The following is a 72,089-nucleotide window of genomic DNA, read 5'->3' on the forward strand; positions in this document are numbered from 1 at the left end:
CATTCTGGCCACCACAATTCTGGTACACAAGTCAGGCAGCAGACAGTCCAGGTGTGGACAGAGATTGCTTTGCGCCCAAGTTGTTATGACTAATATAACAACAAAATAGGGCTCATTCTGGGATCCCAGAGTGGCCCGTGAGGGGCTGCACCAGCACATCATTGAGGACAAGAGTTGCTGAAGAAATAAAATAGCCATGGAATTAGGGACCTATTTCTGACATTAGAGAGCGAGTTCTCTGCACCAACTAAAACAGTGAAGCACTGATTCCCTCTCAATTCTGCCAAAGACATCCTAAGTGATCCTGAGCAAAACTTCATTTACAAAGTCCATTAGAGGTCTGGAACAAGATGTAGTTGTTAAATATTCACATAGCTTTTAGTATGGTATAGTGCCAGAGTTTGCTGGTTTTTATCTTGAGAAGGGAATTGGGAAAGTAAGGAGAGAAGACTGGGCATGACTACATTCAATAATTTCAAGTGCAAAGATTTAAAAAAATGATGCCCAAAACATATGTTAAAAGACTATTGTAGAGGAAAGAAATCAAATATGCAGAGGTTATGAAATGACAAAATTCAGGCTGTTAGTGCAATATTCAACGACAATATGATATACATGATAATATAGTCTAATTTCAGGATCATATACTATTTCCTGCTTCTTAGTACAGTTTCTTCTATAAATAAAGCCTTTTAAATGGCTACAGGAAACCGTCTAGTCCCTCTTTCAGGCCCTTATGAAGGTATTGACTAATATGAACCAAATCTAAAAGAGGTGAAAATCTTTGTGATTTTTAGCATCTCCTGAACACAGGTTGCAATAGAGTTAAGTTAAAAAAAAAAATCTCACAACTTAAATTAGCCTTTTCAAGAGGCATGAGCCAACTGGCCCATTTACACACATGCAGTTCTAAATCAGGCATACTACAATCACCATTGTTCAGTCAAACAGGAAGAAAACCTGGAAGGAAACAGGTGGTATTGTGTTGGAGTTTAGGGACTATGCAAGTCAAAAAGAAGGGTAGTAGAGAAGGGACAGCAGATAGAGGCTGTAAGTTTGTACAAAGTTGGGCTCCCTTAGCTCTGCTGTTGACGAAAACCTCCACAGCATCAAAATTGCTCAGCAAAAGGCTGTTTATTAAGATTTATGGTCCTGGGCTTTCAAATAAGGTCTGGCAGCGCAGTCTCCAGGCACTACTTCTCTGCCCTGTTCTCTGCTCTGTCAAACTTGGTCCCGTTCACCCAGCCAGTGTCATTTGTTGTTCTTTCCAACCCCCTTTTCCTAATTCCAACCATGTTCTTGGTCACCCAGTCCCACAGACTTATCCAGGACCCATGCTTGGCTCTGTACTGCTGTTTCAATCCTCCCAGAACCTCAACTGTCCTAGTTTCCCACCACCTCCTCCCATGAATTCTCCCCTGCTCCCTGTTTCTTCAGCCTAGCTTCACTGCTAGTTCTAGCCCCACACCCCTCTGCTCCCATCCTGTGCTTTCTCCTTTCTCTCTTAGTTGTTATTCTTTCTGCACAGGAACAGAACAATTACTTGTCAGACAGTGAATGGTCCAGAGAACAGAAAAAACGAGTTACTATGCTGGACACCAGTCCTATTTTAACCCCAAATGGCTGACAGCAATAATTACTGCAGAAGTTCAACTTCATTTTCTAACTTTACCAAAAATAACAATCTGAGGAATTTGCATGTAAGTAGCCCTGAGGTGTTCAGAAAGTATGAAAGTATGATTTAATGAAGCATACCAAATTCTTCTGTGATTGTGACATGATTTGTAGGTTTCTTTGTATTTTGTTGTATCTTCTAAAAAGCTATAGTATTGTTGTAGTTGTGATGTCCAAAATTATTAGTGAGGCCACATTCATAGGACCAGCAGACAGTTTATTTAAAAAAAACCCCGCTGGTTTTCCCTAGAAGCCTCAACCAGTTTATATTTTTCATAGTAAATATTAATTTTTTAATTCCATGCCAACAAAGCCTAAAGCAATTTTTTAATTTCATGAATACAGATAAATCCATAGCTTCACATGAATAACTACATGCATGAACCAGGATTTAAAAATTTAGAGTTTTGTAATACCTGTATTATTTTCTTTGACCCTCATGGTGCAGAAAGATAGGTGAGAGAAGGATATGCTCTTTGACTTTAAAAGTAAAATAAACCATACTTTAGGTTACTCCCAGTCTTAATAGAATAAGTTATCATACAATGCATTTTAAAAAATAGAAAGTGCTCTATTATCCTCAGCATCACTTCACAGTGTTTATTCCTAGAACTATTTATTAACGCTTGATAGTCGCTACATAAAAACATCAAAACACAATCTTTTGGGGTAGGAAAATATCAGCACCCAATCTTCTGCTGTATTGGCTTTTTCTTAGAAACTAATCACGCATTTTGTGTAGGCAAGATTTATATTTCATATCATGAAGTGGACCAGAGGTGTCTTGTTAAGATAAATTAAAGATCTGATTCAATTAATTTGTTTCTGTTTTTGTCTCAGAAGCTTTCTGTTCTAACAACAAAGCTGTACTATATTCCTTTTAATTTCTTCATCCTAAGCCAGGATGTAACAAAGTAACAATGATTTGCATCTTCATTTCAGTGGGAAGAGCTTCTATATGAACTAATAATAACCTTCATAACCCATAATAAGAATAACTCTCTTTAATATTCAGCAGAGTCAACATTTCATTATTTCAGCGTGCCAGCTGGTCATTATGGGATATTATAGGAAATGATGACATGATGTGCAGAATTATAAAATGATGGCTCCCTCTTGCAAGTGCAAGAAGACATATACTTTTTTTTTTCTTTGAAGGCTTGAATTACTTCATATAATATTTTTAATTTACACTTTGTTCTGGTTTTGAAAAAATGATGCTATCCAAGGACAACTCTCTCTATTCTTGAAGCAACTGAAGAAGAAATCTGGTGGCTAAGGCAATCTTCCCTTTTATTTGAAGAATATATTTCAAAAGGGAATAACATAAAGTGATACAAACAAAATGACGCTGTGCCATCTCTGTACAAATAGTATTCCTACCTAGATTTTTTTATTACATACATATTAATGAAAGATAGCAACACATTGCAAAACGAACTTACACAAGCCCTTGCAATTTGTACAACAAACACGTCTGTGTTTCTAATTGCTGCAAGCATCTTAATGCATTAGCAGTAACTCAGGCAGAATATATTCACTTTTCAAGGTTACCAAATGTGCACCACCGTATGTATTAAGGGACATATACTTTATATTCCAATACTTCTTTAAAAATAAATGTTCTTACTGTTGCTTGTTTAGGGAGATATATATATATGTATATGTGTATGTATATACAGACAAATGTTTTTTCTAATCACAATTAAAAAATATTTTTTTTCTAAGAGAAATTATTTGAGAAATCCCTGTTGCACCAGGAAAATTTCAATGTTTCTTCAGGAAAAGCAAAAAGATAAGTCCACATCTTGCTGTTAGAAGCTCCTAAGATTCTATTTTTTGCTACACAATTGACAAAATCCATTCAAGCAGATGTCAGGGATAGAGATCAGAAAGACACCAGGTTAGATGAAGACAACATCTGGCAATCTAACTGTAGAACTGCTGACTGGTAGGCTTCTTCCAACTGCACTCACTGTTTCACAGATATCCCAAAACTTACCAGAATCTCTTATTTGCAACAGAAGATAAAAGCTTTCCAAAGGGAGAATTGTCGTCATACTCAGTTGTATCATCATTTGAACTGCTTCATTGTGTCACCTTCTACTAAGAAATACAACATATGAAGAATGGCAAAAAAGCTTTAGTGATCCCCAAGGATGCCAGCCTCTCTTAATGTTGCTGGAAAACTCATGCCTCAGGCTATGACTGAGGGTGGCACTTCAAGTTTCTTTGGCTCTGTAAATTTCATGTGAGTAGAGCTACTTCTGTATATGCTATAAAATGGAGTATTTAGATTTTGTTACACAGCTTGTTATTAGTTAAAGACTGCATATATAACCTCAAAATTATGACTGGCTTCAGACAGAATGAAGTGACCTCCAAGCATCTTTCTGCTCTACAATGAGAGACAATGGACAGAGCTAAGTAAATATAAATATATAAGTATATATAAGTAAGAGTAAGTATGTAGGCAGAAGATAAACAACCCGATCTGTTGGATAGAACTAATGAAAACCGGCAAAGCCAAAATGACGGTGGATGTTTCCTGTTCTGACCTTCCAGGGCTGCCATGTGAAGACATAAAATTTTATACCTGAATACTTTCAGTCAGTTGACAGTTATTTGCCAGAAGCAAAATGAGCAGGAAAAAAATAATACTACCAAAGAGACAGCTGTAGCAGTGAGCAAGGTGGATTTATCATGACTAATCAATTAGACCATGTCAATAAACATGGAAGATATATCCGTTCCCCATGAAAAGGGTATCTTGTGGGTGAGATGTTACAATCTGCTTAAGAAAGCACTCTGTGGCTGGAAAGAGGACAGAGAACCAAAAGACATATTATGGGCAAAGGGGATAGATAACTGAAACAAACTATGCATCAAGAATTTAAATGCTAGAAGGAAAAAGAGAGCACAATGCAAAGCTGAAGTATAATGCATGAAAGATCCTGAGGTACTGCTATGTGGCAAAAAGAAAGGAAGAAAATTAATATATGTTATATTTTAATTATTCAGTTCTTAATACAGTCCAATTCACTCTTATCTTAAACCAATGTTAATATACATTATTTCATTGCCTTGAGCTTCAACAAGCCTAAAATGCTTTCTATAATGATTTGCCTTTTCCACAGAAAATGTTAGCTGTATTTCCATACTTATTCCAATATCTAATATGTGAAATACACACAGTCTGCTTAACTTAACAAAGGATACCATTCCACTTTGCATGCATAATTTTGCACATGGAAATCTCGAAAGTTTTTAAAAATAACAGCTGTACTTACTTTCCTATTAAAAACTGTTATGTAGAAACCTTACAAACTTCAAGCTGCCTTCAGGGAAACAACCCAAACTTTGCACTTCTGAGGAGCAGGTTTTTTCATTACATGTATATGCAGCTCTCAACATGACTGCCAGATTCTTTCACAGTGCTAATAAATCCCCAACAGAAAAAAAAAAAAAAAGAAAACATTTATGGCCTGTCACTATGGTTTCTAGCTAGGAAAGTCAATAATACTAAAGATATTCCCCCTAAACTGTCCATTCTGCATGTGACTGTACCAGTGATGAGTGAGAGGAAATTTCACATTCAATAAAAAGAAGCAAAGGGTGCAAAACAGACATACACAGGATTTTAAAATAATTGCAACAAACCTTTGGACATTTGCTTTATTTGCTAAACAAAATGTAGCTAATGTCTTCTCACTGACTATTACTAGTTGAAAAGCTATAGAAGAAGGAAATCAATTTTTTAGAAAACAGGTCTTAGCTTTCAGTGAAATGAAAGTAATCCCTGCTTAAAGACCCTATATCAGACAAGGTTTTTATTTGCTCAGCGGGTAAATTTTGTGATAGACAACAAATTAAAATGTAACTGGATGCCATAGTGGTCCCATGTAAGATAAAGAAAGATGTAAAGATTTTCTTTATAACTATGATTCTGGACAAAGAAGCTTGACCTCAAGGGAACAAGACCAATCCTTTAAAAATACTCTCAAGCAACTGAAGAAAAAGTCTTAACACGTGTTTGTTTGGAGCAATGTGTATCCTAAAGGCACACACTTGGGAATTAAGTGTAATCATTACAGTTATTTTTAAAATAGGAAGAAACCAGTAAAGCATTGTCATCAGAGACAGGCTGCTATTTTAGGGCAGTTAATGGCTGCTGTGATAAAACTATGTAACAGTAGAGCTGAACAGAAATAACTCATTGGGCTTCACTGGAACTGATACTATTTTGCTGATTTTTACCAGAAAGCTCAGATCTAAATACAAGTTCAAAACTGCAAATATTCCAATGTCTACTTTTGGCAAAGGATTTTCTGAATAATGATACAGCAAAAGAAAGAAAGCTCTTTTTGTTGTTCTCTAGAAACCTACAGAATGGGAAAAGGGGATTTAATCCTGCACACAGCAAGAGCTTTTACCACCTCTGGTTGGAGCTGGAGGCCAGGACAACCCTATTGGATTCCAAGTTCAACACCACCCCTCAGCCATCACAGCCTCCTTCCCTAGAAAGGGATTGCAATTGTTTGGCATCCTTCCCCTCTAATTCCAGCCTACTGGCTCCATTATCCCAGCATCGGAGCAGCCAGGTGACAATGTGCTCACCTGAATGATGGCTGAAATCTTTTCACGTATCTCACAACTCACTCAAGGACAGGGATCGGGTGGTCTCCGTCTCTTCTATGAGTTCTTCCTCTTCCTCCTCCTCTCCTCAAGATGGTCCTGCTCTTCCATCGTATCTTTCTAAATGAGTTGACTTTCTCTCCCAAGATTTCTTCTTGTGTATGATATGGAATATCCCTTTGGCCAGTTTGGGTCAGCTGTCTTGGCCATCCCCCCTCCCCTCCTGGTTCTTGTGCACCCGGCAGAGCATGGGAAGCTGGAAAAGTCCTTGACTAGTACAGGGACTACCCAGCAACAACTAAAACATCGGTGTGTTATTGATATTATTCCTATACTAAGTCCAAAACAAAGCACTATGGCAGCTACAGTGAAGAAAAATAACTCTATCCCAGTTAAAACCATTACACATATTTTAGACAACTGTAAAGTACACATGCTACTAAGAATATTTTTTATAATAGTTAAAGTTTCCCTGCAGTTACTGTATTTGTTATTTCATCAAAGTATCCTTCCTTTAAATCTGAACAGCAGTGGTTTCCTGGCTTCATTCTTCAGCCAGATGAAAGGGGATGTGTCACAAATTTCTAATGTTCTATTACCCGTTGGCTTCATCCTTCACTACAAAGTTACAACCTCTTATAAGGGGCCTTCAGCTTTAGCTTCAGCCCAGGGAAAGCCAGGGAAGAAGTAGAGGGGTCCTAGTTCTAATGATTACACAGGTAGAGACGGAAAAGTGATTCGACCTACAGCTTCCTCCCAGACTCTTTTGTCTTTTGGTATTCCTGATATGTTCCTTTTCCCCATTAGGCTACAGGGAATCTCTTACTCCATGAGAAAACTTGGGATTTTGATGTTTTATTTTCTTTGTAGATGAGAGGTATTTAGATCAGAAGCAATTAGATCAAAGGTCAGAATTCCCTGACATTCTTTAAGCATTCAAAAGCTTAAAGTTTTCTTCTGAAAACATGATAAATTTCAGTTTGTACCCTATAAATATACTGTTCATAAATAATTACATTAAGATTTAAAACCCAAACTAAAATCAAATCAGAGTCAGATCAATGTTTTGCTATAGCAAAAAGAAAGAAGTTGAAACTATTTATTAAAGACATCATAATGAAAGTATTATCAAAGTCAATATGTTCTTTGGAACATGCAATTTTAAGAAAATTGACTTTTCCAGTGAAAATCCATTAGACTGAAACTTTCTGGAGAATCTTTATTTTATAATTAATTGCTTTTATTTAACAGTTTATATGCTGCACAAATAAAAGAGTATTTACCTGTTAGCTTTAAAAATAACAGCTTCATTAATGATTTAAAACCGAAGAGGAAGTTCTACTAGTTAAAAAAGTAAGCCTATAAACAAGTAAGCAAGTGGGGTTGCATCCACTTGATTTCAGTTGTTTGGAAAAAAAAAATTAGTAATTATTTGACCACATCCAAAGAAAACTAACAGTAGATGTTCATCTCTGTGATTTATGATCTAGTTTTCAAATATTCTTATTTCATATAGCTGATTCTTGATTTCATTTGGATCTATGGGTACCCAGAAACTAACAAGAACCAGGACACTTGAGTTGGTGTTCAGATTTGGACCTAAGAACTTGGGTGATTATGTTAAATACTGCCATTGAAGTACATAATTTATCAGTCATGTTTGTACTTGTTCTTAAGAATACAGGCTTTTAGAGTTTGTCTTCTACCTCATCTGGGGAGAATTTAGAGTATATCAAAGTTTGAAATGTATTGATTTCATTGAATGTCAATTTTCAGTATAAAAGGCCAAGCTATTAATTCTATCATTTAATTATAATTATTCAGTATGTAAAAATTAGATACAACAGAAAAATGCATGCAGTTTATTGTCAAACTACTCAGGGTGAAAATTGACTCCTGATTTATTCTCTAAATCCTACTTAAAATTATTGACATAATTAAACAGTGGGAATAACTGCAAGCATACTGCATGCATACAATTTAAATAGGAATTTTACTTCTTGTTTGGAAAAGAAACTATAAAAATATGTACATTTCTATCTGTTTACAGGCATTATGGTACAGTGAGAACTGAAGTTAAGTTTTTGTGGATTTGTGCCATGGAAAGACACACCCTTGGAAGTTCGTTTTTTGTAAGTAACCATTTCAAAATGGTCACCATTGTTGCAACAGCTTTACCAGTATAAAATCAGAGCAGGGATTTCAAGTCAAGCAGCAATAAAAGACTAATTTGTTTCTCAGAACTGTAGGGGTAGAATGGGAGAGGCATTTTAAATGAACAGAAAAATACTGCAGCCCACTTTGAAGACATAAAGCTAGAAACACTTGAGAGGCTTGAAAAGAGCCACAGGAGACAGAGTCAGCACAAATCCAGTTACATAAAAACAAGCTGTATCGAGTCAGACGATAGTTCCAGTGTGCTGTCTCCAAAGGGACTAATATGAGATGCTTAGGGAAAGAACGTCAGAAACAGGGCATGTACAGAATTATCTTTCCTCTTGTGTGTTATCTCAGCTTCCAACACCCTGCAGCTGAGGCATTTCCAGGTAGCAAAAGTCGAGGCATTGCTAGGTGGCAAAAGTAGCTTATCTTTAGCTAAACTGCTGATAGCTCCAGCTCCAGGAATAGTAAAATTGCATTAAATCCTTTATGTCCTTACACATTCAGGAAAATGTCTTCTGACATCAAAACCAGTGCAAGCAACTAATTGAGCAGTAAGAAAAAGCCATGGAGGGTCTGCCAGGGATAAAATCTTTCTCCAAAGAGACGTATGAACCAGCAAGAGAACCTGGGCTTTCCACATAGCAGGTAAAAGCTTTCCCACTAACTGTTATCAACGTGATACTACATTATGGGGACATGCTGGTAGACGCACACCCTTTTTCATGTTGGAATATTTCTTGCAAAGAGGAATGATAACTACCTTCAGAATACAGAGCACCGTTCAATGCACATGTATTTACTCAGAGAGGAATGAGGAGGAGGTACTGGCACAACCCTCAACCTTTAAAAAAATAAGCAGCGAGATGGCTTCCAGTGAAGACAAAGGTGCCCAATGGTTCTGTTTGTGTGACAGTACTGAGGCAAAAGCATTAGTTTGTATTGGTAATTATACACCTAAAGAAGAAAAGAAATATTAATATCAGTTTCCGTTGCAGCCACTTGCCCCCAAAATTTGTTAGGTGTTCATATTCCTTTGCCTAGGACTGTCTACATTTTTCTCTTGTTGTAACTCAATAAGTCCTGCACATTTGACTCAAATTATTATTGATCACTTCTGGCATGGCAATGCTTGAAAAAATAAATTCTGAGTCAGAACAAAAGCATGGTTTCTCCTCAGTAATAGCAAGTATACCTCATCAAGGTATTAATTATTATCAAAACAACACAACGCTCAACATAGCCATAGTTATTTTGATATCATCAGCTCCCACAGACCAAAGAATGGAGTAAGCATATGTTTAATTTATGTGTTTCAGCCCATTAGTCACTGGGCCTGAAGAATATTCTTCAATGGGAATCATTATTATGATGGTCAGGGCAAATGAAATGTTGTGTTATTTATTCCTTACAGTTTCCTTTGCACTCAGAGAACATTCATTCCCTGGAAAAATGTCTGCTTTCTTATCTAAAAACAGATTTTGCAAGGGTTGCACTGATCTCATGCCTTAACAACAAAAATAAGAAATACCAAATAAGACCTCTCAGCAGATCTCAGGTCTAAGAGCTACTTATTACCTTCTAGTGCATAGTTTTTCTTTGTTGTCATTTGTTTTAGCCTAGCTGTACTTGATTCTGTACTCACTAATAGAGGTTTTACACCATCAGCACTTCATTGATTTACACACTTGCAATAAAGAAAAGAAAAACAGGTTCACTAACTTTGTACAAGTTGGTTAGTTTCTTTTTCATTGTTGCCCATAGAAAAACTTGCAAGCCTGGCTTTGGGCCTTTCTCATTTCATTTTGCAGCTGTTGAATAGTTGAAATAGATATCTACAAAGTGCTTGCATATATAGAATGTCAGCGATAGACAGGCTTTAGAAAGTGATGCTGGTAGTCAAGAGGAAGGCATCTAGTCATGTCATCTCTAATGTCTTCTGTTGAAAATGAAGGACTATTTTTTACAACTATTGTATTCCCACCAGGTTGTCTGTGTGACTTTAATATGCTAGACTTCTATGAATTAAGCCAAGCTGCTGTGTGGAGGGAAACAGAAAAACAGAAAATGAAATAGCATCAAAGATAGGTCTTGTTCTGTAAAATATTTGGAAGAGTTAAGCTAACAATGGCCACCAATTCACAAATAGCTAGCCACCCATTCATATCCATACTAGAGTGGTTTATTCTTCTGGCACCAGAATGTGGGCTTACAGAAAGTCCTAAATAGAGCTGGACAATTTGGGGTTTCTTGGTTTGGGTTTATAGCAAAGGGGGGGGAGAGGGTGTTAAGATTAATAAGATATTCATTAACACTTCAGCAAATATGCAACATAGTTCAAAGTAAATGACAAAAATAAAGTCATTATTTTGGTCAAGTTTGGTAAACTGTTTTGGCAGAATAAAACATTAAAATTATTTCTGAGGAAAAGATTGAGATGTTTATGGCTTACTTCAGCATGTTCCTTCATTTTGTGACCCCAATTTAAAGTCACACTTGAATTACTTTTTTTTTCCTAAGGATAAGAAAAAGAATTAATGTTTTGGACTGATCTTAATTTAATTAAAGTCTACAGGACTTTAATTCTAGTACTTTAAAATAACCACCTTAGAAAGAGGAGTAGTAACTGGTGCTTGCCTAAAAGCTGGCAGAGACGTAAACACACATGGTGACCTGAAAGATATCTCTATACTATAAAATCAAAAGTGCCTGAGACCATTTGCTGGGCCTAAGGCTGTCTGGCACAGAAAGGACCACATCCTTACTATTAAATTCTCCCAATCCCTTAAATCAGAGTGGAATTATCAATAGTCCCAGGCTAAAAACATGCCAGGAACTGCTCTAAGTTTCAACAGTGACAAGGTCTGTGCACCATTTAGTGCCAGGAAATACTTCCTAGCTCCAGTTGTGATGTACTATATGATACAGTCAGGGGGAGCAAGGGGCCAGAACAAAAAAGCCAGTTCTTTCACTACAGATGGGAGGATAATGTAGGCATAGGCAGAAAGACTACTGTAGATAGAGAAAGAGTCTGGGGGTTGTACTGTTGAGTTGAGGGGATTTTTATGTTAACCCATTTTCTTAGCTACTCTCTTGGCAATCTAACGCTATTTTGCTTTGAAGAAACTATTTTAAGTCACGTTAACCAGTTTAGCAGGTCTTCAGAGGAAAGCAAGCAACCAACCAGTTGGATGTGTCACATTAACAGAGTTAGTATGAGAGAAGTAGAAACCTATAGCCATAATGCAAGACTGATTGGACCTTGTGGTTCCCAATCCCACAAACCTTCAGGAACAGGAAGCCAGGCCTGTGCGGGAGCAAAAAAAATTAAAAACAGGCTACAGCATCAGGCCACTCCATAACTGCAACTTGTTTACTCACTAGCCTCATTTATCTTTCACCAGTATGACTGAGGAGCCCGAGAAATCCAGGGAAAATGGCATAATGATAAAATTCCCACAAAAGACTATGAGTAAGCTCACCTTTATCAACATGACTGAGAGAAGTAAACAAGGGCAGATGCAACACTACAGTTCAGACCTAATCCTGTAAAGTACTGGGGACAATCATTATATCCTTGATTCCACCTTAAACTGATACTGGAAATTCACAGCACCTCGGGTGAGCAGCAGCAGCACTGAGCCAGTCACAGCCCGCAGGCTGGACATGCATTCCGGCATCTGTGTCACAATGATTGCTATTGTAACATCCTGTGGGTTCCTGCTGTAGATCGCCTGTGTACCTTATGATTATTGTTTAAAGCTTTTGGAAGGAGAAAGGAAGAAGCAGGAATAGTAATTAGTTCTTTATCATCCTGGACCATCACTAGGGATAGATTCACACTCACACTGAGTGGTGTCCCTTGAAGCTTTGTAGTGGGAACCATCAGTAGGCATGTCATGCAGCACATGCAACCTCAGTCTTTGCATTTTGAAGTACAATCTGCTTGCACTGTGTCTGAAGAGGGAGGGAAAGCTTTCAGCGTATTAAGGAACATTTGAAAGATAAATTGACTTGTACATTACCAAGGTATAGTAATGGAAAAATAATCAGGGTAGTTTTACAAAATGTAAATGTCTCAATGCCAGCAATGCTGCAATAGCTTGCCTTTGAATCTATTAGCTTTAAAATGCTATTAATGCATTTCAAAATATTTGCTTTTCCTACAACATGATTTGTAAGGCAATAGAAGAGTGAGAAAACTGAAACAAATATGCCTGATAAATAATTTTCTGTGTTTCAGCATTTTAAGGATATGATTCTTGGCTGGAGACATACTCAGGGTTACCTAGCTGTCCTGTGCCCAAAAAGGATGTAAATAGCAAGATAGGGGTAGAGTTAGCAGGTTGTCCACGGTCCTAAACATTTTTACAAGCTAGCACAGGTTTTCCAAATTAAATTTATGAGCTGCTAGAGTCATAACCAGTCCTGTTAGAACATTATATTCAACTGCAATAAGTGCTCAAGACTGGTAGGATGGACTAAATCTGATGGTTTGGGTGAGGCAGCAAATTCCAGCAGAGCGTTCTGGTTTTTTTTAAGATTTCATTCTAGAAGAATTGCTCAATCATAGTGGTACAAAGAAAGATGTGATAAAGTGACATAAATGTTGAGTTAATCAGAAAAATATTTCCTAGTAGATTTGCCCGTGGCTGACTTGTGGGGGCAGGAGTTGCCCCATGTGTGCTGTTACGGGCTGTGAAGGCTGGCATCTCTGTGGATCAGAGCACAGGACACAAAGGCCAACCCCATGGGGGTAGCCAGGGCCCATGCCACCCCACAGTCCCCAGCCAGGAGCAGGGCAGTTGGGGACACCAGGCACCTTCCTGGCTATGGGGATGGGCTGGGGCCAGGCTGGCACACGGGCCCACAGGTGGGCCTGGCTCATCGAGACCTATGGCTGGGCAGGGCAGACTGGCCCTTCTGTGGTGTCGCTGGGGCAGGGACTGACAGCTCTGGGGGGCTGACATGGGGTCCTGGGCTGTGGGCAGGTTTGAGGGAGCCTCAGAAGGCTGGGGATGCATGAGCGCCCTCAGGCCCAGACTGTGTTCAGAGCTCACCCTATGTCTGTATCTGAATATAAGCGCTAAGCACAGAGAGGCTAGTTTTCTACTGCTTTTTACCTTTTTCTTTTACCTTTTTTTGTGATGTGACATGACCTTATTCCCATATTTCTCTGATCCTTAATGGGTTTTAAAGCACACAGTACATAGGAACAAACTCATATATGCCAGCACCTTTCCCAAAAGGCAGTTTTAATGTTACCGAAAACAATACAAGACAATGCAACCGTCACATCAAAACCAACATCTTTTAATGAAAATACTGTGGTGAAATAGTGGTTATACTGGCTTACGAGCTTAATTATAAAAAAAATAATAACAAATGATGTTTTTGGGGGGTTTTAAGATCCCACAAAGCAAATATTCTAATGAGATCTGATTTTCCCTAGATTTCTACCTGGACATTTAAAAACTGAATCTTGCCAATAAAAGCCAATGACTTAGCTCAACACACTCGCTAGAGAAATGAGGAGGCAGTATTAGCCTTCAGAGTAAGAGTTTACTTTGGAATGTAAATAGATTATTTCTTCTTTTTCTTCTCTTTGGACTGCAAACATACAAACTCTTTTAAATCCACTGCTTTAGAGCAGGTGGCCCAGTTGGCACCTCACAGCACACATCCAGCTTGCAGGATACTTCTCTTCAGCCTTTCTTTGCCAAAGATGACATCCTAAATGTATAACTCCTGATGCTGCTTGCCACGAGAAGTCACAAAAACCTGGGAGTGGCATTGTTTATGAGTTACTTCAGGAACACTTTTCATAGCTCTTGCCTTTTCAGTTACCAAAGACAAGTGTTAGCATACAAAAAAGCCTTATTCTTCAAGAGCCTCAAAACTAACACAGACTTCACTCTAGCATTAGATTATATACAGTCATTATATGAGGTATGTAAAGTAAAGTTGAATCTGAAATTTTTAACTTCATGGGGCCTTGTTTAGGCATATACGAGATTTCTTTTTCTCCTTTGGCTTTTGTCAATACTTTACTACATTTTTTTATCAAAGTTAACCCGCTGAGTCAGCAGCTATACTGTGTGCAGTAAAATTACTGTCAGACCACAGCAATACTGTTAGTGAGTTAGAGGCAATAGCCTGGACAGTGTATGTAGCTGTTGTAAACTTTCTCTTTTTTCTAATAAATACTTTACTACCATGAGGAAAACATGACTTCAGATAAGAACTTATCTTCTTGCCCGACATCTAAAGAACAGTCTGCCAGAGACACAGTTGACTCTGGGTTTTTTTTTTTTGAAAAGGTTATGGCAATTAACAAAATGAAATGCACATTATTACTGACTGCCATAAAATGTCAAGAATGCTGTTTGTTCCAACTTCACAGAAGAATACACATCTATTTTTATGCTAAAGAAACATTAATTCATTGCAAGACTATGCACCCTGGAAAATAAATTTTAATAATTTTCCTTTTTCATATTTATAGTTTTCGCATCTACACTTCAAATTAAAATCCAGAAGGACTGAATAATCTAGGTATGGAAATAAGATTTACAAAGACAAGATAGGGTATGTTCCATATAAACACAAATTAATTTAAGCATATTACTCCATTTTTTCAATGACATTTATCAGTCACATATGCAAATAATTGCATAACCACTTAGCTGCGTTTCTTCCAAATGTTGAAAATTTCAATAGCTATGATCTTTTGTCCTTTTGAATTATCATATATTTTTATATCAAAGTAATTAAAAAACCACAAATGCAAAGCTATCATGCTTAAAACTCTAAGCTATTCAATTAATCAGTTATAAGACCTTTACTAAACTATCAATGGAATGAGTAAAGCTGTGATTACCTAGAATTAGTATGAAAATCCATCTCAAAACCCCTGAATTTCTATTGCATGAATGTCATTACAGAACAAATAGTTTGTAATGGACACAGAAGTATTTTTACAGGGATATAAGCAATTTCAAGTTTCCAATTAAAAGTTGCTTTTGTATCTTAAAAAATACTACTCTTGAAAATATTTATCTCCCATGGAAAGTGCTGGATTTTTTGATGAAGGAGAGTAAAATTCTGAAATAAATAAGTACCTAATATATAAGGACCTATCATTTCAGAAATACCCTGCTGGTGCTGCATGATTCTATCTCCTTCCTAAGGTCAGGATTCTTGATTTGCTAAATTCACCTGTAGTGCACATCTTTTCCCTTGCCAAGTTGAAGCTTCTAACCGCACACACCACTAGATGTGATGGTGAACCTGGCCCAGAGGGATAATAGGGACATGGTACTTCCTAGAAGTACTGCAAAGGTATTTTGAATCTATATTCTTGTTACTTTTCATCTGAACTCTAAAATCTCTTTCTTTTTCAAATTTTTACTTTGTCCATATCCAGATATCTTATGATTTCCCAGTGTTACTAGATACTTTTCATGCACAAAACATTCTCTTTTTACTTTCATAAATAGCAGTTTAGACACCAACAGGTAGACCTGCTCTACATCAGCTACATCAGCGAGCCCACCAGTGGGCATTTATTAATTTAAACAAGTTCTTTATTCCACTTACAATGGATGCCTCGTCAGCTTCATATAGTGCAGTTCTACAGATATGTGCATTGACTAGTAGGAGAAAGAAGAATAGGGGCAAAAAAAGGAGAAAAAAAAAAAAGAAAATAGGACGGATCGATGTAGACAATCCATAACAACATCGTGAGGATTAACTTTAAAGGATGCCACTTCATTGTAAGAAGGCTCCAGTGTAATGAATCTCTGAGCAAAGAAGATATGAGAAGCCTGCTCAGTTCCCACTTCTCTTAGTCCACTGAGAGGAATGAGGAATGACAATATAAAGGATTATTAAAGGCCTAGACAGAGTTGAACTTTGTTTTTCTTGTGTTTTGGCTAATAAAAAAAATTGTGTTTTCACATATTAAGAGCACAATTCTTTTAATTAGATTATTCTTCTATCTGGTTTTGATGCTGAAGGTGTTCCAAGTATGAGACTATTTCTGGATTGGATTTTGGCAGAACAAAGGACTGCAGCCCATTCAGGTCCTGGAAGACACCATTAAAGAATGAACAATCAGTAAAAATTATGAAGTTCCTACAAATGTAGAGGCTGTTTTGTTTTACAAACTCTATTGTACAAGTCTGCAAAATCCAAAAGATAATTAAATGTAGCAAAGACATAGGAAAAAGAGCCAAAGAAAATAATATTTATTCCTGAATAATCTTTTTCTCTATCAACTTTAATGCTTTCATGGAAATCCATCTCTGAATAGGAAGAAAGGTGTTGTAATTATTCTTTATGACAGTCACATTGTCCCAACAAAGATTTGCAACTGCTTCTGAAAATCTGAAACTAGAATTCCCAGATGCAGAAAACCACTTATTCTTTTAACTTAGTCTTTTCAAAGCAGACAGATGGAGGTCATTGTAGGCAGGAGATGAGGGATGCTGCAGATAGAAAGAGACAAATGGAGAAGACTGGAGTTATTTACAGGTATGTGGAGCATAGTGGAAACAATTGCGTGCATTACTAATAGCACAGACATCCCTCGTTCATGCCTATCACTGAAACCAACCACCTACCATAAAGGCAAGTAAACCTGGAATAAGACTCACTTGTTTAATAGTGACTTGGGTTGTATGGATAACTCAGTGACTCAGAAACAACAAAATCTTCCCTTCAAAGAAAGTCCAAACAGAAACAACCTTCTTCATCTTTACTTACTAAAAGGTACCTGTAAGTCTACTTTCACACCACAATCTTGGCATCTATTTCTTTTTTTTAAATTGGAAGAATGAACATTTTTATTTCATTTCCTAGCATATTAACTAGAAAGATGAGAAATGCAAGTCAGTGGCCTGCTTTACAGAGACTTACCGCTGAGAAAGGAAACCACTTGGAAGATGGGAAAAATGGCTTTAAACTCATTTAACTGCATGAGATTTGACAGCTGTGCCATGCAGGGGAATGGTGCAGTCAGCATGGCAGCATATCCTCATAACGCATATCTCAATAATTAGGATATTCTCCTGGGAAGGGAGGAAGATTTTTTGCCCTAGAGCAGCAGTGGCTTAGGTCTCAAACAGAAATAGAAGCATGCAAAGGTTTCTCTTATCCTACCCATTTACAAAGACAGACCATCATCATCTCTTTAGTTGCTTCTGGTTCATAATTATTGCTTAAAAGTATTTTCCAAGTAAAGGCACCTGATGGCTTGGAAATTGCAAAGTGTTTAAGGTTACACTTTCATGGGCAAAATATTGTCCTAAAACAATTTAACTTGCCTAGAGCTAAACTTCATTAATTCATTTTTTTCTGTAGAGCCACCGTATCAGTTGTGTGTCTCTAATCTCTAGTAGCCTGAACAACCTTGACCATAAAGTTCCCTTCAAACTTGAAGTCCCTCATGCAGGACTTGTGCTGTTGTAGCATCACATAGCCTACATACTAAGGCTGATTCCTATGCTTCTGTAGTTGCAGACCACCTGGAAATTAAACACCCAACACTAAAGAAGAACAGATCAAGAAGTGCTTACCAGAACACTTAAGGGTGCTGTTTTGTCCTTTTAAGAACACACACAGAGAATAAAACAAATACTAAATGAAAACTATGTAAAAGCACTAAGCAAGCTATATAACATGATTTATTTACATATAGATAATTGGAGAGATAAGCTAAATGAAGACATGAGGGGAAAAATACAAGCAATGCTTTGCAAAACCTGTTGATATAAGAATAAATTGCAGAACTAGAAAACCAGGAATTTTCTTAAAAATACATGGAAGACAGTTGCAATGGACTCTGAGCTGGAAAGGTATCACATAACTCCAGTCCTTTCTTCTGATCTCCAGCTTTTAGAAGTGATTGCCTTGTATTTGTACTTTTTCTGTATCAGTATGTCAGGCAGAATAGCTGTCTTGTTAGCACAAGAAAAGAAAAGAGTATTATCTTCTCAAGAAAAGCCAGAAGCATGATATAAGGTTTTGGTAAAATGCTTTCACAGTTCCAGAGTTTTAACTTCGGCCTTTTGCTTTTGTTGATTCTATAAAGAGAGTAATCTCTAACAGGCAGAGCTTCTGGTTTTACTATTTGATGTTGACCTATAATTTTGTACGTGAATTAAACAAGAAATAAAAAAATGGGTATAAGACAAAGTAGGTAATTTAATTCAGATAGAACTTTAAATGCCAATATGCTCATGTATCAAAGCAATATACTAAATGACATTTGACATTTTGTAAGACCTTCATTAAACAAAATTAATATTATATGATAATGCACTAAATTATTTTGTTTCAAGACACAGCTGGTTCAAAATATTGTATAAGACTCATCAGTAACTTATCGCCAAAACATTGTGAGATACTATAAATATTCAATGGAAATTTTTGAGAGAGCAATACCTCAGTTGATAGGATATTGCGTCTATAATTTATCCATCCATGACTTCAAAGGAAAATATAAAGCCACAAATAACTCAAAGATTAGTTTTGTCCTAGCTGTTTGAATCTGGCAGGCTTATAGAGGTTGAAAGAAACGCTAAAATTGAGGAATGATCCACCATTAAATCAAATTTAGGAACAAACCCCTGCTTTTCTTTGTCAAGCTGAATACATTTCCCCACTTCTTCTACCATCTATTTTTAATACACATGCTACATATGTGTGAATTCAGTTTTATATTTTATTTGTGCCAGCTTTAAATTTAATTAAAAAATGAAGAAGTCATACTTCATGCTTTCTATTTCAACAGCCTACTGTCACTCAAAGGATTCCTATGTTATCTATGCCTACAGCATGCCTACTATGTCTTACTCAATTAAGGATTTTGTGCATTGGATCATTCTGTGCTTCAGATCTATCTCAGCTAACAAGTTCTTTGACATTCAAATAATACATTATAGACTACAACAATCAGAAAAAAGTGGATTTATTACACAGTTTTATCATGCCATGTATATCAAATATCATACCAGGTTTAACAACAGAAGTGCCTTGGTTGTCACCCAGATGAGTAAGCCGTGATTCATCTGACTAACACAAATCAAATAGTCCCCCTTGGAGAATACACTGATAGAAGTAGACCACTGTTCATGGGAAGTTGAGTCAGGAGTATTTTAAGACAGAGTTTTTCCTGCCACATTATGGAACATACATCCCACTCAAGACTCATTCTCCTTCATATAAAACTATAAAGATTCCTCAAATATCCAGTCCTTCAGCTTGCAGTTTTCTAGTCTTTTGTGTATTCATCAGGTTGCACCAAAAGTTTTTGTTTATGTCAGTGTTATTTTCACTTACAGAAACCATTTGCAAAGCCATATTGGCAGAGTCCTCCTGAAACTTGGTATGTTTTATCATGTTACAAGACCTGCTTAAGATCCAGAAAAATAATCAGAATATTCTTTATGTGGTATGTACCCTGTGTTTCCTTTAATATGTAAGCATCTATTATATTAACAACCCTGGAAAACAAAATTAAATCAAGGTCAACATCAAGAATTACTTATGCTAGTGAGAAGTCTTCACCACAGCTCATCACACTTTCAGCATGCTTACTTTATTATAAATTAATATTCAAATGGAGAAGGGATGCTCTATTTCTGTATTATTCTTTCCCAGTCTTTGCTTTTGTCAATACATTAATTTTCTTTCATTTCCAGTATCTGCTTTAGTTTGCACTTGGTCTAGGCTGGCAGAGCACTTTCAATTGGGCAGACCTCTCCAATTATACTGGTCTTCAAGTGGGGGCTGTGTTGGCTAGCTCGTTTTGGTTTTCCTGGCACAGAAGTAATGCACACCTGAGACTGCCATTGCACTTATGACACCTTCTACCACATCTGTTCCTGTGATATGGCTTCTCCTGAGAGCCCTCAGCAGCTTTGAGGTACCACTTCCAAAGGACAGGTTAAGGCGTACATGTTTGTCTGGGTTTTTTTAGTGTGGTTTTTTTTTTTAGTTGGTTTGGTTTTGGGTTTTTTTTTGTTTAAAAGAAAAAAAAACCAAAACAAACAGAGTACCTTGATGAAATCACCCTGTTTCTTCAGGCTCTCAAGTTTTATTCCATTTATTTGCAAGAAAGATAGGTAGAAATGGAGTTGGCAGTTCTCAAAGAAATCTTACAAACCAGTGTCTCTCCTATATTTCAGATAGAGTTATCAAACAGCCATTACCACTTGACAAAGAACATGCCCCACACAGGCCTACCAATATTCTCATAGTATTCACAGTTGAATACACTGTGATCAGCTATCAAATGACAGCTTCCTCCAAGACCTGAAAATGCACAAGCCTTTAAAAAGACATCAGTAGTTTCAATAGAAAAATGCTTAAAAATATAGTACCTTTTAAAGAAAAAGAATTTGCTATTTACAGGTTCCAGGAACATTTCTAAAAAAATCCTTACTTTAAATAAAATCAGTAAGTCATTTTCATTGCTTTCAAAAAAATTTCTATCACTTTTATATTTTTTTTAAATACTAGGAAGGCATTTCCCATTGTAATACCTCTCAAAGTTAATTCAAGCCAATGTCCTTAATCTTCGAAATTATTACTTTTGGTATTGACTGAAACAACTTCTGTCAAAAAGAATACAGTCTAGCCACCACAAACAGAGCTGCAGACAGTGTTCAAAGTGCTAGGCTAGACATGAGGAGATTCAGTCTCTATTCCCACCTGTAGCATTAGCCACCTAAGCATATTACTCCTCTCTCTGTGCTTTATTTTACTCTATAAAATGGAAATAATGCATTGCCTGTGTCTACTGAATTTCACCAACCTATTCTTCCCTACCTACAAGGCAAGTTGAGATAGAGGTAGCATGATTCTATCTTCAAAATATATCAACTTGGAAAAGTGCAGGTTTTTCTTCCCACCTGTAGTCAGAATAAAGTTTAGGTTTTGAGCACAAGGAGTAAACTCAGAAATTTTTTACCACCACCTATCTCCTCTGCTCCTTTTTGTGCTCCCTTTAAGCATGCAGCTTAAAAACAGGAAAGCTGCTTATCTGCTTTAGAATGAAGAGCCCTAAATATTCAAAGTCATATTGAAAATATATTTTTTCACTTCATAAAGCTTTGATTTTAACATCTCTCTGTATATATTCAGGTAGACATTTGCACTTAAAAACAAAGAAATATAATCCTTTCTCTCTACACCAAGGACTACAGTTTGACAAAAATAAATGTGAATTTCACAGGCAAAAATATTACTGAAAATTTGAGTAAGAACTTTAAGAGCTGTTTGAAAATAACAGAGGTAAGCTCAAAAACCTTCTCAAATCAGAGATCATTCAAAGTTACTGGCCATCTTGATCAATGTTTAAAAATTAAGTTGTTCTGCATTTTTATGAAGGAATTAAAGAACTTAAGTCTTATCACTAAATATAGTGAGGAAAATGGAAAAATAAAAAGGTTTATGCACAGGTGTGTATATATAATAAGAACAAAATTTCCAGCAACTGAACCACATGCCAACTGACCATGAAGAATTTTTTTTATTTCTTAAGGAACTGAGATTATTTTTGGTTTTTTAATAGTAAAAAGTATCAGAAAATGGATATAGCATCACAACTATCAGTTGATAGCAGCACCACTTCCCATTACTCATGACCCACACAACCCAAAAAAACTCTGAAGAATTCCATTTTCTGTGTGAAGGCAGCTTCCAAGTGCAAGATTTTGCCAGACAGAGCATTTTGGCCACTATCTTTTAAACTCAGCCATAATTCATTACTTTTAGTGGAACTGTTCAAGGTCCCAAAGTTAAGCATGTGCAGAAACGTTTACAATATCTGTACTGTTTCTGAAAGCTTGGCCATGAAGTTAGTTTGGAAATGTACAAATACATTAATGGTAGCATAATTAAAAAAAACCTAGCTATTATTTACTTCACAAAGAATGAGTTCAGATACTAAGTTCTTTTTATATAGGCAGATCATCAGTATAGATCATTCTATTTGTCACTGAATTGTAGCACATGATTATGTAGGAACAATTTAGGGCAAAGTAGCCAAACTAAGTAATTTCATTTGAACACAAAACATTTTGAAGCTTAAACTGCTCTTTACCAATAAAGTATAACTTCACCTACATGTACAATTTTAAAGTAGTTTTACTATGAGAACATTATCACTGGAAACTCGGGTGATGATTCTCTCCTCTCTCCAAAACAGCATCTTTCTGAAGAGTTGCCCAGCAATGATGGTAGAATCTTACAGAAGCATATCTTCACTTCTTTTATACTCATGTACTCTATGCTGCTAATTACAGCAATTTGTCACCTGCTGAGAATCACTGAAATGCTATGCTCTTTTTTAGTTTCAAAAGATCCACCATCAAGAATAGAAATGCATAAGATGTGTACTTTTTTCTTTGGACTTTAGTACTTTTTGAAGTCTGAAATAAACCTGTTATGGTTTCCTATGGTAAAATAGGTCAAATGATTCCTGTCACAGTCCATTAGATAAGAAGACTTTCTGTACAGTGATCACAACCAAAAAACTGCCTGCAGGCTCAATCATTCAGAAAAGAATTCGTGTGACTTTTTTAAACTCAGGACATTTTAAAATGGTAAATTTAAGGATCATTTTATATATTTTCTGGTTCTGTGAACAATCTTTCAGATTTTCAATTACAAGAGCTACAAGTGTAATTTTCATACAGTTATACAAAGCATTGAGAAATGCATTAAAGCTGAGAATTGGCAGCATTTACATCTTTCACATAATTATATTTTCAATTGTACAAATAATAGAAAACACTTTTTGAAGGGTGATAGATGTTACATGCCTATCTTCATTTCCTTAATTGCTCTACTGGAAGAATGTACACCTTCTCTTCATGAGGATCTCTTTACAAAGACTCAAATGAAGACAGGCCAATGGGTAAAAATTGCACTATGAGAGGTTTTATCTTGACATAAGAAATTTTTTCACAATGAGAATAATCATTCACTGAAACAACCTGCCCAGGAACATGCTGGCGACATCAAGGGGCATTTTCAAGTTGCAGTTGGACAGGTTGCTAGATAAGCTCATCTAGGCTCCCTTTGCCTCAAAAGGCTGGAGGATATGATCATTTGAGGTCCCTTCCAACCTGGCTTGTTCTATGATTTGCTGAGTGTCAGTATTTTACTCCCATGAGAGCGCAATTTTTTGAGTATTTGGTTGCCAACGACATACGTGGAGTTCCAAATCCATGAGTAACCAGAGACAGTTTTTCAAATTACTTGAAAAAAATTTGTCAAGGAAATGTCAAATATAAAATTTATTTGGTGGGCGTTTTTTTCCTGAAACTATTCTGATAAATGTTAAATTTGCTTAAATGTAAATAACTAAAAAAAACTGAAAATGAAACATCTAAATTTTTTAGTCTAATGTTCAAGCTAAAATGTCTACAACAATGATTAGTATAGGTCTGGTTACTACTATGGAACAGTACTAGTCAAACTCTGTAGCATTTATTCCAAATCCATTAATCAAAAGATTTTTATAGCATGCAAATATTCTGTGCAGAAGGTGTACAGAGATCTGTACTATGAAAATGAGATCCCACTAGTAAGCATTAAAAATATCACTCAACAGAATACCAAAGATTAAGTCAATACAAGTATGAAGAACAGAGCTGACCAATGTTGAAAGACTGAAGATGCAAGAGGGGGTTGTTTGCAAGAATGCATGATTATTTCCTGATATAGTTATTCTCTTTCTGTGCATATGCGAATCAAAAGAAACAAAAAAATGCAAGCTCAAATTAAGTTAAATAAAGGAAAGAAAATTGCATGGAAGTTGGGGCTGATAAGATAAAAAGAAGAATATTATATTTCTAATCAAATAACAATGATGGTGCAACACTTAGTACAGTTTCCTGTGCAGAAAGGCAAAGAAAAACTTTGAAACTCTAACATGAATATAAATAGTAATTTGGGGTTTTGTAGGCTTGAAATCAGAAAAAAGCATTTTAGTACAGAAGATTCTAAGACAGAGATTCTCATTTTCCAGCTACCTTACAGGTATAACAGGTAATTCTTAGTCACATAACAGTTATGGATCAGATCTTCAGAGTGCAAAAAAAAACAATCAAAAGAAGTGTTGAAAGACAGTAATATGAATACTTGGAAGGCATTTCCCAGAACAGAGAAGAACCCTTCTTATAAAAGAAAGCAAACAGTTACATAAAATTATGACCACCTCAATTTGTAATGGCCCAGATGTAACAATCAAATTACAATAATTATTTTGAAGTTCTTTGCACTGGAGGAAAATGTTGATGGATAAAACACACTTCAGTTTCCATCAAAGTAAAAGGCAGCTTCATAAAGCAATACTTCTGAATTTCTGTATTTAACAATAACTTTCAAACATGTCTGACAATCATGATAATCATTAACATTTAGAAAGCCAAATAACACATCTTGACAAATAAATTACAGCATGTGCAAAGTGCAAAAGGAATCTTTCAAGCTGACTGTTACAAAGTCTTATTCCTTTAATTGAAATTTTAATTGAGGAGTTTTAACCCAGGAAGTTTTGAAATAACTGTTCTGATTGTTACACTGTGAGATGACACAACAATAATTTTTAAAGTAGCTACAAATTTTTTTCTTAAATTATTTTCCTTATATTTGTTTCCTTTCATTTTCTGTATTTGTAATACAGATGTATACATCTGTGGCAAATAGGGGGTTACATATAGCGGTTTTCACAAATATTATGTATACTGCAAGTTTTAGTGCTAACCTTGTAGAAGTTACTCCAAGTTCAATAAAAATGAAGCAAAAACAAAGACTGTGCTTCTGTGAAGTTAAGATAACAAAGACTTGGTCATTAACTGACAAATAGTTACTGGGTGGATCCATATTTTAAAAATTACTTTAAGGTGATTTGAGTCATGTTGATCAGCGGATAGAGATTCCAGACACAGCTTCTTTTAAGTATTATCAGACCTGGACTAGAGCCCAGTTACAAACTAAGTGCATTGCCCTGATTAATCTCACCTCTAGCAGACTACTGTCAAAAAAATATGCTGCCATAATATCAGATCGGGTCCCCAGAAAATGCCACCATATAACTGGAACATGAACATCACACAAACACATTAAACAGCTAAAATTGCTATGCCAAACATTTAAAAATGGTGTAATTCAGAAGCTGCCTGATTAACAGACTGAACTTGAGGATAAGCATGGAGGAGGCATTGGTTTAACTAAAGGGACATGGGAAAAAGTCCTGCGTATGGTTTAGGCAACATAAAATCATTCAAATCCTACAACCAAAACTTTTTGCAAATAATGTACTTAAATAATGTTTCTTGGAATTTGATTTTTCATTTCTGCTGCGCACAAAGTGGTGTCTTAAACTGTACAGAATTATGTGGACCTGGCAGACATGAATTACTACATTTTCCCCTAAATACTTTTTCAAAGAGGGAAAAGCAAATAATCGAATGTTTAGTCATACATTTGTTTGCTGTAAGAAAGACAGTTCAACATGAAAGGCAGAAGCTTAAGGAGTTCATATCTCTAGATGGTATTAAGAGTTCTTAATACTCAAGTACAGAAATAGGAACAAAGGTAAAAACATGAAGTTGTATCATGCTTCTAGAAAGTGGCTTGGTTTACATTTTACTATTGAAGAAAATTTATTATGAAGAGAATGCTTTCAGAAAGTCCAAACAGGCATCACTAGACCTGTTTCTTATAGTTTATGCTGACTGTTAGTAATGAAAAAAAGCTTATTCTAGTTCTTATATTAATCAAGAGTAAATATTTGAAGTGTTGCAAACTGTAATAATACACTTTTTAAAGTAATTCTTTGTTGTGCCATGTGACTCCATTGATTCCCAACTTCATTAAATTCTAGTGTCCAATAATCATTGTTTTCACCTTTTTATAACAGATTTCTTCTCACCTTTTTATAACAGATTTCTGCCTGCCTACAAGAAAATCTATAAACCTTGTCACTCAGAAAGTAAGTGACAAACCAAATTGTCTGTGCTTCCATTTTATTGATCAGATCTCACTTTCAGTCTCCCATTAGAAAATTACTTCAAATAACTTGCAGCTTTCAACTAGCAAATAGTTGTGTTCTTCAGCGGAGACATTATTAAAGGATTAGACTCAAGAATAATGTAAATGCTAGTAAAGAAACACAACCAAAAGTAATTCCTGTAAGTATTAAAATGATCATGAGATGATTACATTCGCAGATGCCTGTAGGTCTCAAATTACATATCTGTATCGGATAAAAAAGGAGAAAGCAAACATTTTTTCCAAAATTACTAATTCATCAAAATACTTGTTTGGTAGAGAAAATTCTTAAATACTCCATATGGACCAGCATACTTTGACAAGTGACTTGAGTTTTGCCACTCTGCCCATCCAATCTCCTGTTGAGTTTCTAAGTAGCACAGCTTTCCAGTGCTTGCTTTTCTACACAATCCAGTTCAGGTGTTTGAGGGCCAAAGTTCCATTTCCTTTCACAAAGAACACCTAAGCTTTAGGATATTGTTCTAAATCTGTGACACCCAGTTTCAACAAATCACAGAGCTCGTGACACAGCCATAGTCAGCAAAAAGTTTGACATGGATCTCCTTAGACCTTCTCTTACTTAGCATGACTACCCAAAAGACAACAAGCCTTTTAAACAAAAAAAAAAGGCAGTTTTGTAATGTATATGCAATACTTCTGTCTTTTATGGTAGAGAAATTCAGAGTGATTAAGTCCTATAATGAAAAAATAAAAATAGGTTTCAGAAAATTTCTTCCCGAGGCACTCCACCTCTCAAATAAGTCCCTTCTCGTAAAACTAATGTCAGAGAATTAAAGAAAATTCTGAAATGAACCCCCTCTTCAGTCTCTACAGTGCATATTATTCGTAACCCAGAAAATAACCCTACAATTAGTTGTACTTAAACTAAACAACTCTCAACATTCAGTGACAAAGGGTATTCTACTTATTCCGACCTTCGGATTTTAGGGAGCTTTCTTATAACCACAGATATTCAGACTGTCTGATCTCCATTTCTCCTTACTCAAGCAAAACCACATGTATGACCTTACACTTTGGGGTAGTTAGATACAGCAAACTCCAGAGGTCCTCCCAACATAAACTATGCCATAACTGGAATTTACATAAACATTCAGGGGTCAATGCTATGGCATTACAAATGTCAGCCCCTTATTTAGCTCTTAGGATTCTGTAAAGTGAGAGTTTGCCCTTCATCAACTTTCAGTTAAAAACAGAAATACAAGCTCCTTTCAGCAGACACATCCCTCCAGAGCAGGACACATCCCCACCAATCCTCCCACAATAATTTCAGCTGTGGTCCTCCAAGGTACCATCTGCCCGCACTGTGACTTTTTCAACTAATCCTGGTACAAATAATGGAGCAGCCAGCTCCTTACTCTCTGTGAGGAGAGTAAGGCAGCTGGGTGGAATGAATTACCCCAAGCTACTTATCAGCAGTGTTGCTGGGGTACTTTTGGCAGGGACACCTTTTGCATGCAAGGTAAGCATCCTGACCACTGTGTCAAACATGGCTCACTCTGGCAGAGAGGATTGCAAGAGGGACACCAGCAAATACCTTTAACAACGACTTCCTTTGTGCCATTCTCCTCCAAGCTGTCATTTCAGAGCCCTGAACAGAGCAGCCCATGAATCAGCATGTTCCTGCCCTGCAGCATGCATAGCTCTCCCCAGTGCAAGCAGTGGTTTTTTCAGCAGTTTATTCTCTATGAGGAGAACCTGCACCATGTCACCTACACGGAAAGATAAGAGCATTTTCAGAGAATAGATCTTAAAGTAGAAACCTTTAGCCTGCATGGAAGACCCTCCAACCACAGTGCCAGGCCTGGGTTGGGGAAGGAGGAATCCGGACAGAACACCTAAAAACCATCTTACTGCCTCCCACTCCACAGGCCTGTTCAGAATGGCAGTCTTTTCTGAGCAGGACTCTCTCCCCCGAGCCCCACAAGTAGCAGATTCTGCTGCAGCCTGCATAGGCAGTACTTGCCAACCTGACAGCTTGCTCAGGTCCCCACAGTGCAATGAGTTGTCTTGGCAGCAGATTGCTCCCTTTGGTACCTTCCCAATCTTCACTGTTTCATCTGCACAGGGGAATAATCTTCAGCAGGCAAGGCAAGCCATCCAAATACCATGCTGTTGTGGTTTAGCCGGCAACTCAGCCCCACACAGCCGCTCGCTCACCCCCCCACCGGTGGGATGGGGGGAGAATCAGAAGGGTAACGCTCCTGGGTTGAGATAAGAATAGTTTAATAATTAAAACAGTAACAACAGCAACAATCATGCAATGGAAAGAAAACGATGAGAGAGGCACGAAACCCGGGGCAGGGAATGAACAACCAAACAGCACGTGACGCAGCTGCCCGCCGACCTCATGCCTCCAGTCCCCAAGCCGCAGCAACCCACCACACCCCAAGTGCCCCCATTAATGTACTGGTCATGGGGTCACATGGTATGGAAGGAACACCCCATTGGCCGGTCGGGGTCAGCTGTCCTGGCCGTGGCCCCACCCCTCCTGGCCTCCCGCCCACACGGCAGAGTGGGGGAAGCTGGAAAGGCCCCTGGCTGCTACAGGTGCTACAGTGAAGAGAATTAACTCTTTCTTAACCAAAACCAGGAGCCACTTTGATCTGGCCTTGGCCAGCTTCACTTCCAAATGCTTTCCTTGCACAGCAAGATTATTTGGGCTCAAATGTTGACTTATGTCAACACACAAAAACTGCAAACTATGTACTGATGAGCCTTCATAGCCCCAGAACCAAACCCAGTTTAAAGTCAATACTTAATGTGAAAATGGGAGTGATTCATTATTTAGTAATTTAAAATTTATTTCTTCAAAGTTTTAAAATTGACACCACCCTTTTTACATTAACATAACATCACATTAAAAGAGAAAAACATATCAAAACAATTAAGCTTGCTACAGATACTGCTGGAAAAGCAGTCTTCAAAAAAATCTGTATCAGCTACTTAATTTTAGCATTTATCCACCTTCTACTCACATAGTCTCCTGTGGTAGATCTGGTCACAGATGTTATACAAGGGCCCTTTACCTAAAGAACTACAATATTCCTATTGGAAATAAATCTTTTATTATAATTCTTTCAGCAAGGAAGTTCTTATCTTTTAATGAATAATGAAACTCTATTGTACCTTTCAGAATGCTTTTACTTTTTCTTGCATTTGACAGTTTTATTAGCACATATGAGCACTCTTTTGTTTGTTTTCCTGAGCTGTTGCAGTGGGAATACTATTTTTGGCTCTGGAAAAAAACACTCTGCCATCCTATTTTGGGCTCAAATGCAAAATGCAGTTTTATAATTCCATCCCAACCCTCGCTTGTGTGCACCACAGAAGGCACTACGCAATTCAGTTTGACTTGCAGGCTTTGCTTGTAACAATACTGGTACCACAAACTGTAACTGAACCACTGAATCATCTACCCACTCCTGTCAAAGCAAGCCAACGCTTTCACGTGCGAAGGCAGTAACTGACAACACCAAAAAGCTACTTCCCAGAACTGCCTTTGGTACATAATTCCCTCAGTCCATCCTCAGCCTTTCCCAGATGCCTTTTTCTGTCACACCCTTCTGACAGTTTGTCCTCGACAGAGGCGACCTGCAACCCTGCACTGGCCATACAGCAACTGCTGCCTGCATCGTTGTTCCTTCTAGATGTATGAGCTTCACCTCCTTAGGCTTCCCTTGTCTGAACTCTCAGAATAATGACATGGTTTTGGTAGGTTTGATGAACCTCGTGCTAGGCTCTAGCTTTCACTCAGCTGTGAAGCACGATCTGTTTGTTTACAAATGGACAGGCAGCGCAAGCACTAACAGGCTTCCCTGCCAGAGTCCTTGTGCTTTTATCCTTTTGAGGGAATAGAAAGAAAACAGAGCACAAAACACCCCAGAGAAACTACAGTCCCCCAGCATCAGTTCCAATCATTTCCATCCTTTTGCTAAAAAAAAAAAAATTGCCTGTAAGTATTAGTAAAGGCAGCACCTCGATTCTTATGAAGCTGCTCAGGGATGTGAAACCACGGCCAAGTGTTGTAGCAAAATACTGAATGATACTTTGTTTCCTGACATTACAGGGATCCATCATACTTACTTGGCAGACACTGTTAAAAAAAGATGAGAATTACAGGAAAAAGACTATGTCATTTAAATCTAGTTAAGCTTTTAATAAATCCAATTTTTCATCGTTAACTATGATGCATTCCCTTAAAATTATTTATTGCCTATCCCCAATAAAGAAAAATGTTTAGAGACAGAAAATTGAGGCCATGACACCACATAAATTAGGTATGTCAGATGCAAGAGGAAATGTTATCTAGTACACGCCTAGAATGCTTTTCACTGAACCTAATAAGTAGTGTGTGTAAAAAAATGTTTCTAACTGCTATTATTCCTGTACAGATAGCCCAGTACCTATAGACAACTCCATTTTGTCCTAACTGAAAAGGACAGTAAGTAGAAGAAAAATATTGCTCTATCTGTATCACCAAAACTACAAATTTGCAATATACAATTAGTTTTCTTCAGTATTTCATATAGTGAATTTTATCACAGATTAATTGCACAGTCACCAGGAACTCATTACTGAAGCCTGGAATGAAACAGCTATGATTAAGACACTCAAAATTATGTGTAAGCCTTTAACTTACATAATTATATCTAAGTTAGAGCAAACAGCTCTCAAGCCCAACCTTAGAGATGCTACCGGACTGTTCATATCTTTGTTCACACAGTCCTTGGCCAGCACAGATATAGCTCATGAGTTTGAGTGCTACAGTCTCAAATTCACTTGGTCAGCAAGTAACATTTCTGAATAGTGCAGCCAGTTAGAAAAATAAGCAATCAGACTGGGGACTCAGGAGTGAGACCTATTCCCAGCTTCTCCTATAAGCTGGAAACCTAGTTGCCCTAGGACCTTTCCATGGGCAGTGGAAGGTTCTAGGTATCTTAAGTGGGTAAGTGTCTGAGGTTAGGTGGAATAAATTATGCTTTGTCATGGACTGAGCAAGCCACTGAGTCTAGGAAAAGACACATACTCCAAGAATAAAAAGAAAATAACACTCTCCTCTCCAAGAGATTGGGGCGGGGGGGGGGAATCTTGTGTATTTGAACCTCCAAGAGAATTTGCCAGAACCTTTACAAATATCTGCAAACTTTTTCCCATATTCAAAGGATTCAGATTATTTGTTGATTTTAAGGAACTCACCCAAACGCAAGATCTCTACTGTAATGCTTCACCAAGACTAATTCTTCTGTTCTTATGTAATCCACCCTGGCAATGTTAGAACAGTTTGTTAATCAAATAGAATCAAGATACTTCTTAACTAACATTCTTCACTTCTACAGTCCCTGTGTTCATCCTTGGATCTCAAAGCCCTGCCCAAAATTTTCATTATACCAACTTCACGTATTGATGGAACAGAGTTCTAGAAAGGTAAAGTGATTGGCTCAAGGCCTGAAAGCAGACTGTAGCCAACATGAAAACAGATGTTAAGTTCTCTTAATTTTAGTATCTTGTCTAATTGAGATACGTTTACTTCCCATTACTGTTTAATGTTATTCAAATGACTGTGTAGTATAAGTTAAATGGTAAGTGTGCTACTGAGCTCTTATAAACTGTCATGTAAGACGAAGCACACTGAGAAATGCAAAGGACCTCCTTCTTATTCTGTCACCTTTAATTTGATTGGAAATTTAACACTGCAAATAAAAGGTAAGCTTTAATTTACTGGCTCAATATGCTTGCTGGAAAATGAAATCATCTGGGAGTCTACATCTGCAAAACAAAATTTATTATCTGTAATTAACTAACCTTTAGAAAAGCCCTTTTTTAATTTCCTCTTGTCAATGTACCAGGAAGACGAAACCATAACAAGCATTAGCAGAGAAGGAACTACATCAGAATAAGAGCTCCTGCAAACATTCAATGGATAATACAGTTAAACCTTTGACTGATGAGAGTTCAGTCATACCATGACCTGTATTTAGATGCAGAGAGTTAAATCTTTGTTACACAATTGCATTAGAGACTAAATAGTCCAACATATGATTATTTCAGATAGACAGTACCGCATGAATGTAGAATCCTCTGTGTATTGTTTTATGTCTCCATGAAAAAAGTCAAAGTACTCCCAAGTGTAACAAAAAAGTCTCCTAATATATTATTCAAGTCTCTTGCTAGAAGCAACCAGAGATGTGTAGAGAGCTCAGACAATGAAATCTTTTGTCAATCTCTACCCTGAACTTCTCTATTTACAGAATAGTTCTGCTAAAGGTGTTAAATCACTACAGAAGATTTGAAAACATGCAACCCTTGGTCTTTTGACTGGGTAAAACATAGGTGAAATCAGCATTCTTGTTCATTGTTCTAAAAATAATTGTTTGCTCAACTAATGTACAACTAATGTTTGACAACAATATGACTGTTCATTCTTAAAGGGGGAATCCCCACAAACATGACTAGTTTAGTTGTAGTTGTTTAAATGGGTATTTACACTGCAGTTCACCTACCTTTTTCTCAAAGGTTTTTTTTAATTAACTTCAGCCATATACTTTTTATTTAGAAAAAGTAAGTATAATATGAAAAAGCACAGATATTCTGTCCTCAAAGGTAGAAATATTCTATATACAGGTTCAGACTATCTCCTGCCTTGGAAATATTCTGTCAAATGAGTAACCTCTCAAGGATATTCTGATCATTGTCACGAGAGGCTATGCCTCTCCCTCAAAGAAAACCTGCGGTAATCTTATAAATCCATTGATCTGGGTATTCACAAAGACTGTGAAATATATGTGCCAGACCATTGTGACTCCTCTCCTGTTACTGCATTGTCTCTGAAAGCAGTAAAAGTTCTGGCTGCAATTTAACAAAGTCAGTATGAACCAGGATGATGTCTAATGAAGGCTGTATTTTGAATAAACTTGAGTATGTTTGCATCCATAAAGAGCAATGCATTGGGATTTAGATTAGCTAACAAATGAGACAATCAAGGCTTAAAGAAAAGCATCATTTCTGTAGACAGCCTGGATTTTAATGAGGCCAACAGAATGACAGCCAGGATTACCGAGCAGTATGGAGTCTGCTTGTACCATCCACAATGAAAGGAATAGAATATGCCTTCAAAGACAAGAACAAAAATTCAGAGTATATAATCTACATATACTATCTCCTCTCTCCCTTTTTATGAACAACCACCATAACAACTATGTTTATGCACATTTATGCTTAAGGAAACAACTTTTTGTACTTTAAGAGGAAAAATCTCCAGTGTTGCTGGAATTTCTGTGCAAATATAGGATTGTGATACCACACAGCAACAGAAAATGACAATAAAATGCAGTACAAAGGTATACCTTTGGATTACTATTGGGATATGCTTGTGAATATTTACTCACTCAGACTGCAAACTTGAATTTCTATTTTTTGTTTTATGCTTTTGAACTCTTCCTGGAATTTCATAGCAACTCAGTCGTTCCATGTTGCACTTCTTAAATGAAGAACTAATTTATTTTTATTCTATCAGCTCAAAATATCCATCTTATTGTTACTTTTTTAGGTGTTCCACACTTATTGTTACATTCATTTCTGGTTTTTCCCATTACATGTTCCATTAAAGACGATCAGATAATGCTTCCACAATCCAAATATTTAATCCAGTAACTTTTTAGAGAAACATCAGAAGAACAGGCAGCAGCAATCTGTGAGCTGTCTGTGGGGATACTGCTGAGACACAGACCTTTAAGAATCCTAATAGCTGACACCTGCATGAAAATTTGTTCCTCAACTTCTCATTATGCAGAACAAGGAAGCTAATAGTTTACCAGCTGCACAGCAACAGTGTTGCAGACCCCAGAAGTTTTCTACCTGTAACATAGCCAAATGAAGAGCAGAAACAAGATCCACAGTGTGTTTGTCACCTCCAAAAGTATGGAAACTATTTTTATCAGTTCTTAAACTTGCCAGGAGAAGCAAAGAGGATTTAAATTTGTAAACAGTGTAAGACATTCCTTGCATGGATTTACAGAAGTCATGGCAAGCTTAGTGATAGTATGAGTATCATTAACTTGCTTTTTGAAAAATTAGGACTATCAGTGAAAAAACAATTACAGTTTTTATTTTATTAATTCTCCATTTAAAATGAACCACACAAGATACCCACAATAAAGTCAATAAAGCTGCAATAAAGTAAATGATTTTTCAATAAACTTCATCTTTTTTATACAATCTGTCTACCACAAAGCTGGAGAAGCACATCCTCACATTAAGGCAAGATTTTCAGACTGCACATATCAATAGGCTAAGTCAGTGCTTATTCTTTGAATTTTTAAGCAAGATTATTGCAAGAAATCAAGAATCATAGAATAGTTTGGGTTGGAAGGGACCCTTAAACATCATCTAGTCCAATCCCCCCACAGTGAAAAGGGACATCTTCCACTAGATCAGGTTACTCAGAGCCCCATCCAACCTGACCTTGAATGTTTCCAGGCCCTACTAAAAAGCTTGTTCCCATCTTTCTTCTAAAAGCATAAGCTCCTTTTCTAGGGTCTTGGTAAGGTATCTAACCAGCTCAACCTATTAATTTTACTTTGAATTTTTCCCCTTCTTGAAAGGTACATATCCCCTTTTTGTCTCCATGGGCTGAATCAACTTCTGCTACAAGCTCTATAACACATTCAGAACTTACTGCAGATCTGGTCTCAAAAGAAATGCACAAATAAGAGATGGTGCTACTCAACCAATCAAGGAAGTCCATATTAAAAGTTAATATCCAGTGTCACATAGTTATACTCCCTACCTGCATAAATATCCCAACAGTTCAGTCCCTTCAAGACTGCCTGGTATTGCCATTTCATTACTGTATATGACTTCTATCATTGCACTATGTTATGAAAATAAAAATACTTTCATTAAGAGTAAATTTTCATGAAAGAGCTTAAACTGCATATTTAATGCACAATTTGTCAGGCTCATTTAGAATCCTGCTTTGAGTAATCATCACCATGTACACATATAATGCATAATTTAATTTAATTACTTTTGATTGCTTAATGAAAAATCCAGTGGACATTTTGAACATCACAGCTATATAATGAAAGTTATTTGTATTGTTTTTATTAACCTTCATAGTTAAAGATAATCAAGTTTTCTATTATACAGGAAAAAACTCTAAAGTATCAGAAATATGAAGTATTTATTTTGATATGTTCTCCAGTGCTCACACTTGCAACGAATAAAAGCTAAATAAAAAGATGTTGTGCCCGTATTCTAACTCAAAGTTACATGGGTTCAACTGCCAAATTCTGGTTAAGGATTTTTTGCGGTTTTTTACTTCCCATTTACATTTGAATGAAATCACAATCCTTCTCTGAAATAAAATTTTAGTTTCATAACCAGTAACCTTAGTCATTTTTTTAAAATGCTATGTATAAATAATGAAAATATCTAACATAACTGGAGTTTGTACAAGCAGAATTAACATGGCTTTTGTTAAATTTTTTTAAAAGCTACTAATTTGCCAAGTCAACTTGGTATTACTTTATGAAATCATCTTTTCTTTTCCCCCCACTAATACCCAAGTGTATTTGGATAATGAAAAGAAAACAGCTTTGGGTTTCAGAGAAAGTATTTTAAAGGAAAATATAATTTGTGATCAAGCAGCTGGAACTTGCTTATTGACAGCTAGATTATGTTTGACATTTTTATTGTGTCTTACAAGAACTGACAGTGTCACGAGAGCTGCTACAGGAACATAAAATTCACATTAAGTTTTTCTGCCTAAGATTAATCTACTCTTTTGCTCAAGAAAATTTATAAACTGTCTCCGGATGTGATTAATAGCAGACACAGACAATCTGGAAAGTTCCCCCGTAAGTCCATTGCTGATCAGCAACATAGTTATGACCCATACTTAGAGTGTACCTTAAGAGCTTAACCAATTAAAGACACGAACACACTCACTTTCATGATAGCAAGCACCAGCATTCACAAACTGGTGATCTTATAAAGGCTGGAAACAACAACCTTTTCCTGTGACTAGATTTACAACTTCATATCAAGCAAGAAGCAGGTGAGGCATGACAATACTCTTAAATTCACTTGGTTATCCTGATGATGTACATCCATGCATTTTCTGGAGAGCTGTAGATATATTCAGTGAGACAAAGGCTCTCCCTCATGCACTGGAGCATACAATTCCCTTGCACCACGTTCAGCTAGTGTCCTTAAGACGAGAAAGCCCACTATGCGTGTGTGCTTATGCAGAAAATGATCCAGGTAAATGGAATTATAACTAAGGCAGGACAAGACAGACTCATCTCATGCTGACTGGGATCAAAGCCAGCTGCCATGATGACAGCAATCACTTCTGTCTCCACTGTGGCGGAGGGACCGCTAGTCTGTGGCAACAGCTGCAGCAAAAGAAAGCCCAAAACTCCAAAGCCTTAAAAGAAAGCAGAGGAAATATTTCCCCTTTTAATAACACATCTGTTTCAGTATCCCAGGCACATTAGTCATGTCACTAAAGTGGATTTGATTTGAGAAACAAAAGTAAAAGCCTATTCAAAATGAAGATGAGTCACAAATTAATATACAAAATATACACATGGAACAATCTAGAATTGCCTTTCCTAGTACAAAAATCCTTATACAGCAACGTACATAACACTTGTAACAGTTCCTCAAATGCAGACTCTAAGCTGTGGTGTATTCTTGGAAGTTCAAATTACTTCCCATTTATTCTTTTATGAGTGTATTTATTTACAGTATTTTTTCTTGTTACGGAAGATAAATGTGTATCAGGGGAACAGGGCCACAGGGAAGGAAAGCCTGAGACCAATAAATTAAACAGCTAGAGATGTTTACTGATAAAATTACAGTCCTTAGAGTTACAAGGTATGAAATACCTGCTATTACTCTTACTTTAAAAGTATTATTTATATACTGCAGAGGACATAGAGACAATTCCTTAATTTTTTCAAATGGAATTTCTGAAGTCTGATTTTTACTAGCATCGGCTGCTCTGTGTTATTTTTAAACTCTGCCCTTCTTTAATTTACATTGATTTAGTAGTAATGAGGAATTAAGTCCTTATCCTCTGCACAAACAAACCCTGCAACATCAGTGGCAGTATCAAGTCTGCGTGCTTTTTTTTGGTCACTGTGCTCCTGCCAGGTTCAGCTCAGCAAATTCTACATTATTAATAAATAAAACCCTTAATGATCTGAATTGATCACCTACCTACATATGTATTCCCTGACTGTTCCACAAGACTACCACATGCCTGCTAATCGTGGCCGTGCTTATTTTACAAACACATCTGTCCACTAAGAAGTACCCTGAGACCAGGGGCTGGCCACAGAGCAGCCACAGGCTACTAGTCCTTCCTGTTTGCAAAACATTACTGCCTCAGCATTTGCAACTCCAAGTTCCTGTTCCTTGAATGGGAAATTCCAAATTCCTCAGACCTTTTACCTTACTTCCTTTTTTCCTATTAACTCAACATGAGTGAAAATATGAGAAAATCATTCTCTAGTGCAGCTTAAGTGGTGATTATGACAAAGATTTTCAGGTTTTTCTATAGCATAATGTAATGTCAAAATTAAAATTACTAATATCTGCTGTTTGCATGTGGCTAAGAGCTAATTAGTGTTTGGCAAATGGCAGTTTAATCAGTTCCCACCATATGTCCCCTTGCAGCAGCTGCCACCAGGAGCACAGGTAAGGCTCTGCAGTCTGCTCAGCAGTGGCCCATGGGCAACAGGGAGAGCAGGGTCAGTGGCTTCCTTGCAGTCCCCTCCTGATCTCCAGGCAGCCATAACATACAAGCAGCAAACGGGAAAGAATCGGGTTCGGTTCCTTGCAACATTTGTCTGGCAATATAAGAGCACCCTTGTTCTTCCCTTATGCAGCAGTTAGCTTAACTACTGGTTTTCAGCCCAGTTCCTGTGTCAGCTTCTAAAAAAAAGCAAGATAAAACACGAGCCTGTGAAAGCAAACTTTGAAAGCCTGGTTCACAGAATCTCAAATCTTAGATCTCATTATAAAAACTATTAACAGATAAAAACTTGAGTGGGTTAAATCCTACCCCAGTTAACTTCTCATGGGATTCTTTTGCTACCTAATGACTACACAAAGGATCAGAGACAAAAGCAGACAATTACTTTTCCTCCCTTCTCTGGTGAGGGATTAGCAGATAGCAGCAACATATTTCTCTGTGACTAGATCTTCCTTTCTACTGGATGTTTAAAGGGAAAGACATCAACAGATGACGGTGCTTAAAATAAAAGCATTAAATATTCATAGCTGAAAAACAATAAATCTAGGCATAATCCATGCAAAGACCATTTTGACGTTTGTTTTGACATGGACCTACAAAAGCATAAAGTATCCCCTTTCTGCCCATATCCTTAATGCAGAAAACAGCTTCTGGAAAGACGTCACTAGCTTTGCCATGGCATTACATCTGCTATCTCACTTCACCAGCCTGCAAATCTGTGCAAGCTTTAGACATAAGTTACCCCAAATAAACAAGATGGAGATTCTTTTAAGTACAGGGAAACCTTGGAAAGCAACTTGTCATCGCTTACTCAAGATCTGTCTCCTTGGTTGTACTGACCCAAGAGCAGTGTACTGACCCAACATGTAGCAGTAGCTAAACTACGGTGTTTGAAGAGTTATAGATTTTTTTCATTGATATTTCGCTAGTTTCTGTTCATATTGAACTAAGACTTCAGAATGTGGCTTAGACTATAACTTCTTTTAAAACACTTAGGTCTATTAAATACAGGTATTGAAGCATAGCAACGATAATAACAGAAGCTTAGATAAAGCAGCAAACTGTTTGTCCTATCCCAGTTTTCTTCAGTGATTGTCTGAAGAGCATTAACCCTGAGTAAGAGTAACAAAGTCATAAGTAGTCCTTCCTCCTGGCTTTAAAGCTGCTTTTCTCAAGACAAGGGGCATTAGGAGCTCAAGTGAATATTTTAAAAGCTACAAGGATGATTTTGGGTAAAACTGGGTCCCGACAAAGAAACAAAGTGTTTCAGAATGGTTCGAGGCTCGATCAGAGAACACGCAGCGCTTTTCTTTGTTGTTTTATTACTTAGCTTAACTTCACACAGTACCAATCTACTGAATAACTTTTCCTTCTCCAGACTGACCATAAATGCCTGACTTATTGGAAATAGGGCTCCCTTTAGTCTGTAAATAAATATTACAAAGGCAAAGTAAGGGACAAAAGCATAATTATAAAATACACTAGAATGTGGAAAAAGGAGATTAAACCTTATTAAAATATCATTCCTGGGCATTAGTAACAGTTCTACAATTAATAACAAAACAGTTGACTGCACTAAGCAGTATAACAGAAATTAAATTTCCATTTATGTATAAGAATAATTAGGTTCCATAAAAAGATTAGGTGGTGATTTTTTTTTATTGTTTACCCTGTGCTGACAACTACATAGTTTTTGTCAATACATATTCAGAAATATAAATGCATTTGGTTGTGTGGAATAATTCACTGAGTAACATCACTTTACCCGAGACTGCAATTATAGTATGAAATGCATGCAGTTTCTGTTTTGCCACCATGGTAGTAAGGGCACTTGAGCCATTTAATATCTAAGTGACCACTGAGGAAAATAACAGCTTCGTTTTTCAAAAATAAAGTGTGGTATAAACTGACAAAATAATTAAAGTTTACATTTTAGTATGCAGTATTTTTTTTCCACAGCAATAAAATTATTCTATGTGGAGTTGTCATGGCATTTGCTGAGAGCAAAAGCACTACCCTGAAAGGGCTATTCTGTTTTACTGAGAAAAGACATTTAAGTCTGAAGCAGAGCAGTGGGAGCAAAAAGAATACTTATAAAAACCTTCTCCAATCTCTGAGCCAGAGTAGCATTATTTTTTTTTTCCTGTTAAGTTGTCACAATAACACTCTAGTGGGCTACACAGAACTTTACTTTCATGCCCTCATGACATGCATAGGCTGATACATCAGAAAAATATATTATTATTTCTCATGAAATATCTAAGTTTTGTTATTTACAGATGTGTTCATGTCTCATATGAAAACCATTTCAGAAGTGTCTGATTAATAGATTAACTATAAAAGTATATGGAAAGATGCAACAAATCCCTACTGTGATGAGTAACTTCACTTATGTGCAACTATTTTCATAATTGGTCAAATATATAAAAGATAACATTTTGGGGGCTGGGGAAGATTTTTCAGAGACCACCAAGTTAGTTAAGCTTGCGCTGAAATGGTTCCCTTTTCCAGATCTTCAACTTCTTCTCCCAATCCACCCCATTAATTCAGACAAGTTTTCTTCCTGTTTCGTATCCCAGCTCGTCCCCACCTTGGGGAAACAACTTACCTGCCTTTGATAAGTATGGAGAGCAAGCATTACATCACTGCTAAGTATTAGTATTGTGTGAGAGAAACCCGTAAACAAGAAAACAATCCTCACTTCCTTAAAAATTCTACCTTCACAGGTTAGACATCCATATGTAGAACTTTCACATCCATAATGTGTACAACTTTACGCATTATTCACATCAACATTTGTGAGCAGGGATATTCTATGAGATCACTCAGTATAGCTTGGAAGCTGTTTAAATTGGACTTGAATGGATTAAAACACATGTTTATCATCATCTTGGGTGACATACATGCAATTTTTCTCTTTAGTGCTTCAGATGACATAAAAAAGGAAAGTGGAAAAAGGAGGATTGGACAATATCTCCCTGGCAGGTACTGTGCTATTTTTGACAGGCACCACTGACTCCACACACTGCTCTACAGCAGGTGAATATTGCTGAGCAGTATCCCAGAAAACTGAATCAAATAAAATAGTTATGGCTGCTTTTCCTGTTATGTCTAGCAAACCAATCTTAGCTGGTAACTAAGAATCTGCAAAGAGGGTGAGAGCAGTGGGATTTACACAGAGCCGTGGGGAAGGGAAAGGGAAGATAAACTTTAAGGTCCTAGCACATACTGTAGTTCTCTTGTAGGTGTCTTTCCTAATACACTTGCCTTTGCTTTCTTTAAGAGCTATAGATCACCCAAGTTTTAGAGAGGACCTCAAAATTGCAGTGCTTTCTCTTCACAGCTAGAATATTTTCCAACACTGCTAAATTGTTTATGTTGTTAATTCACAAATTGCAAGCATGGACAGCTTAAGAAAAAAATTCTTTGCCCCTTCTGCAGCTTCATCTAGGCTTCATCTCTAGGCTCCTTCCATAACCTCAGGCAGCTTCTTATTATATCCCTTAGCTTCCTACAGAAGAACCCTGTAGGTCCCCATAAGCATCACCTTCCCTAATCATCCTGTATCTTACCTCAAAACCCAGTTCTCTTTAATCCTCTTCTCCTTTCCTTAGCCAGTGAACTCAGGTGCCAACACCTACTAAATTATTTCAGTTGTTGTGAAAGAAGTAGAGAAGTGAGCATGCACTAGCAGGAGAGGCTACTGTCAGCAAGCTGATTAGCAGTATCTTGCATCTGAACAAGGTGGCAATTCCTGCTGAGTATCCACATGGATGGTAGAAATAATCTCTGGTACTGGGAACAGAGGCAACCCACCATTCCTTGTAACTCACCAAGAACTGCAAACAAGCGCAAAGTAGGTACATAAAAAAATACAAGGAAACATGTCCCAGAGTTTGTAAAAAAAAACAAGGAGCAAGAAACCTCTCCCATCCCATAGATAAAATACCAGATTGGCCACCATCATGTGTGAAGTCTGTGCCAGAGGCAGCAGCTCCCAACAGCAGCTCACATTGTTTCTGTACACACTGCTGTGCACAACAACCTTTTGAGTTGCAGACTGCATTTCCAGGCTGCTGACAGTCTGGAGACAACACAGGTGCTCAGTGTCAGGGCAAAGCAAGGTCCAGCTGCTCCCCAAAAGAAGGTGAGATAGGAGTCAAGGGGATCCCAGTGCAGGCAGGGTATATCTTACTGTACCAAGCAAGGCAAGCAGGAGATGGTAGACAGGTCCAACCAGGAGTCCAGATCATAAAGCAGTATCATGCACATGAGGCAGTACCAAAGCCAGTAAGTCAGCCCACATACTGAAGTCCAGCTCAGCAGGGCTCATAGCCAGACAAGGGTGCAGCTGTAAATGAACTGAAAACTAATACCTCTCCCACATAGACTAGAGAAAGACTACACGCTTCAGAGTTGAGCTTAAATAGTGCTCCCTGCCCCATAGGTGTGGGTGGGGTCTTGAGGTGAGGCTGGTCAGGGCTGTTAAGGCTTAGTAGTCTATACAGGCCCCCAACATTTGGTACTACCAACTGATTAGGATCTCTATTCAAAAGCCTCTGAGAAGCAGAAAAAGGGGAGGTTTAGTGGGTTTTTTTCAAGGCAGGTAGAATGTATCATCATTAGAAGAATCAAAAGATATAGAGACTAGGGTTAAATGTAAAAAAATGTCCATTTATTGGTCTACATCCCTTGTCCATTTCAGCTGAGTGTACAGCTTTAAAGAGAGCAGGCCTCAAACCCTTTCCATCTAATTTTTACCACTAGTGAAATTCAGTAACCATTATCCATTGAAAAGACCATGTGCTTAGGATTTTTAAAACTTCTTTACTTGTCCAAGTGCCTGAACGCAGGACAGACTGATTACGCATTTCTCAAGGGGACACTTGCTGTAGTCCCTCGGTAGCAGAATCAGAATTTCATTCATTGACCAACAGGCATTAAAATTTCGCTGAGGCACTAACAAAGTCCCTCCAATCCAAAAGCTAGCTCAGACTACTTTTAACTCCTGTTGAGAAACTTGTCCATCATACCTACCTATATAAACATTAACACAAGTATTTCCTACTTTATTTGCAAACTTCCTCCTCTCTCTCCTCTCTTTGTCTACATCCAAACTTTTGAGCGTAAGTCAGTTTTCAACTTTTCTTGCTCCTCCATAGCACTATGGTTCGGTGAGGACACACTTCATCTATACTATCAAGGTTGAATGTTTTCAAATCATCATTTTTGCTTGGCAACAAGATTGATAATCTATCAAATATTGTACCAATCTATAAGAGGCTGCTGCATTTTTTTCTAATTCAACCAATATTGGTTTTCAATCTGAGCACATTTTATACTTTCCTTTTAATGTTTTCTTTAAATAAAATAATTAAAATTACACTATTGGTGTGTAGCCTGACATTTTGTCCTTTCAGAAAGGAAGGAAAAGTAAGCGTATTCACTGGTGCCTCCTTAATTTTTAGGACTTCCATTTGTAACGTCATTCAAAAAGATAAGTAAAAACTAGTTATTGCCCATTATAAGGAAAGTATCGAGAAAACTATCTTACTTTATTGGAAGTCACCTGATATTTTAAAGAAGCCCAGATCATCTATGAAGCTTTGAGACCCGTAACACTTGAGGATTTTACTTTTCATTTTCTAATATCTCATTTTGACCCTCTTGAGGAATATTTTGAATACTTCTTACTTCATGAAACAAACCTCTCCAATGCCTTTGTGATAGCTTTTCCTTGTTCTTGAAGACACTTAACCTTGCTAAACTTGATTTTTTCCATAAAAATATGAAGAGGAGCTGCCTGTTACATGCTGTTATTATATTTGGAAAACATGGTTGCATTTTAAACCACATCACTGAGTGGTATTCAGAAATTTGAATCTTCACTTTAATTTGGAGGGGAAGGGTATATAGGTAGGTTGAAATGCAGCAGGAGAGAAAGCCGTCATTTATAATCTTGCAGACCAGAATTCTTCTTTCCTTTGAACCCAAATATGATACATTCACTTTTCATTCATTTTGTGGAACTCTCTGTATTGAAGATATTTATGTATTGTTCATTTCTCCAATCTTTTATAACTTCTCAACCATAACTGCAAACCAGATTAAAATTAACCATCTTCCAATTTGTCCTACCATGTAAATGCTTGTTAGTTTTATTGATTGTATTACATAGAGTTTATATTGCCTTGGCAGTTTACAGGGACTATAAAATAAGCCCTAAAATGGGCCATGAAAATGTTCCTGCAAGTCAAGCTTCATTGCCTACTAGAAAATGTACTTGTAATGTACATTATGTATATCTAGAAGATAGGAGCACAATTTCTATAAACTTTTATAGACTTTAATGCAAAAAATAACAATTTTTTGAATGGGAGACAGATTCAAAAGCAAGACAACGGACAATGACCAGTTCAGAGTCATTCCTTAAAGAGAACATGTGACATTCCCATAGTTTTTAGATCCCATTATTCAAAACCTTTATTTACTTATTTCCTGCTGTTACTTCTTATTTATTATATTTCAACTTGCTACCTTTGCTTTTGCTTTAAAAAGAAGTGGGGTTGAGAATTGAGGGAAGGCAAAGTTGGCTGATTAGAAGTCAGCCTTTCCAGATTCAGATAATCCTCCTCCCCATTCTTGGGGGAAAGAAAATGCAGTTATTCTGCTTTTCAGGACTGACGGATATTTAAATTCTAACTGAGAATTAAAGGACAAGTAATTTCTTTTTTAACTTCTTCCAATATAGGTTTATGTCTATTTACATAAATATGAATAAGAAGTGTTATTATTAATTAATGTGTCTTCTGAAATCTGACCTGAGTAAATTAGGAATACATATTCTGAAGACAGACAAACAGTCCACTCTCAACTCAGAAAATTCTGTGAACTTGTCAGATAATCTCTTCATTGATCCTTCATCTGAAGTTCCTACTTCCTTTGACTAACCTGAGGTCTGCTGAGTATGGCCCTCTTGTCATGGATGGCAGATAGGCAAGCATATGTCTGTAATGCCGCTAATTTATCTCTGTCCCTCTACCCATTTGTCACCTTGATCTTAGCTGCAGTCATTTCTGCTGTGGTGGCCTCTACATACATCTATAGCTATTCTGTCTAGTCCTTCGACCACTGTAGTCAATTCACCACTTTCTACAGATCTGTTTCAAACGGGTGATCTGATGTTGTCTGTCAACACTTCTCATTTCTTTCTGCTGTACAATAACTCACATGATAAATCCCCTTTGGTTCCCTTTTTGCTTTTTCTTTTTTTCATCCTTTCCCATCTTACACTCCTTTTTTCTGTTTGGTGTTTCAAACTTCCTACCTGTTGATATCTGTCAAATGCAGTTTCCACTTGAAACAGCCTGATTTTTTCAAGCTATCTGTGTCTAAATAAGAGCCACCAACTCTATCTCTTTTGCTGTTAACTGGCATCCCTCAGAATTTACAGGTAATATTTGATATCTCTGATGCTCTTTGGTTCAGATTCCACAGTGCAAATGCATAGGCTGAATAATATAAGTGGAAGAAATTTTCTCCACTCTGTGAAGTGCTAGATTTAATGAAAAATGATAAAATCATACAAAACAGCCTGAAGATGGTAGTGAGAGGGTATATGCGGTTAACACAAGTATTTTACATTCCTGCTGCTGCCTCATTTCCTATGTAAAATGGGCAAAATGCATCTCCATTGGGACTTACAGGGATCAGTACATGACAAGAAGCCATTGTGATTTAGGCTGGCTTTGAAGACATGAAATATATTATTGCTTCTGTCTGTAAAGAATAGGCACTGGTATTCAGGGCCGGCAGTAATGCAGTTGATGGAAGCGCTGCAACACGGGTGGGTGGCAAAGGAAAATGACTTGAAGATGGAGGCAGTTTGAATTGAATTCGGCTGCAATAATTGTGCAGTTCAGTGGTTGTACTCTGCCTTCCTTTCCAACAGCCTAATTCTTATTCTTTAGATGCTTTTACCTCCTGTTTTTATAACTGCCTTTCAAGGGACACTCATTCCTGTCATTCTTTCTGGACAATGGTAACCAGGTTTTTGTTTCTGCCTATAATCAACTGCCCTGGCTATCATTACACTGCTGTACTGCTAGAAAAGCACCTTTCTTTATGCCATTGCAAACCACTGTTGTAAAGAGCAAACCACTTCAAACTGCACAGTGATGCTTACATCTTTGGCATTAAACTGCAGCTTTTTTAAAACCGTTTGTTTATTTGTGCTGTTAACTGGATAATGTTCTAGCAAAGTGCTGCAATATTGAAATGTCAATGTTCATTTATGAACCACATTGAGATTCCTTAAATGAATGCAAGCAGTGCAAAGTGATTTGTATGCAAAACATATGTTGCCTAATCAGATTCATAAATTCAAAGCGCACTTAATCAATTAGTTATATTTGATTCACCAGCAGTTAAAAAGTTTCTTTAATGATATCAAAAGCAGAATAAACAATGCATCATAAATTTCATTTTTTCTAAATTAAACAGATACAATCATAGTACTTTGTATCTCAAATAATAAACGAGAAATTAATATCAAGAAAAGAGCATCTAAAACTATGTCTTATTTCTTTTTTTCTGTAATTTGTTTTCCAAAGTGGGTGTTATACAAAATGAAAGTTAGCCATTTGTCTTCTATAGAGATAACATTTTCGTAGGAATGAATATACTTTTTTCCAGATTAAAAAGAGGAAGTTACCGTTTATTCAAGTCCTTTCAATATTAATAGAGCTAACCTGTAAATATATTTTAGCATTGAGTGAAGCAGAATATTCTTTTCCATTAAAATAAAAATAATTAGATACCTGAATTGCCATACATTGTATATAGAAGTTTGGTTTAGCACTCTTTAACCTCTAGTTCCCAGTATTATGCAACAAAGGTATCTTAGTGGAGTTCTTAAAATAAAAATATAAAATCACCACTCGAATTTTTTGTATTCTTTATGATACTATTCAAGATGGGAAGTGGAGCATGTGCTGAAGAAACTCCTGATTTCAACAAATAAATGTAATTAAATACCCAAAATTAGAAGTCAAACTATCAACCACAGGTCTTATCTAGTCCATGTGCCCAAGTCATGATTAAATCCATCTCATTGTAGGTATTTTTTTCTAGCCAGGTATTAATCACTTCCAATGCTTAGCACTCAACTACCTCCGGACTATCTATTCTTGTCTAACTTTAGCATTAGAAAGATCATATCTATTCTCAGTCATCTCGGCTGCAGTTTCAACCTATCATTAGTGGCATAAAGAGAATATTATTAGTGTTTGTGATGAGTTTATATATTGTAAGTCTGTTGTAAAAGACTGTAAAAAAGATAACCCTCACTTGCCTTTTCAGAAGAAAAAGTTTCAGTTTGTTCAGAGGTCTTCATAGGTTATGCGCAGTAGACCTCTCTTTACTCCTGCTCTTATATATGCTCTAACAGGCCCATATAACAGCTGAATCTGGACCAAGTATTCCATCTCAGTTTCAGTAAAGCAGAAGGATTACTTCCACATTGCTATTTCTACTCTTTTTATCTATTTTTCAGATGTCTGCCCTTCTTAAAGCAGTTTATAGAGCTGATGGCTAGTACCCCAGTTATAGTCCTTTAGAACTCATAATACTTTTTTGGTTTTTTGAACTAACTGTTCTATATAGTGACTCCTCAGGCCTGTGAGCTCTGTCTTCCTCATGAGCAACACTGTTCATTTGTTCCTTTGAAAAACAGCTTATTTTTTTCAGACTGCTGCTTCAGGTAAAATTGTACTGAATTCATGTTGTACAATGTATTTGCATTCTTTTCTGTCATCAGCATATATAATTTTCATTCATGAAAACAGTGAACAATACCTGACCCAGGACACGTAACTCAGTATTTCTCTCTATTTCATGGTGAGCCACTTTTTCTTGCCTTCTAGATATGATTTTCCTACTGGTTTTGATGCAGTATTTTCAAAAATGTCCTGCTTTCTTAAGCTGCTTTTAAGCAGGTCTAATCTTGAGATGTGTCGCCTCTACAACATTTCCTCCACTCCCATGTTTTCATACAGAAGACTTACTGTTTAATGGGATTTTCTCTTGAAAGATTGTGTTAAGTCTTATTTGTCTCAATCATTTTCTTAGTTACTTTCATGCAGAAATACAGAATTTTCCTGTAGCTTATTTAAGTCTGTAAGTCCTAGTTCCTTCTTTTTCTCCTTTTCCAAAGGTAAGCCATACATTTATCCTTTTCTGTGGATTTTTTTTTTTTACTTCACCAGATCTACACAAATTTTGAAAGGCAACAAGTAATGGCTCTGCAATTCAATCAGACAAGTCTTTCCAGTTCATAGCATGCCATTCATTTAATTCTGGGGATTTGGAAACATCGACATATCTAAATATCCAGTAGCCCATTCTGCCTTATTCCAAGGCTGAATTCTTGCTTTTTTGTCATTGGTGTTACTTGTGAAGGTCAGCTGATTACAGGCCATCTTCCCCATGAACAGTAATGTAAAGAGGCAGACATTGTAATTTGTTCTATTACAAAAAAAATGTCAGAGAGGGAACATTATGACATGGGAAAACTGCAAATGACAATTAAATCAGCATAGAAATGTTGAAAGTTTGTGATGAGGAGTTCATCAATAAAATTACTAAACCGAGAAACACCTAATCAAAACTTCTGCAGTTCCATTGCGGTAAAGAAAAACAAGAATGAACCAAATTACAAACCTGACAGCAACTTGTAATCATAGAATCATAGAATCGTTAAGGTTGGAAAAGACCCTTAAGATCATCGAATCCAACCGCTAACCTCTCACTGCCAAGTCCACCACTAAACCATATCCTCAAGCACCACGTCTACCCTTCTTTTAAATACCTTCAGGGAGGGAGACTCCATCACCTCCCTGGGCAGCCTGTTCCAATGCCTGACAACCCTTTCGGTGAAGAAGTTTTTTCTAATGTCCAACCTAAACTTCCCGTGGCACAGCTTGAGGCCATTTCCTCTCGTCCTATCGCTTGTTACTAGGGAAAAGAGACTGACCCCCGCCTCGCTACAGCCTCCTTTCAGGTAGTTGTAGAGAGCGATAAGGCCTCCCCTCAGCCTCCTCTTCTCCAGACTAAATGACCCCAGCTCCCTCAGCCACTCCTCATAAGACTTGTTCTCCCTTCTCCAACCTCATTGGACCTTTCACCAACTTTGTTGTCCTTCTCTGGACATGCTCCGGCAACTCAATGTTCTTCTTGTAGTGAGGGGCCCAAAACTGCACACAGTACTCAAGGTGCAGCCTCACCAGTGCCGACTACAGGGGCACAATCACTGCCCTGCTCCTGCTGGCCACACTATTCCTGATACAAGCCAGGATGTTGTTGGCTGCCTTGGCCACCTGGGCACACTGCCGGTTCATGTTTAGCGGGCTGTCAACCTACACCCCCAGGTCCTTCTCTGCCAGGCAGCTCTCCTGCCACTCTTCCCCAAGCCTGTAGCTTTGCATGGGGTTGTTGTGACCCAAGTGCAGGACCCGGCACTTGGCCTTGTTGAGTCTCATACCATTGGCCCTGGCCCAACGATCCAGCCGGTCCAGGTCCCTCAGTAGGGCCTTCCTGCTCTTCAGCAGATTAACACTTACAGCCAGCTGGGTGTCATCTGCAGTCTAACACAGGAGTCTAGATGGAAATTATTTTACAACTTTGTAAATATATAGCTGCATTTTCCATTAAAAAATGGTTATTGTAAGTCTGAAACTTAATGGCCAAATTATGATCTTCATCTCAGAAATTATTTTTTCTTTAACATATAGGCACATCAACTGGAAAGGCATGAGTATTACACACAAATTCAGAGGTATCTCTGAAACGTATAAACTATAAGTAAAATAGTTTAAGAATAAATACTTAGAGGTTCATTAAATGATTCAACACCTCAAAAATGTCTACAAGACAATCAAAATTATTTGGGACATGGATTAAGAATGAAGTTCTGCAGTCAGGAAACTGAAAGACTCAGAAAATATCGATCACAAGACCAGGCTCAGAACAAAAGCTACAAAACACATCAGGTGCAAAAAGCACCTTACAGTGGGGAACAAAAAAAGTCCTTCTGCCTCCCAAAAAGAAGCTCCAGAGCCACCAGTCTCCCACATACATCAAGCATCATTTCAAATCATGCAGTGCTCTTCCCTCCAGGCAAATATGCATAAGCAAATCCTTATGACCACCTGTAAAGCAGCTGTAAAGACATAACTTAAATGAGATCGGGTCATGGTGCTGAAAACACTCTTTCGAATCAGTGTAATCCTAGTCAATACATTTCAGTCTCCCTTGTCCTGCCTGAAGTAAAGGGTAAAATGCCTACTGGGAGCAGTAGAGACAAGATTTCATCATATGTATTAATTCTGAACAGTAGCAGACACTAGGGGACTCTAACCTATTGGACAACATTGTTAGGCATTGCAGCATCTGGAAAGTGAAGCTAGCAAAATTCACTGTACAAAGATTGAATTTTTTATATTTTCTAATAAAAATACTACTTACCCAGGAACATAGTGAATTATCTTTAACTTGAAATATTTCTTGTCTTTCAAGCAAGACAAGATATTTTAATAGAGTGTATGCAAGCATCATTGGGTAGAGGTATAGGTTAAGATTGAACTGAATAATTTTAGTGTTCTTTTCTTTCCTTGCAGCCCGTTAATTTACGAAAACAAGACTGTATGTGAGATTCTAAATGTTTTAATTTATTTTTATTGGAAAGCAGGGTATGAATTAGGAAACTTTGAGTTACCCTTTAACCTTCCTAAATTATTATATAGTGCTCCGCACAACTGGTAGAAATTCTCTGTCCTCTAAATGGAGATCCATGACTCTTCTTCATCCACACTTCAAAGCCAATCTTTTGCTCAGCATACATATGCAAATTCATTGAGGCCATAATTTATCCCCAAAATTAGACCACACCCAGTTTGTAAGTACTTTAGCACCTTCTTTGTCTCCTGCTTTGCATCAAGTCTTTCCACTGTACCCATACTATGTAGTACAAAGCAGCATAGATAATTCTCCAAACTGGTGCCAAAAAATGTTCAGAGCAAAAAAAGTTGCTTCATCAATATCAGTTAAGTTTCTACCATTTCTTTCATTACCACTCTACAGCACTGCAGTGTGTTTTGCTAACATTCACATTTGTACAAAGATAATTTGAGGGCTCTGAATTGGTGCTAAGTAGTGCCATTTAAACATACGGAGATATTTTCACAGTATCTAGTTAGTGCTGACTGTTTGCATTCCTACCTTATGTCATGAAGTCAAAAGTCTTTTAAGAAATGTCATATGTTTAATAAAAAATTATATCTCATGTTTATTTGGTAGCATTTCTTCATTTGACCAACTACTGGTTTTGAATTTTTAGCCATAACTTTATTATTCTTCCCTACCATTCTTCTAGGTTTTGAGGGGTTTTCTTTCCAAAGATATCATATTTTATCACATTTAATAGTATGAAGACATTTCACAGTAGGATTTACATTTGGATTTGGCACAAAATAGACAATTCCTAAGGCAACTCATAATTCCAGTCCATTAGGCTAATGTATTGCAGCTGCTGTGAACAGTGGGCATGTCATCTTTTGTATAATGACGTCTGGTACATCACAGAATATAAAACAAAATAAACTGAAAAATTACTCTGCATCTAAATATCACATAGAGTTATTTTCACCCTATTCCCTCACCCCCATTCTCACCAGAGGAGTCTGTTGTACCTGTAACACATTTGGTGTTTTTTAAGTGTTGCCTTTTACAGTTGATAAACACTCCTATAAAAGCATTGTGGCCAGCTGTACATAGCTTACCTGTAATGTATATATAAGTAATCAGTATTCAGCACTGGTTTTCAGTTAAGATTTTTTTAGAAACTAATAGTAATTTACATCACACCTCATTTATTAATTCCACTTAGATTTCTTAATTTCTACTTTAAAAAACTTTCACTACAAAACCTCCAAAATTTCCTTCTGATAGAAGGTAGACCATTAGAAAATCATTAATGAATTCATTTGGATTCATTTTCACCTCTCTCTTCAGCCTGAAAGAGTCAGTATCAACATCTTCTACCCCGTCAAAGACTGTTTTTGCCAGACTATCAGACATTATAACTCCAAACTCTGTCACTGATACTTATTTTCTTGGTATATTATATATTCTGAGAGAAAGATTGAGAAGAAACGAAGGATACCTTCCTAAACTATTAGCTAAGTTATGTTTACAGAGCAGGGTATAGTGTCTACATTACCACAGCAACAAAAGGCACTAAGCCACATACCCCACCATAAGCACTACCATCATGATCAGGATCGTTCCTGATGAATTAGGCAAAACAAATCCAAATGCTGAATATCAGCTGCTGTAACACTACGAAGAACCATTCATTTCAGTGCCACCATGATAATTTATGCCAGCATCTGTGAATGCAATGGCAAATCTGGATACATTCCGTAAAACAGTTCAAAGAACCACTGCAGAGTTCCCTAACTAAACCCTTCTGCTTGGCTAAGATGTCTTATCTTGCTTCAAAATTCTGTCCTCTGAAATATAAACAATGATAACAGACTGACAACAGGGGATTCTTCTTCCTCAGTAAGTCTTTAACTGAGAAATATTTTCAACCCAAAATATTGTGGGGAGAAGGGATTCTGAAAGAAGTCTCCCTATAGCTTTTTAAAAAACAAACAAACAAACAAAAAGACACCAACATTTATGAAGGGTGTTTTATATAAAACAGAAGGAGAATGGTTCCAAAATATTTATAAAATCATGGCAACAATAAAAATATTAATTTGAGCATATTAATTTGAACTCTAGGATTTGGACATTTACAACTTTACCTGCGAGAGGTCTTCTCAAGGAAGCTAGGATCTCCAGTAACCTACAGTTCATGACATTCCATGTAGTGTAGCTTTGCTCCTTTTTTCTAACATTTTCCACTAAAAAATACAGACTTTTCACAGTAAAATTATTCTGTTGTATTCTAACATCACCAGTTTTCACTTTAATGTTACCTCTTTCATCTTTCTCAAAAACTGATGAAGGTTTTGCAACACAAACTTACTTCTTGCATATTTATTTTGAAGAAACTAATTCAAATGACCTCAGAATGAAACTATGGAAGAAGCAGTTAATTTGTGAGCGATGATATTACAAATCTTTAATAAATTAGTTCTTTAGAAAAGAGTCTTCTGAGACATATTTAATCAGATTGTAATATAACCCCATGTATTGCATCCCTAATTATATTGTATCATTTAGTTAATTTGGTTTGTACTTCAATTATTAAAATTCATTATTTATCCTTATGAAATTAAAGTGATCAAACATACTTGATAAAGCGAGTTTTAGAAATAGATTAAGTCATTTTCTACCATCATGTAATTATGTTACCACTAGGGTTCATTTTAATTATGATAGAGCATTACAGAAAAGTTAGAACACTTTGTATCAAATACAAGTAGAATGGTAAAGTACGAAAACAACTGCAAGAACTTCTTATTGATAAATAAGGAACCAAAACCATATGTGACCTAGACACTATCTTCCTGCATACATTAGATTAACTTCACATTTGTCCTTTAAATAGGCATGTCATCTTTTTTCACAAGAACATGTGTGAAGTTAGAGGTATATAGTGAAGTTTACTTCCATGTAGCAAAGCTTCCACAGTAATACTAGCCCAGGGCTACTACATTCCCTGTTCCCCACTGTTCCAGATTAGTAAGACTATAAGGCCTGATCCTTTCCCTCACTTCACTAGTTGTAGCAGTAGCACTTGACATGTAAAGGTAGAGAACAACATTTTATTTGACCAAAGGCAATCTTTCCAAGCACCTCCAGCTGTCCACGCCTTAGCACTATCTGATAACATCCCCACAAAAGCAAAATAATCTTGGGCTATAAGCTGCTAGCAAGGGTGCTAATGGGAGAAGTCAGAATAGGCTATGTGATTACTACCAGAAGGACAATGGATTCCCCAGAGCAGGGATTCGCATACCATGAGTTCTTTCTTCACTGCAGACTAGAAAGTTGTTCTGTAAATTTAGGGGAAAGAGCAGACAGAATCATAGGAAAAATTAGGTTGGAAGGGACCTATAGATGTCATCTAATACAACTTCCTGGTCAAATCGGAGTTAACTTCTGTTAGATCACATTGCCAGGAGCTTTGTCCTAAGCGGCTGTTCCTAGGAGCCTGCTAGCGCAACCTTTTCCAGTGATTCACCATTCACATTGTGAATATATTATTATTCAGGTCTGGTTCAAATTTGCCTTGTTACAACCTATGACAGTTGCCTCTCATCCTTTCAGTGTGCACCTCTGAGAAAGGCCAGGCTCTGCTTACTCCACCAGGTAGTTGAAGACTGCTGTTAGATCCCCCTGTAGCATTTTCTTCTCCTCAGCATTGTCTCATACGATGTATGTCTCAGGCATCTAATGGCCGTATTGGCCCTCACCTGTACCCTAACCCGTTCATCAATATCTCCCTTGTACTGGGAGGACAGAAAAAACAGACGGTTTTGATTACTTGCTAAGAGCAGACTGTTCGCTAACAGCAGATTTAATATGTATTATTTAATTTGTGATCATTTCCCTTCATTATGTTCAGAACACTGGAAATGATCCATCGATAGATACACAAACCTAAACCATGCTTTCATTCTCTGGTGTGTTCCTGTAACCATATTATGTAGTAATTGTTCATGTTATAGAAAAAATTTTACTTTGCCTCTATAAAGGAAAAACACCTTTTTCCCAGGAGCAAAGCACAGAACCATAAGGGAATGGCTCTGGTTCATCCTGTCTCAATTTAGGGATAAAACAGAAGCACCCAAGCTAAAAACAAAGCTGTTCTCAACTATGACTATGATTAGGAGAAAAGAACAGTCATCTCTAAAGGGGATCCATCCACCCACATGTGCCTCACACTCTAGACATTCCTGTCTTTTTCACAGAAGGGAAATACAGTGAGCATGTCTGAAGTTAGACACCTTTTCAAAAGAGCAGGGTTTTCTGAGAAAATCACAGACTTAGAAAATCTTAATTTTTTGGTAAAATAATTGTTTTTGCTTCTTTGCTTTCCTTTTTTTTAGTAAATATACCCTTAGATCGATACAAAAAAACCAGCACAGGCTTCTACCCAGAAGACAAAATAATCTGTTGCCTCTGTTCTGCCTCGTTAGAACATGACACATACATGAACATATACGGAAATAAAAGTTTCTCTAAGCAGGTAAAATGCAGCAAAATGGGTTCTTGAGATGCAGAGATTGGGTGCACAGAAAAGGGCCAGAAAATTCCTTAGACAGACTCTGAACTGGAGGGGAGGGAAGAGGAAAAAGACACAAAGAGGTACACCCAAGTCTGGCACCTGGGAGAAGGAAACTGCTGTCATATTAAAAGATACTCTCCTCAAGCAGGTTCCCTTATGATCTGCATCTTAAACATGACTAAGTCATAAAGTAACCATGATGAATTTGAAAAGAAAGGAGATTAAAAGGGCAAGCCACAGGTGCCAAGTGTTCCCTATAAATGAGGTTGAACTGTACAGAGTATTTTAATAAAAATGCAAAAAATACAGGAAGTTATCTGTTGTATTAAGACACATATTAAGAAGTGTTAACCTGTGCCAATAGCTGCACAAGTGAAAGTGACAGTATGACCATAGTCCACCAAATGATTCTTTTATGATACTGAAAGCTCACTGTCTTTTGGTCAGAAACCAAAACATCAGTAGAGCATGTAATATCATACAGGACTTTGCTTTGTTTGATTGCTGATCATTGACAGATCACTGACTTGAAATTGCAGGCCCTGGCTACCCAGGCACTAAAATATTCTTCTGCTCACTTCCACTTCAGCTTGACTGTTAACTTACAGCCCCTCAAAATAAATCATGGTGAATATGCATCCCTACAGTTACTGCAGGGCTGGAACAGTATCTTGACCTCAGGAATTATTTAGCAAAGGAAAGGCAATTCTAGAAAAGAGATGCCTCTTCCTAAAACATATTTTTCTTCCTTGTACTAACAGCAATATTTTATAACACATTTGCAGGGATTTAGAGGTCACTGATGGATGCCATTGCATATACAAACTAGTAACATTTGCCCTTTTGTATTAATACTGTTTTAAGGCTAAAAAATGTCCTATTTGCTAAAGTGTGCAGTGGAATAGATCTCTTTCACATCATCATCTAGGTACAATTCTAAATAACTGAAAGCAAAAAGCGAAAAAGAACATTTTCCTGGCTCTCTTTCCCTCAGTCATTATTACAGAGATAGGGGATTTATTCTGACCATGGTAGCAGGTGATTTATTATTTTGTTGCTGCAGAAACAGACAGCTGAAAAGGGGTTTTGAAATGGAAATTGTGACATTTACTGAGTAATAATCTTATACCGCCATTTACAGGAAGCAGGTGGTAGCTGTTTACCATTGCAGACAGATGGAAGTCCTGCAGTGGAGTTATTTTTTTCTGTTAGATAAATTAGCTTAAATAATTCAAGTGTTTTTTTCCCTGCCTGATTAGTGCTTTGTGCAAATTTAAGTATTTAAAGACTGTTTTACTATCAAGCAAAATGTTGCACAGCTCATATTGGTTTTCCTTTCTGAGCCCCCATGAACCTGACTCAGTTTTTATAAAGAATATAATAACTATTTAATATCCCCAAAGGAGGTGCTGCATGAGGGCAAGTAGCACCATTAAAAATTCTGCTCATGTTAATGTGGGAAAAAAGCCATCTTCCAACTGAGCACACTTCCATAGAGCTTTACCCTGAGTGCCACAGCCTATACATGGCAATTAGGAGGACATACCAGTGATGCCAATCACACACATATGCTTTGGTGTCTCAGCCCTATGCTTAGCACTTTCATTGATGAATAATTTTAATCTCTCTGGTTTAAACAAGCCATTTTCAAAACACAGATACAGTATCTCCAAAGTTGCCACAAGGTTTCTAGCAAAATGGATTCATATGCCCACCTCTAATGCCTCCAATATTTATAAATATGTCTTAATAAATATGGCGAAGAATGTTTTTTAATAAAACTCAAATCAGAATAGGATTTTGGGGTTTTGTTTTCTTTTTTTTTCCTTGGTTCCTGACAGGGTTCTTTTCCTCGAGGAAGGATAGGATTGAAAGAGGGACAGACTGAGAAAGGAGAAATCACCCTCTCATAGACTTATACTATAAAAACAAACAAAAAAACCCACAAAACAAGCAAATAAAAACAACAACAGCAAAAGCAAAAGATAAAAAAAAACTTTTGGCTTTGAATTCAGTCATTTTTAGCTCATCCATGATTCAAAAGTGGCATGGCCTACAAACTTTATCATGTACTATTAAGCTAAATTTCAGCAAGATCTTAGAACAGTACTATTTATTATATTCAAATTAAAAATACTGAACTTATTAAAATACCACAGTGTTGAAGTTTTCTGTGGTTTTCCAGGAGCATTAAAATACTTTGAGGTACTTCATGGTAATTATAAATATAGTGAAGCACTTAGTAGATTCTATAAATATCTTCAGGCAATTGACAGATATAAACATCATCAAATTCTTGTCAGGCATTCAGCAGACATTATTAATATGGGCAATTTCTTGACAATTATAATTGCCATAAGTATCTGTCTTGTAAGCACTGTTGTCATGAATTAAATCATTACCAAGAAACAGGTAGGTGAATTCTGTCAATAAGTCTATCACATGGATAACAGCTGTGGATCCCACTGAAGTCAGTAGTAAAATTCCTTGTACTCTCTGTGGGAGCAGGACTTCATCCCATGATCTTAAAAAGATCAGGTTGCAAACTTTACTAGTTTCATCTCTTTTTTATGCAGTTTGTAATAGTTATGAGCCAAGGATTAATCTAACATAATAACTTTAGTAGCTTTAAAAGGTGGAAAACATTCTGCCAGCATTAAATATAGGGATAGATACCTATAACACCATGTCGTGGTTTAACCCTAGCCAGCAACCAAGCACCACACGGCCACTCGCTCACTCCCTCCAGTGGGACAGAGGAAAGAAACAGAACAGTAGAAGTGAGAAAACTCATGGGCTGAGATAAAGAGAGTTTACTAGGTAAAGCAAAAGCTGCATGCACAAGCAAAGCAAAACAAGGAATTAATTTGCTCCTTCCCATGGGCAGGCAGGTGTTCAGCCATCTCCAGGAAAGCAGGGCTCCATCATGTGTAATGGTTACTTGAGAAGACAAAAGCCATAACACCAAACATCCCCCCATTCCTTCTTTTTCCCCCAGCTTTATATGCTGAGCATGATGTCATATGGTATGGAATATCCCTGTGGTCAGTTGGGGTCAGCAGTCCTGGCTGTGTCCCCTCCCAACCTCTTGTGCACTCCCAGCCTACTTGCTTGTGAGGTGGGGTGAAAGGCAGAAAAATCCTTGACTCTGTGTAAGCACTGCTCAGCAGTAACTAAAACATCCCTGTGTTATCAGCACTGTTTCTAGCACAAATCCAAAACACAGCCTCATACCACCTAATGTGAAGAAAATGGCCATAGTCGCTTTGGGGTGTCCTGCTCCCACATGGACTCATCCACAGGTCACAGTCCCTTTGACTCGAGTTCACACTGGGGTTCCAGCCTGTCCAGTGCAGCAGCACAGAAACAGCAGCGGGGCCCTGGTCATCTGCCAGCCCAGGCACATGGCCATGGCTGTTATCAGAATGTTCCCAGGCACAGCAGAGAACAGCAGTACAGCAGTACAGCAAGCAGCAAAAGCAAAAAGCAACGACTAATAAGCACTAGCAAGCAAGCCTCATGGCAAGCACAGGAGCCTGCCAATTAATAGCTAAACAGCAATAACAGCTGTAAATTCAGTCTAGTACATTCCAATCAAACCTGTCATTATCTCAAACCCTTCAAGCCCCATGTTGGGGGCAAAACCAAATATAAATCAGCTTTTGCAAAGGGGTTTGAGCTTTCAGTGGGAGCTAATACTTACTGCTCTTAAACCATTTAAAAACCCCAGTCTGAACAAGCAGAGAAATAAATTAGGGCTATAACTCAAATCCTCAAGTAGGACCTTCACAGGCAGCTATAGATTAGATCTCCCTTTACTTGCCTATCTGAGGTTTAAATTGTTTGTAGAACTACTATTCCTGAAGGGTAAAAAATAATTATCTGTTTTTTCATCTAAAGAAATGCAATAGCTAAATATTTATTCACCCCTCTTATTATGTTAACATTGGAGAGTTATGCTACCTAAGCAGTCATCTACTCTTAAAAATCAACACTTTATCATTTATGAAATATTACCACATTTCTCCAGAAACTAATATTTGTCTGCAAAGTTGTATAGACCTGGTTGACTGTTCCACCTCTTCACATGTGCTCATTAAAACTCCTGGTCTAGAACTTCCACAGCATTCAGCTTCCTAATTCTTATGGAAATCCAGCTGACTGATGCTGGTAGTATTTTCTGTTTAGCAGAGAAGGTGCCATATTTCAGCCCTGTTTTTCCTTCCCTCTTTTGCAGAATTTTTATCAAGCTGCTTTGTTTTTAGATTTGGAAGGTTTCTATGGGTAGTCAAGTATAGGTCTTTCAGTGCATTTTCAAAGAAAGAACATAGGTTTCTTACTTTACTGTGACAGATAAAAGATATGGGCTACATATCCACAAGTAGTTTGCTGAGACACATATTTATGCCCTTAGAATAATTCCTCTTCTTTGGTACACTATCTATAGCAATTTTATATCTATCCCAGGCATTCAAGGTCCTTCAAATACCTAAGCTGGATTTATATGTCCCCCTAAACTTGCAAAACCTTATTCTTGCTCCCCACATGCTTAAAAACAAAAAGGTCTCCTGCTTTTCTTCGGTCTAGTCTTTGGTTGAACATAATGTAGCTTAAAATACTACATTTTGAGGGCAGAGTGACAGAGAATGTAATTAAGTGACACTGATGAACAGCTAGATTCTTGGTGGCTTTGGGGCTACATGAATGAATACTGAGCTTAGATAAGAAAAGATTAAAGAATTAATGGTTGCTTACTGCGTTCTGCCAGCATAAACTTTCCATTCAAATATTTGTATTTACTAGTTCTATGGTCTTTTAGTGAAAAACAGAAATATTTTACTTTTATGTCTGCCTGAGGTATCTGCATGTCTGTATAAGGTACCTGTCTCTTCATTCTAAAATTCTTCATTCTAAGTTTTCCTTGTTCTGCTAGCACACATTGCACTGTTTTCCTCAGGGTGATATATCTTCCTCCCTATTCATGTCAGCATGTTATTCTATAGCTAATTCTAATACTGAGAAGTTGATCAGACCAGACACTTTTCCAGGCAATCTAATACGTAATGAAAAGCCAAAATTTTATTTTAAGGGGTCTTTATTTGGCTGACTGCCCAATCTATAGTCTCATCTACTGTGTTGCATTTGCATGGCAAGGTTTTGGTAGCAGGGCGGGGGCTACAGGGGTGGCTTCTGTGGGATGCTGCTAGAAGCGTCCACCATGTCTGATAGAGCCAACACCAGCCAGCCTCAGGATGGACTTGCCTCTGGCCAAGGCTGACACTATTAGCAATGGTGGTAGTGATCACATATTTGAGAAGGGAAAAAAATCCTGCACAACAGCAGCCGGGAGAGGGGAGTGAGAATATGTGAGTGAAACAGCCCTGCAGATGCCCAGGTCAGTGAAGAAGGAGGGGGAGGCGGTGCTCCAGGCACTGCAGCTGAGATTCCCCTGCAGCCCATGGAGGCTAATGGTGGAGCAGATATCCACCTGCAGCCTGTGGAAGACCCCACGCCAGAGCAGGTGGGTGCCAGAAGGAGCCTGTGACCCTGTGGGAAGCCCACACTGGTGCAGGCTCCTGGCAGGACCTGTGGCCCTGTGGCAAGAAGAGGCCATGCTGGAGCAGGTTTACTGGCAGGACTTGTGATCCCATGGGGGAACCGCGCTGGAGCAGTCTGTTCCTCAAGAACTGCGTCTTGTGAAAGGAACCCACCCTTGAGCAGTTTGTGAAGAACTGCAGCTTGTGCAAACGACCCACGTTGGAAAAGTTTGTGGAGGACTGTCTCCTGTGGGAGGGACCCCACGCTGGAGCAGGGGAAGAGTGTGACGAGCCCTCTCCCTGAGGAGGAAGGAGCAGCAAAAGAAGCATGTGATGAACTGACAGCAACCCCTATTCCCCATTCCCCTGTGCTGCTGCTGGGGGAGGAGGGAGAGAAAGTGGGAGTGAAGTTGAGCCTGGGAAGAAGGGAGGTTTGGGGTGACGGTGTTCTAAGATTTAGCTTTTATTTCTCATTACCCTGCTCTGATTTGATTGTTAATAAATCAGTTTCCCCAAGGTGAGTCTGTTTAGCCCACTATGGTAATTGGTGAGTGATCTCTCACTGCCCTTATCTTGACCTATGAGCCTCTCATTATATTTTTTCTCCCCTGTACAGCTGAGGAGGGGGAGTGATAGATATGCTTTGGTGGGTACCTGATGTCCAGCCAGTGTCAACCCAGCACATATACATTCTAGCACTGTCTTTAATGATGTAATCAAATCTCATGAGGGACTGAGCATCTCCCTTATAAGGAAAGACTGAGTGACCTGGGTTTGTTTAGCCTGGGGAAGAGAAGAATGAGGATCTTATCAATGCTTATAAATATCTAAAGGGTGGGTGTTATGGTGATGGGACTAGTGCTCATGATTGAGCAATAGTGCTCAATGACATGACAAGGGGCAATGGGCACAAGTTGGAACACAGGAAGTTCCACCTAAACATGAGACTGTGCTGGTGCCAGAGCAGTGGAAATGGCTGCCCAGAGAGGCTGTGGAGTCTTCTTCCCTGGAGACATTCAAAACCCACCTGGACTTGGTCCTGTGCCCCCTGCTCTGGGTGTCCCTGCTCAAGCAGGTCTCTTCCAACCCCTACCGTTCTCTGATTCTGTGTGATTCTGTAATTTGATTTCGCCCTAGTTTGAGAGGGACTAAGGCTTTTATGTATGAATACAACAAACATTAGAACACACAAGCAAATATGTTAACTCTTCATGTTAAGTACAGGATGAAAATTAGATTAATGCTTCTAGTTATTCGCCTAAGTCTCTGGAAAAAACTTTGCTTTCTGGAAAGTTATCATGTAAGAGGAAAAGAATCAAATAAAAGAGTTTAAGATGAAAGTTGGTATAGTTATGAATCATAATGCAATTGCCTGTCATAGCACAAGACTTGACTCACTGATTCAAAAATCCAATTTTACAATCCCACCAATTTTTGTTATAGTAGAGGAAAGGACCAGTGAATTCAGTTTCCTATATCTCCAAGGGTTTCTTTTGCATTAAAATGTTTGACAATTCTACATCTTCAGAAATGCTCTCTACTGCATGTGTTGTGTCTCATGTGGGAAAATTCTCTGTCTCTTCCTGACCTCATGCATTTTGTAAGAACATAGGAAAGCAGAAAATGTCACTGGCAGTGTATGCTTTAAATTATGCAAGACAGTATCAGCCATGTAATAATTTCAGCACTTTTACTATACAACATATAAGAGTTTTTTATAGGAATGTATACAGCCTATGTAAAATATTTTATAAGGCTCAAAAAGTATTAAATATTACTTTCTCTGCTAAAAAATGCAATTCTAATTAGATCACAAAGGTGACTTCAGTAAGACCACAAAGATGATTTCATGTAGATCTTGAATCTACAAAAATATACACTAAATCCTTTCAATACATACTACTCATAGCCTAGCATATTGTAGAATTATAGTATGATTGTGTCATAGTATTATCACACGATACTAGGATAGATTTTAAATAATTTCATGAGAAAAACTATGCGGGGCAGTATAGCACAAATAGAAGACTACTTTTAGTAACCATTATTAAGAAATTGCTTTTTGGTATTTATCAGTGCAGGTACAGCTTTACAATCAACCCTGCACCTCTGTTCACTTCTCTTCATTGTGAATTTGATCCATACTGAATTGTGTAGAGTTACGGTGTCTCAGAGTTTCACTGATTGCCATTACAAGGAGCATTAATGTTCATTCTTGTTAACAATATCAGCTAAAAGCAGGAAGCAAATCAAGAATGAAGATTAATCTAAGGACAGTCAGCAGATGTCAGTTTGTTCTGTCCTGGTTTTGGCTGTTATAGGGTTAATTTGCTTCTTACTAGCAGGTATAGTGCTGTGTGTTGGATTTAGTATGGGAATAATGTGATAACACAGTGATGTTTTAGTTGTTACTAAGCAGAGCTTATACTAAGTCAAGGACTTTTCAGCTGCCCATAACCTGCCAGCAAGGAGGTGCACAAGAAACTGGGAGGGGGCACAATCAGGGCAGCTGACCGCAGCTGGCCAAAGGGATATCCCACACCATACAACATCATGCTCAGCATATAAGCTGGGAGGAGTTGGCCAAGGGGCAGGGATTGTGGCTTAAGGACAGGCTGGGCATCAGTCAGCAGGTGGTGAGCAGTTGCATCAGTTGTTTTTTCTGAGTTTTATTTATTATTATTGTTATTATTGTTATTGTTACTATATGATTACTATTATTATTGATATTATACTTAAATTATTAAACTGTCTTTATCTCAACCTGTGAGTTTTCTCACTTTTACTCCTCCAATTCTCTCCCCCATTCCACTGGGCATGGAGGAGTGAGGGAGTGGCTGTGCGGTGCTTAGTTGCCGACTGGGGTTAAACCAAAAGTTCATAGCCACCAAAGTATTTGGAACTAACCTTTAAACAGGTAAGTACTCATCATGCTTAAAACTAATGACATGATTAAATACATTACTGAACTGTGAATTTCAAATTTCTCATACTCAAATAATTAAGTTTTACAAGTGCTTATTTTCTGAAGGCTAGAAAAATTATTTTCACCTATGTCAGTATTCCACATTTGTTATCTTTCCAGTAATAGAAGGAGTGACATTTTAATCTGCTTCAATATGAGATAAGACCAGTTATTTTAAATTAAGATGTATGAGAATATAAGACAGAACACTTAGGATAATAGATAATAGAAAATATATATGAGAGACTATGCATAAAAAAATCAGATAAAGAAAAATAAATTCCTATTCAGAAAACCATTATTGTTCTTTCGTATGTAGGTTTCAGTGAAAGGGATATTTCAGGTTCATAGGACATCATGATACATTTTTGTTTTATCTCTCGAAGAAATTGACAAAATAACTATTTTTAGTTGTCCTAAGTCTTACTCACAAACCTTCACCTCTTCAGTGCAGATACTCTACAACTATGGAACAAAAAGTGTTTGGGGCAATCACAATCTAAATAATTACATTTGATTTCAAGAGGTTGGAAGGATAATTTGGTAATATTGTTTTACACGGGTTGTTAGGTTGTATACTTGCCCAATCTACACCAACATGAATTTATAATGAGCCTACCTGTTTTCAGTGAATGTGCACTAATACAAGTAGAAACAGAATTTGTGTGGTTATACTATATATTTTTGTAGTTGTAGTATTAAATTTTGGGTTTCATTACAAGTTCATTTTAATTTGTTTCCTGATTAAAAATTTTCATATCATTTGCACCGATGATTCATTTTATCCAGGAAAAGATCATTGGAAAGCAGAAAGAGACTAAATATTTTACATCCCCAGAACTACTGTGACTCTTCTTTATATATGGCTACTATAGAAACTTGAAGGGTCAGAAATTTAATTTAGTACATTTTACTTCCTATTCAGTACCCAGAAGCTTTTTGAAAATTACTACATATCTATATAGTAGTAACTAGGCACACTATAGTTATTTGTAAAACCTTATTACTCCATTGGCTACCACAGACTAAATGCTCCCTGTTGCAACATCACACGACACTTGTCTGCTGGAAGCTATCTGCAGAGATTTTTATATTTGCTCAAGGCAGCCGATATTAATGTCATGCAGAATCCTATAAATAAATGAACCTATTAGCCCATTTAAGTTCCTCCACCAAAATAACATCTTAGATTATGTTTCCTTCCCATTTAACATTCTCAGCCTCAACTAAAAATAACTACAGCTTTGGTATTTTTAAATCCTCACTGAATTAAAAATAGCCCAGTAATAAACATTTTACTGAATTCTATAAGGCAGCAGCCTGAATTTCATGCAGGTAAAGGCAAAAAGCTTTGCAATAGTGTTCCCAGCCCAAGGAAACCAGGGATAAGTGTCAACCTACTCCAAAACCAGCAGTCTTATGACACTATCACTGCAAGTTTAGGGATTTGTTTTCTATCATATCCATTAGAAATTAAGATTAACTCCATTCTTTAATCTCACCATAAAATATGAGCACTCAATATGTAGGTTGCAAAGAGTTACATATTAAGCTTAATCTCTATCCTACCAGACGACAGGAAGAAGTAGAAGTTCATTCAGGGAGGTAAACGATTTGTTTATAGTCATGTCAAGTACCAAAGCTGTAGTTAAGTGTTGCGTTCACCTTTGGTGAGTGGGTTGCGGTTTTTATGTTACCTGGCCAAGGGATAACTCCAAGAGACACAAGATGTATCAAGAGTCATTAGCTGTTCTCTGGAAGAAGTTTTTTAAATGACCTGTTGATTAAGTATCAAGTTTATAACTTACAGCAAACCCTTCAAAGGAAATCCTTGTCTGAATAGGAGGAAACTGAGAACCTAACAAAAAGTTTGCCCATGATCAGTATCTGTTTCAGAAAATGGAAGCCTGAGGACAATGTTTGTGAAAGGACTAGGTCTTGGCTGACACAGTTATATTAGGCATACCGTCACCCTATTAATTGGGTGAAACGGAGAAGTTACTATGGACAGATCTCATTTATGGTCACATACCTCTTTCTGAATACAGTATGTTTCTTAAATCCTGAATTTTAGTGTAATAAATTCATGTTGCCTTTATTCAGAGGTTTGGCAGATATTAAAAATTATTTCAAGGAAAGCTGCCAAAGCCACAAGCACTTAATTTTCAACAAAGTGCCAGTCTTGAGGATGCTTAGCTACTCAATGAGAGATGTGAGGGCATTTAGAGTATAAGTAACCAGTGATCCATAGGGCTGGGAGCTGGTATTGCAGGACATTATTTGAAAAACTTGCCTCAGGTAGGGGGATGATGTGTAGTAAGATAGTAAGGACAGTGCCAGATCCCCAGGAATTCAAATTATAATTACTTTATACTTTCTTATTATCACAGATTTTCATTTACTCAACAGTGCAAAATATTTGGCTGCTTGATGATTACTGCCGTATCACTGTTAACCATAAAACAAGGGACCAGACTACAACAGAACAGCTGCAGTCATTTATGCATATTTCTACACATGCTTGATCCAGCAGTAAATGCAAACTCTTATTTGTTAATGGTCACCCTTTCTAAAGCATTTCTTTCTGTGGTGTAGTGGCAAGCATTTCTGATACCAGCAGGGCTTCTCAGAACATGCTCCATTACCTTACTTGTTGTGCTGCTTCACTGATGAGGCTAAACAAGTAAAGACCAAGCAGTACAATATTCTGTGTTTATTTTCACATTAACTAATAACAAAGAAAATATATATCAGCAGTAAAAATAAGGGCGGGGGGGGGTGGGGACAGGGGACACAGAGGGGAAAAATATTTTTATATGTCAGCATAAACAAGCTCCAGTCCTGAAAGCTCATAACTACATTCAGATTCATTCAATGTGACAGTTCATGCATATTAAGAGATTGTAGGAAATACAGAAAAGTAATACCAAAGTGGAGGTCCCAGTTCCAACCATTACCTTTCCATCCAAATGTATAAATAGCAACGCAGACTTCTAATGGGTAAATAAGCTATTAATCAACCATGAAGAATCAGAATTCCATATTTGCCCTGATTTTCTGTCTAGACCTTAGAAAAAAACACCTGGAAAATAAGATGTCAGGCATTGGAACAGGCTGCCCAGAGGGGTGGTGCCATCACCATCCCTGGAGGTATTTAAAAGACGTGTAGACGTGGCACTTCAGGGCATGGTTCAGGAGACATGGAAATATTGGGTTGATGGTTGGACTTGATGATCCTAGAGGACTTTTCCAACCTTAATGATTCTATGATTCTATGTCTTCAGATTACTTCAAACTACTTTCTTACAATTCACTTTTGGTCAAGCCAGACCAATTTTCTTTGTCAATTTTCTAGGCTATTCTGTTTGCCTATGTAGCTGGTTAGGTCTCTTTAGGGCATAGTTTAGAAATAACTTTTTTATTCTGTAATTACCTATTTCTTCCTGGTTATATTTTTAAAGTATATATCTTACTCTTAAAATTATCACCATCACAGAGGTCTAACAATTTCAGTTCATTTATAAGATGTAATTATGTAACATGAACTAGTAATGCAAGCAAAATGCAATTGCTTTCTCAATTGTTTGTCAATTTTCTTTAAACAGTGTTTTTGAAGATAGAAATATATACAAACACATTAGCAAATATTAAGAGCCAGTAAAGTAATGATAGTTTTAGACTACATTAAGCTGTACAGGCAAGGAATGAAGGCCAGAGACAATCCTGACTAGTTAAATTTAGTAAAAATTTGCCTTCACTAGCACTATAAACATTCAGTTAATATGCATGAATAACAACATGCTAAAACATAAATGTTGCTTTTAAAAATAAAGCCATGGTTTCCAGCATATTTTCTCCATAGCCACTATCTTTCTGTCTATGGTACCCTTTACAAACAAAGCATCATTACTCTGCTATAGAAGGTAAGTTACCATTTTCTTATATGAAGTGCAAATAAGCACTGAAGAATTGCAGACCGACATTCAACTACGCAGATCCATTAAATTTACCCTTTGCCTATTATTTCACAGGTATTCTTGCTGCATTGTACAAGTGTGTTGTGTGCTAACACATCTGGGCTCTAAATAATACTCTTTTACCTCTTTAGCAGCACCTAATCCATCCAGCAGGGGTTCTCTGTCAAAATACCAATCGTAATTTAAATGGGAGTCATACTGATCTTCCATTTGGGAGTTGTTGAAAGAAAACAAAGACAAATGGCGACCAGTTCATTCTTTAAGGACGTATACTTTTGACAGGAGTACAGAAGAAAAAAAAAAAAAACCACACACAAAAACCAAAACCCACCCCACTTAGAATTCCAGAGGGGTAATTATTTCTGGTAAATGTACATAATTCAAAATACCAACAAGAAAAAATTCTCACACTTAAACCTGGTAGCCTAATTTATAAGTTGGAAGCCAATGGGGCCTACATAATAAAGGCAGAGCTAAAGCACTCAAACAGATAGTTTAGGCATTCTGACCACACTCTGGATTTCCAATTAATTTAATCTATTCTCCATATGGAAAGCCTGGTTTCTTAATGCAAACATCATAACTAGATACCTGAAGTTAGTCATTGTGAGTATTCTCCATGGCAACCAGATTCACATTTGCCATTTTTCAAAATAAGGTAAGGGTGTATCACAGAATGCGAGGATGGACCCTAAAACAATTGAGGTTTACAGTTTGCCTTTGGAGCTAACGCCTAATTCTCCTGGAAAGTACTGCTTACAATTTTCTCCACCATAACTCATCTGGCCTAATGATAAGTGGTTTTGGTTTGGTTCTTTTTGGTTTTGTTTTGTGGTTTTTTTTCCTGACTTCTCATAGTTCTTTTTGAGAAGACTTTATCATTTCATAGGTATTTGGGTCTCAGCTTCTCATAACGATTTTCATATGCATCTGGTTCCCAAACACAGTTTTGATTTACATAAAACATCAAGATACAGTTATGAAAATGTATTAATCATACCATAGAGAAGTGGCAATGTTTTTTCCAAGATCCAGGTGCTTTTTAGTGCCATGAATGTTGTTTTTCATCATACAGTCTTAAAGTCAAGACAGCCCTAATTTCAGTAAGGAATCTCCAGTTGAAAATTAGTTACGCAGGGGCTGTTCATGTGGGAATATGCATGAGGTGAATTCAAGACCAGTTTCATCCAGTGCAGACATTTTCTAACTCAAGGTGATTACTGAATTGAAGTTCAAACTTTTAAAGAGTGGCAATAGAGCAACACCATTTCTATTTTCTAAGTCATAATAGGAGGGCATAAATTTCAGTATCATATTAAAAATTCACATGGGAAAACTGTTGTGTAAAGCAAAAGCTTATCATCCTGAGTCTGAGAGAACAATGCAAGACCATCATGTTTCCTGGACTCTGGGGAAACAGTGATCCTTATAAAGGTCAAAGGCATAATTTTAGCCTAAATAAAAGAAGTGATCTTTGATACAATACAGTGTATGTAAATGGGAACACATTGATTCTTCCACAGCTGAAACTAATAGGAATGGTTAAGTTGCTACAGTTATTTCCTGGTATTAATTATACGTTGCATTTCAAAATGATAGAATCTATTAGCAAATTCCATGGAGCCATTATACTATCATTAGTTAAATTATATCTGACTGTTACTATGGGATCTTTATTTGATTGGTGAGATCATTTACTTTGTTCTAAAGATACTGTTCAGCTTTTAAAAGCCACTTTGGTTACTTTGAAGCACAAATCTAAATGGCTTTTAATCTAATTAACGCTCATCCAGAATTATTTTGATGAGAATAAGGTAATAGTCCCAGGCCATTTCATCAGCCTTTCTTCTACATCTTAGTCCATAACATGTATTAATTACTGTGTATGGAAACCTACAAAAAACATGTTGCGAAATAAATGGGGAACAAGTTAGATTGAAAATTAATAAGGCTTGCACTAAATGGCATAAATCCTTTCAAAGGTACCACATGCACACCACTGGCCCTCACTTAAAATTTTCTTCTTGTGAAATATTAAAAAAAAAAAAGTACAGAAATACCATAATTTTATCAAAATTCAAGAGCTACAGTTTTGCTTCAATTCACTTCTCAAAAAAAGCAGGACATAAAAACACGTTCTTCTATCTACAGGCAGATTAAAAACACCATCTCAGGGAACCTATTTACCACCTGAAAAAAAAATAAGAGATTTGGGGATACTATACAACAGAGGAGAAAATCACTTTCTGATCTAGTTTCTTGCACTGCAGAAGTGGTCTGAAGATTGTTTTCTTTTCTACATGTGGACAGCTGCAAGCAGACCCTCTTTACCTTACAAACATACTTTATCTTTGGACTTTAAGATTCTAGTGTCCGTTGCAGGATTTGGTCCCAGACAGGTTCACATCAGTTTTTCAACATCATTAAGGTGCATAACCACTCTATCTATGTACAAAAAGGTGATGGACCATGTGTTATGACTCAGCTCCCAGGTTTTAGAAAGAAGCATATTTCCTAAGCAAGTTATGAAAACTTGAGACAAAGGGTTTACAATATGAAAACTGCCAGAGTGTGGGCAATAGCAACAGAGATGGTCCCAACAGATTCAAAAATGTGCCTTATGATCCTCTGTTTTACTCCTTTCCCTATCTTAAAACACAGGATTGAGTAATTACAGGAATTTTGTTTGAAAATCTGGACCCAATGAAAGCCTCACGTATTAACAATGTATGACATAGTCAGGCAATAACTGTTGGAAATATACAGGCCTCCACGATTATAAATTAATTCAGTATTTTCTACATATTATATGCTTAATTAATTACACAGAAAACAGGATTCTGCATTATATCTAAACTTCTGAAGTGATACTAAATAGCTTCTGTCACACCTCCAAAATAGCATATTATACTTCAAAGGCACTGGAGTGTCATCTGTGAGATAGTTCTAGATTCTTGTCTAAGTACAAATTATATAAGTATGGTCCATGATACAACATGTCCACTTGTACAAGCCCGTAATTTTTAGTGAGAATATAATCGTACTGCTATCATAATGCTATCACCATGGGCAGAACTAATTTACAGTTAGGTTTATTTCTTTTTAAAATTCACAGTGATTGAGTGTCATCTACAGAATCAAGAGCACCATTTCTCCCCAAACCCTAGATAACCTCTATACTCAGTTAAAGGACCTGGCAGAGTAGAATCTCTTTCATTTGCTTTATTTGGCATGTTCATTACAGTATTATACAGATTCTGATCTTTTCCTTTTTCTATTTCATTACTGAATGCTCCCCTGTGTTTTATATGCAGCACACACTATAAATCAACTGGAGTAAACGTACGTGAAGACTGAGTGCATTCGAGCTTTCTTCTCTACCCCCAAGCACTCAGCAGCTTACTCCTTGATGAACCATAGCAGAACATCTGTGGTGGCCTTCGCTGAGATTTACTTTGCCATATTTTCATTAAAACAGTGACTCAATAAAAATGTTGCTTATCCTAATAAAGCTCTTTGGAGCTTTGCAAATTTTCATTTAATACTATTTAATGTCATTACAGTATTAATAATCTGTGCCTAAAGAGCAATAAAACTTTACATTTTCTGGTTTATGAAAGAAGCTTCATAAACCCATGATTTTCTTGTGACTCAGCTTTAATGCACCATAAATAGAGACACAAGTAGGAAAGCTGTAGGACACCATGGATTTGTATAAATTTATGACTGAGTCCTCTGTTAGATATCTCATGTTTCAGGGATTATATATAAAAATTAACAAAAAATGAGCTGTGGATAATCATACCAGCAAATAAATGGGACTGAGCTTCAGAAAATGAATAAGACTTTACTACATGAAGGATTTCTGCTCCCTTTGGCAGCACACAATTTTTTGCCTTGGGGGAAAAAAAAGACATTATGATGCCTGGAAACAAGCCAAGAGAAATCCTCAGCTGAATCCTCCACTGATACATGTACTGCATGCTCT

Source organism: Phalacrocorax carbo, chromosome 1 (assembly GCF_963921805.1).
Source record: "Phalacrocorax carbo chromosome 1, bPhaCar2.1, whole genome shotgun sequence".
NCBI lineage: Eukaryota > Metazoa > Chordata > Aves > Suliformes > Phalacrocoracidae > Phalacrocorax > Phalacrocorax carbo.